At 29.4% G+C, this 72,089-nt stretch overlaps 5 protein-coding genes and 1 pseudogene across 15 annotated transcripts in view; 4 read left to right on the plus strand and 2 right to left on the minus strand.

Annotated features, from left to right (window-relative positions):
* Window positions 1-1,253: 1,253 nt before the first annotated feature.
* On the plus strand, window positions 1,254-21,659 carry LOC149888649 (dyslexia-associated protein KIAA0319-like protein). Of its 3 annotated transcripts, none has more exons than XM_090087200.1 (25): window positions 1,257-1,923; window positions 2,170-2,206; window positions 3,066-3,469; window positions 3,700-3,947; window positions 4,089-4,143; window positions 4,359-4,421; window positions 4,541-4,639; window positions 4,995-5,092; window positions 7,993-8,086; window positions 8,456-8,548; window positions 8,675-8,816; window positions 10,629-10,693; window positions 10,799-10,899; window positions 11,107-11,163; window positions 11,246-11,410; window positions 11,721-11,812; window positions 12,323-12,471; window positions 12,588-12,739; window positions 12,843-12,981; window positions 13,236-13,306; window positions 17,139-17,370; window positions 17,508-17,630; window positions 18,386-18,476; window positions 21,163-21,257; window positions 21,386-21,659. In XM_090087200.1, exons 1-25 carry the CDS (start codon window positions 1,386-1,388, stop codon window positions 21,544-21,546), a joined length of 3,564 nt encoding a protein of 1,187 aa, XP_089943326.1. In that variant the 5' UTR covers window positions 1,257-1,385; the 3' UTR covers window positions 21,547-21,659. The 3 variants fall into 3 exon arrangements, 2 of the variants coding, with proteins under 2 accessions (XP_089943326.1, XP_089943327.1); XM_090087201.1 differs by having other exon boundaries at window positions 4,374-4,421; XR_016452447.1 differs by lacking the exons at window positions 11,107-11,163; window positions 11,246-11,410; window positions 11,721-11,812; ... (7 more) ...; window positions 21,163-21,257; window positions 21,386-21,659 and adding an exon at window positions 9,720-9,821 and having other exon boundaries at window positions 1,254-1,923; window positions 10,799-10,849.
* A 2,006-nt stretch (window positions 21,660-23,665) lies between these two features.
* On the plus strand, window positions 23,666-24,802 carry LOC149888650 (uncharacterized). Its single transcript, XM_090087225.1, has 2 exons — window positions 23,666-23,858; window positions 24,204-24,802. Exons 1-2 carry the CDS (start codon window positions 23,750-23,752, stop codon window positions 24,572-24,574), a joined length of 480 nt encoding a protein of 159 aa, XP_089943351.1. The 5' UTR covers window positions 23,666-23,749; the 3' UTR covers window positions 24,575-24,802.
* Window positions 24,803-25,927: 1,125 nt separating this feature from the next.
* LOC149888651 (uncharacterized) lies at window positions 25,928-40,839 on the minus strand. 2 transcript variants are annotated; one of them, XM_090087214.1, is made up of 11 exons: window positions 40,209-40,839; window positions 39,793-39,861; window positions 39,506-39,582; window positions 31,551-31,598; window positions 31,338-31,384; window positions 30,792-30,902; window positions 30,210-30,290; window positions 28,162-28,300; window positions 27,867-27,949; window positions 26,484-26,580; window positions 25,928-26,170 (listed from the first exon to the last, which is right to left on the minus strand). In XM_090087214.1, the coding sequence occupies exons 1-11, from the start codon at window positions 40,459-40,461 to the stop codon at window positions 26,003-26,005; spliced, it is 1,173 nt and encodes a 390-aa protein (XP_089943340.1). In that variant the 5' UTR covers window positions 40,462-40,839; the 3' UTR covers window positions 25,928-26,002. The 2 variants fall into 2 exon arrangements, with proteins under 2 accessions (XP_089943340.1, XP_089943341.1); XM_090087215.1 differs by lacking the exons at window positions 25,928-26,170; window positions 26,484-26,580; window positions 27,867-27,949 and having other exon boundaries at window positions 30,210-30,249.
* Window positions 34,146-36,778, minus strand: LOC145184732 (uncharacterized). The gene is made up of 2 exons (XM_080060481.2): window positions 34,964-36,778; window positions 34,146-34,792 (listed from the first exon to the last, which is right to left on the minus strand). Exons 1-2 carry the CDS (start codon window positions 36,617-36,619, stop codon window positions 34,250-34,252), a joined length of 2,199 nt encoding a protein of 732 aa, XP_079916607.2. The 5' UTR covers window positions 36,620-36,778; the 3' UTR covers window positions 34,146-34,249.
* Window positions 40,840-47,570: 6,731 nt separating the features above from the next.
* On the plus strand, window positions 47,571-51,956 carry LOC149888652 (uncharacterized; annotated as a pseudogene). The gene is made up of 2 exons (XR_016452453.1): window positions 47,571-47,795; window positions 48,784-51,956. The product of XR_016452453.1 is annotated as an uncharacterized LOC149888652 (transcript).
* An 18,849-nt stretch (window positions 51,957-70,805) lies between these two features.
* LOC149888653 (torsin-1A-interacting protein 1-like) overlaps window positions 70,806-72,089 on the plus strand; it is a 6,326-nt gene continuing 5,042 nt past the window's right edge. The window contains exons 1-4 of one of the 7 annotated variants that reach the window (XM_090087208.1): window positions 70,806-71,013; window positions 71,102-71,313; window positions 71,778-71,809; window positions 72,029-72,088. In XM_090087208.1, the coding sequence (XP_089943334.1) occupies window positions 71,127-71,313; window positions 71,778-71,809; window positions 72,029-72,088 (279 nt within the window). In that variant the 5' untranslated portion in view covers window positions 70,806-71,013; window positions 71,102-71,126. Of the gene's footprint in view, window positions 71,014-71,101; window positions 71,314-71,777; window positions 71,810-72,028 lie in introns of those variants that run through there. The other 6 variants (XM_090087209.1, XR_016452449.1, XM_090087207.1 and 3 more) reach the window with 6 other exon arrangements.

Here is a 72,089-nt window from a genome sequence, read left to right on the forward strand (position 1 = left end):
AATTGTAACAAAATGTTTTGTTGATAGTTTGTAATAAAAATGTTTTTCATAGTTTGTACTTATCAAACATCCATTTTATTACGTTTTATTTCCACTAAATTTCCACATATTTACGTTTTATTTCCACTAAATTTCCACATATTTACGTTTTATTTCCACTAACTTTGTACGAAATATTTTCCTAGAAATTAATTATTTTGCAGAAAAAATTTCTGAAAGTGAAAATTAACCTTAAGGAAAACAAGCAATCTTTGTAGCTCCAGGTGGTAAATGTAAGCATAAACCCCTTATAAAAAGTTTGTGGCCATTTGTAAAATTTTCCTTTTTTTTTTCTTACTTTTTCAATATAAAAAAAACGACATTTTTAAATTTTCGTTAATTGAATTCTACATTATTTCTTTAAAATACATCTAACTGCAAATATAATATATAATAAATTGAATAAAATGATCATTTATAAAAAATGTAATTTTAATCACTATTGTGATACGCTAATTTGGTTCAAAAAATGTATTTGGCGCAGCTTGTATTCAGTTTAACATTAAAAATCAAAAATGTTCATTAAAGTAATAAATATTCTATTTATTACTTATAATAGAATATTTATAATATTCTATTTATATATTAGAGTTAAAATGAAAAGCTGTTTAAAAAAAAAATTTTTTTTAAACAGCTTTTCATTTTAACTCTAATAATATAATTGTAAGTTGTTTTACTTAAGAATAAAAATCATTGCGAATGTTTTTGGGACTGCACTTGGGTGGAGAAAGTCCCTTTTCTTTATACTTTCTAAGTGGGAAACCCGCTATTTACAGTAGATTTACATATACTTTAATTTAACAACCAGCTCAAACATCTTTATATTCAAATACTAAAGCACTATATGCCAGGTTTATAAGTGTATCAAATTAACTAACATGGTATTTACACAAAGTTAAGGCCGTTTCAATCTAATTTTATATCGTATTTATTTTACTATTTATTAATTATTTAATCTTACATTTGTTTCTAAAGAAAGATGATCTTAAATAGAAAAAGATAAAAATCAAACGAGAGGTTACTGAGCCCTTTCAAGCAAGCTGCGTTCTCAGCATCTTTTAGTGCCGTATTGAATTGATATAACATTTGAGCATAATATAATAAAAGAAATTAAATGATGATACATTCTATATAATAAGTAAAAATTAAAAATCAATTTTCTTTTTTACGTATAGATTTTTAACAAAATCATTTTTCTTTGTTGATCTATTAACCCCATTTAAAGACTAGACCTAGCATTCTAAAAAGGATATTTTAAGCCGCAACAAATATGGCGATTTTCAGAACATTAATGAATGTTCTGTAGAACAATTTAACTACTGCTTTAAGCTTTTTTAACATTAAATATGGAGTTTATAGAGACACTTTTATATAATAAAACTGTTATAAAAGGACTTAGGCTGAATTCATTCAAATGCAAAATGCAAGAACAATTTACGGGAATTTGCTCAAAGATGATGCGAGCTTTTGTTATTTTTCTAATACTATCATCACATATTACAATAACTTCAGGACACAATAAACCACCAGATGATGCAGATGATACTGAAACAGAAGAATCTTTATCCAAAAAAGACTATAAGATTTGTAAAACTGGTTTAAAGTTGCCAGGTTATAGTTTAAAAGGTGGTACGAAAGCTGGCGAATATATAAACTTAGGTTCTGTAAATTTGTTTGATGAATGCATTGATTTATGCTGTCAAGAATCTGACTGTGAGATAGCAGTTATGTTAACTCATAAAGAACAGCAAAAGTGTTTTAAAGTAGTTTGTTTTGATCCAGACAATGAATCATGTCAACCAGTGCACGCAACAAAACAAAAGGAAAAGTATCACCCATATTTATTTTTGCGTGGAGAAGGCAAACAAGTTTCACAAAAAGAAGGTATAATATCTTTTGAAAAAAATGTAACTATTACTATTGCTATCTTTAAACTGTTTACTAATAATGATTATTATTGTTAGGCATAAACTGTGTTCAAAAGTTATTATAAATAAATTGTAATGTTTATTTTATACTAATATTGTTTATATATTACTATTATTAATTACTATAAGTCATGTTGTTTTTGTTTATGAGTTATACATTCACCTTGGGTCTAATCAATTGTTATAATCAAAAAATTTTTAGTCCAACAACCATCAAAGCAGGAATTAGTTTTAGACAGGTAAAATCACTTTTTTATATGATTGTACAAAAGTTTTTTTAAAAAGATAAAGTTAGTATTTACAGTGCTTCCCAGTTATGTTATTACATTTTATTTTTGAGAATGCTCTATAAATATTTAATTGGATAACATACAGGGATGTTTGAATGGTTGTTATCCAATTAATAGTTGAAGAAAATGGTTGAAGAAAAGTCATATTTTACTACAAAATCTAGAGCAGATTTATTATAATGCAATAATTCCAGGTTGGGGAAGAAGATGCCTTTTCCATCAGAATGATTTTTTCGATGAAACAAATTTTTTAACTTATACTCTTTTTTAGAAAAGTGCTAATTGCCTTTTACTCACCAATTGACTTCCAAGGGGCTTTCTCTTTGTTAGAGAAGCAGAGTCTGACTTTCTTCTAAGATTATTGTTTTTAGCTGTGTTTGGATTTTCAAGACAATGTTTTAGTATTGTAAAACATTGTCCTTTAAGTCAAAGTAGAATTCAAATGTTTTTGCTTTTATTCAGTTTTCTAGTCAGAGGGATATTTTCTTGCTTAAAATGGTCAACTGTTTTCTTTTTACTATTCTTTTAATTCTTTAGATATTGTAATAGCTCTGAAGTTTTACTTTTTGTCATTAAACCAGTTTTGATCTTGTTCAATCATTTAACCAAATCAAACTTAAAATAACTTGAAAAGTTAACTTACTTCTATCTCTAAATATTAAAAAATACATGTAAATCTATATACTTGTACTTTTATATTTTCATTTATTTATGACTATTACAATGAGCTTTTATTTTTTAACAAATTTTTTCAAATGTTTATATTTTTATTGGCTAAGCTTACTAGTTAATAAAATAATATCTTTAGACCGAAATCTGTGTGTCACTCTTACACAGGATCAGTGTGCAAAACTCACTTAGATCCTTCAAAGATGTACATTTATTCAGATGATAGTAATGAGACCAACCTTGAAAATCATTTACGTGCACCAATCAAAAAAATTAGTAAAACAATTTCAGACAAATGTCAAAGCATTGCTTTACAAGCCATTTGCTATAGAATATACCCACAGTGTACTGATACGCAAAATCCAAAGCCTATCAGGATATGTGAAGATGAGTGCAGCAGAATTTCCAATGGTAAATGTGTAGATGAATTTACTGCAACAAATATGTTATCTTATTTACAACGCATTATTCCAAATTGTCATCATGAAGACGGTGATCCCAAGGAGATTTTAGACACTGGAGATTGTATTAAACTTAGTGAAGGTTTATTTGACTTTAAATTTTATTATTTTTTTAAAATTCTTTTGTGACAAGCAATAGATCTATAAAAGTTGGGAAACATTAAAAAAGGAGTTTTAATGTTTCATTAAACTCAATTTAAAATTGCTGAAATTTTTATTAAAAATAAAAGTTTTAATTTTTGTTAGTTTCTAATTTTTACAGAATTTAAAAATAAAGTTTTTTGATCTAATGTTAGTTTTTTATTTTGTTAGCACCTTATGAATCACTATTATATAATACCAATAACCTGGTATTTCCTTCAAAAGAAAATTTAATTCCACCTCAAAGCTTTTATGCAGCAAATGAAACAGACATCCAAATATTAACACTATCAGCTCTATCAAATATTTCATCCATTACATCTGTAACACCTGTAATAGTTCAAAGTGTTCCTTCAATAAACAGCAGTAGCTTATCAAGTGACAAAAGTATCCTTCCAAGTGCAAAAACAAACATAAAAGTAAAGTTTGTGAATAGTTTTAATGTTTTTTCAATTCTTCTTGTTATAAAAAAAAAACAACTAAAAACAAAAAAACATTAAAATTTATAACTTTTATTGTATTCAGCCAATTTTTATTTACTTTTTTTTATTTTTCCAAAGAGTTTTCCACCCACCATTGTAAATGTAACAGAAAAAGATCAAACTAATTTTCAAGGTATTTTTTTTAAATAGTTTTACACAAAGTAAATTGAAACTCATTAAAACTGTAAATTGTTAAAAGAAAATGAGTAAATATTTCAATGTTCACTGAATTTATTTTGCTTCAATGTTCATTGAATTTATTTTGTAGAGGTTTTTTAATTTGTATAAATAAGTATTATAAGTAGCTATTTAAAAATATTGTTTGTGAAAAAAATTTGGTTTCTATAGAAACAGTTTTCACAGGAATAAAACCAGCTGTTGTTACGCCGCCAGCAATCCTTCCTGTTTCTAGTAAGTTGTAAATAATTTTATAGCTATTTGTTACCTCAAATAAACTTACCTATTTTTTGAAAAACTTTTAAAAGTTTGAGAGGAAAAAAGTCTAAAAGTATTAATACATTATATATTAGCTGAAGAAATACGAGTTTCAGCTGGTGATAATACTGAAATCGTGCTTCCATTGGAAGAGGTTAATTTGTATGCAAGCACTTGGCCAAAAGAAAAACAAGGTTTTTTTAAATTTTAATTTTAAAGAATTTTAAGTTTTTCTCATTTTATACCTTTAAAGTGATAAGTTACCATGGAAATACATTTGGTTAGTAAACTTTGTTCTATTAAACTTCTATTATATTTCTAATGTTTTTTTGTTTTTTTTTATCTGAAGCATCCTTTTTTTTTTTTTTTTTTTTTATCTAAAGCATCCTTTTTTTTTAAAAAAGTAAAAAGAAAAAAGAAAAAGGATGCTTGATGATCAACTAATTAAAAAACCTTTCTTTACAATGAAACAAGTGTTCATAAAAATACTTCAGAAATAATTTTTTAAACATTTTAACATTCTTAATATTCCATTTATCTTTACTACAGATGGCGAATACTCTTACAAATGGTCAGAGGTATCTGCACCTCCTTTTAGTCATGGTTATATTGAAGGGAAGAACAGAAAAAATGTCAAGCTATCAAAGGTGAATATTTTCAACTAAATGTTATATATAGTTCAATATGCTATAAATTTCATTGATATAATATAAATAAATGAGGGGGCTTTTTTTTAACTTTGTAGTTTTCATCAAATTGTTCAGGATTTTGAACTTATGTAAAAATTTATATAGAATAAGTATATTAGAGTAAAAGTAGTTGATAAAAAATGAGTTTTTTTCTTTTGTAAAATGTTTTGATATCCAGTATTAGTTAAAATATAGAATATTTAAAATATTTATGTAAATATGCAATATTAGTTAAAATTTGCATAGATTTCCTAAATTTAAAAATTGTTCATTTTTCATATTATTTTCACTACTCTAAATCTTGTAATGCTACTAAAAATAATTCTTGAAAAGATGAAGACTTTCTCTACTTTATTTTTTTAAATATTTGAGTGTTGAAACAGCAAACCTCTAAACTCTTTGTTCAAATAGACCAAATGATCTAAAATTTGTATAATCAGCCAAGAAACAACAATTATCATATTTTATTAAAATGCTGTAAATATTTTTTAAATTTTATTTTGTTATATCAGTATCTTGCTAAAATCTTAGTGTGACCCTTTTTTTCCTCTAGATGTTGGTCAATTACTAATTTTAGCTTTCCCATAAAAATTATTTTGTATACTTTAATGGATTATAGATGTTTAATGGAGTACTTGTTTAAATGAGCAGATCTATAAAGCATGCTAAGATATCTTTTCAAAATTTAATTAGTTTATTTGAAGACTTTAAGATGGATTGTCTCAAAGGCTACATCAGTTTGTTTTTTAAAACCCAGCCTCTGAAATTATTGGTCAGTTCAAAATTTAGCTGCTCCACATTTGCTACATGTTAAGGTTTACACTTAATTTTTTTACATTTTTAAATATAAAATGAAGTTTTTAATTGTAAAACAAGCAATAACTTAAATGCCATTACAAATATATATGAAATCTAATTTCAGATTAAAATGATAAAATCTCATAATTAAAGTTGATAATATATTACAGCCATTTGCTATAGCCACTTTTTAGCCATAATTTATTAAATATTTATATTTTTTGTAATTATACACCTTAAAATAGATTAAATGGAACACAAAACTGGCAAAAACAATGGGAATGTAAGTTTACAGAGAATTTACTTATGCATTTTTGTGAAATTGATCAGCTAATTTCTATAGCCACACTTGTAATTTCAATGGGTATATAATAAAATATTTAATTTGCTGAATATTTTGTGTGTTTTAATAGTCAGTTGAACCTGTAGCACATTCAACAACCTGGAAAATTCTCTTAGACACACTTCTAATTAGGTTCTTTTGAATGTCCATTTCAAAGTTCTTTTAGGCTTCCAAAATTGAGAGTTTTAGTTTAGCAATTCTACTGTATTGTTTTTTGTCAACATTGTACAATTATTCCTCAGATTCGTTCCATGGTATTTAGATGCTGGATTTATGGGCTGGCCACTTCAATAATCAGTTTTTGGGCTGTTAAACCAATTATTTGTAGTCAAGCTAAAAATCAAAGTGTAGTCATAACTACTTTGTGAATGCTGTTATCTTGCTAGAACATGATTTTTTTGTGATGATAATTCACTTTGAATGGAAGCAAATAGTCGTTCAGAATTCTGATGTAATCTAAAGAGTTCATCTTACAAAATATGACTGCCAAAGTAAGTTTGCTTGTCATACAAAATCTAAGCAATACCATTATAGATCCTCCCCTAAAGTTATGGGTGGAAAAGTATTCTGGCTCCTTTTGCAGATCTCTCCAATGTAAACCCATTAGGACATCCAAACTAAAATTCTTGTCATCTGAAAGTTCAGAAATCACCTGCAGAAAATAAATAAAATTGTTAGATGTTACATAAAACTCAACCAGTTTTATTTGCTCAATATTTTAAAAATAACAAAGATTTTACTGTACCCCATTAATGTTCCATGTTTGGTTTTGCAAATGTTAAATGTCTCTCTTTGTGCATGGGAGATTTGGAGCTTTAGTCATTCTTAATCAAATTATACTGGAATAATCAAATAATATTGTGTAAAGTGTGTAAAGCTACAAACTGTTTCCTTACAAACCAGTAAGTTAGAGTTGATCTTCGATATGAAGTCTCACAATACTCTGCTTATCTCTTCGATATGAAGCTAGTTTCACAATACTCTGCTTATCTCTGGTTGTTAACTTTGATTTCTTCAGTTTTTGTTTGTTGTAGCATAATTTTTTGGATCCTTTTAAGTAACTTCTTACCACCATATTGGATCTACTGAGCCTACATGCAATTTCTCTGATTACCACTTCTTGTCTGTAGGCTTCAATCATTCCTTTCTCCTTTTGATCCAATGCACTTTCTTTTGGCATTATAAAGCAATTTACTTGAATTTATCTACTTAAAGTTAGCTAACTAAACAAACATATCATGTGGAGAAAGAATGTTCAAATGTTGAAAACTTATGTATTTGTCATGTTTAATAAAAGTACTGAAAAAAACACCATATGCTCAACCAATACAAGCAAACAACAATTGTTCCATACATTATTTGCGGTCCAAACATTGCAAAGTATGCAAAAATGAGGAGCAGCTATAAGATTGTATTGTGTAACAATGTATTATCTATATGATAAATTCATACAAAATTACACTATAAAGTTTTAAAGTGAATTTTAAAAAAGTTATATTAAAACAAACTTTGGTTACAATGAGTTAACATTAAATTAAGAATAAATAATAATAAATTAAGAATGAACTAAAATAGTATTTTATATAAATTATTAAGTTATAAAATATAAACTGTTTTAAGCTTCTTTTTTTTTTTTTTTTGAATAGATAATTTAAGATAAAATGATAATTATTAACAGTTTAAAAAGTATACCATTTAGTAATCTGTTTTTTTTAAGTTGAATGTTGCTGGTGTGTATACATTCCAGTTGGATGTGTTAAGCTCAGACAACAGACATGGCGTTGGTTATATTAACGTTACAGTTAAAGAAGGTATTTTCTTCTCATTTTAAGTTGTTTTTTTTTTAAAAAGAACTTTAAGAACATATTTATAAAAGTTAAAAAAATTTTCTAATAAGTACATTAAATTTTTTCCCATAAATCTCATTACAATTTTTCATTTAACCATTGGCTAATTCATTCAGTTTAATGATTGATTAAATGCCTCTTTTGAATTCTTTTGAAAAAAAGGTTTTTCAAAGTAACCAATAAAAACATCAGAAATGCTGCAAATTTTTGTGTCAAGTGCAAAAGTTAATGACTTGTCACTTTACTATCAATGTTATTATTTGAATTATTATTTTTATTAGTTGTTGTAAAAGTTCTAAAAAGTTAAAATCTGTTTTAATATTTTTCTATCAGCTCCACGTGTTAATCGACCACCAAGGGCAGAAATTTATCCTAAAGAGCAAACAATCACATTACCTATAAATACTGTAGTTCTTGATGGCTCAAGTATGGCTTCTTTTTAGAAAAATTTAATCTCCCACTGATATGTGAAAATTTTTGTTGCAAATATTTTTGTTCATTTTTTTGCTTTCTTTTTGTTTTATTATAGAAAGTATTTTTTGTTATTTGTAGAAAGTACAGATGATGTGAACATTGTTTCATACAAATGGGAATTAACAAAAGGTCCTCTCAATGATAACAATGTGTTTGACTCCACATCTGATACTAAGATATTGCAGTTAAAAAACTTGCTAGCAGGCATTTATGTTTTTCGGTTAGTGTTTAGTAAAATTTATTCAAAAAGTTATCTGAGATTTGCTACATAAACTGTTACAATACACACACACAGTTCTATAAACGCCTAATTAATTTTGAATTTTCAATATGTTTTGGGATTAATTAAAAATATCCACAAAAATTTTTATTACCATTAAAAAGAAAAAGTCTTGTTATAAAATTAAAATTCATCAGAAGGAATCTTACTTAAGAGTACAATGATTTTATAGCTTGTTTTGCCTGTCTGATTAAATTTGAAAGAACTTTTGCATAAAAGAATTGTAATGAACCATTGTTTAATAATTCTTTTCATTTTACAAAACAATCTGGTTATTAATTTTTTAGCTGTCTTATTTCTATAGAGGTTCAGTTTTGGTAAAAATTTCAGGACTTTATGTCAATTTTAGTAAGTGATTAACAGTGATTACTGAAAATGCCTGGTGAAAAAGGATAAAATTTTAGCCTTTCATAAAGAAAAACTCTCAAATCAGGAAATTTCCAGGAAACTCAAGTGCATTTTATGAGACATTTCTTAAAAAATCCCTGTAAACCAAAGCAAAAGAAGCTCTCTATTCAAGAGAGAATTATAAGATTGGTATCAAATTCAACTAAATCTTTGTCCCAAGTTATATCAGAAATACCCCACAAAGTATTGACCATAAAGAGAAACAATTAGACAGGCTATTCATGCAAGTCTAAACACTGTTTGAACAAAAATGAATAAGGCACCAAATCTCTGTAACATATTGACAAAGAAAACTGCATGAAATTTTTGCAAGAAAATATGGCTCACATTTGGAATAAACTACTTTGATAATATGAAATTTATTAAATTATAATATTTATTAAGATGAAAAATATTTTCTAATTTTGATAAAAATAATTTAGGTAATTTTTTTAGATGAAAAGAAGTTGGGTTTAAATTGTCCTGATGGATTGAATAGATATGGGCCTGATTTGAAAAAAGAACTACAATATTTTTCAACCAGAAATTTTGTAGAAGGTTCGTTAATGGTCTGACTTGGCTTCTATGCAGCTGTAAAGCTTAATTTAGTTTTCTATTAAATTTAAATCTTATATTAGAATACGCTTTGCTGTAAAAAGTTTGTTTTCCAACAAGACAATACTAGAATCCATGTTAATTTGGAGATGATAGCATGTTTTAATCTAAAAATATCGATTTGATGTTGTGGCCAGCACAAAATCCTAATTTGATTTCTGTGGAAAATGTGAGGCATTGTTTTGAAATAAATTTATGCAAATAATAAGCAGCATAAAAAATTTATGCAAATAATAAGTAGTATAATAGCGTAGGTGCCCTAAAAGTTCTCTGTGTTGGAAAAAAATGGAAACTGAAAAACTTTAATTAGAAGTTCTAAGTAGTAAGTTTAGTTAGAAGTATCCCAATAAAAATTTCATTGAAAAAGTAACAAAAGCATAAGAACAAAAAACATTAAATTTTTATACTTTTTTTGTGTTGTAATTTATGATTGGTGTCTTGAAATGAGACACCAATTTCTTGATTTTTCTCGAATTTATTGTTAATTTCCAATTATCTATAATATTCCAATCCTCATTCTAGTGTGATATTTCTCTTATGTAATACACCAAGTATTTTCGAATTTTGAATAAAATTTGGTATGAATTTGAACTAAAGTTTCGATTTACCTGTAGAAATGAGTTTTTATTTGATCATTTTTTATTAAGTATGCTGATTTAAGAGATCTTTTAAAATAATTGTGTTTGATGTTTTAATATTATTTTTATTTGTATGAAATTAATATTTACTAACATTTTAAATAATACTCAGGCTAACAGTGACAGATTCTGATGGAGAAACTGATAGTACTGAATCTACTATCACTGTTAACAAAGGTAATCTACAATCCCAACAATGCTTCTTGTTTTTGTTGAAGAATAAAGTAGAAGGAAGAATATTTAGATTATCAATAAATAGAAATAGTTCACTCTTTATTATAGAACACAACTATCCACCAAAAGCAAATGCTGGCTCTGATGTTATTATTCAACTGCCTAACAATTCTGTGGTGCTCCATGGAGGCAAAAGTTCAGATGATAAGGTTGAAATACAATATTTTACTAATTTTTCCATGCAATTTTTTTTATACTTTACTACAATTTATCATATTTTATTATAGTTTTTGGTTCTAATTTTAAATTTTTTAACCTTTTATTTTGATATTTATAGTTTGAGTTTAAATTTTTTAACCTGTTATTTTTATAGTTTGAGTTATTTAAATAAAACATTGTTAAAGAGTATTTTTTAGTCGATTCTCACTTTTGAGTGGAGAAAAACTCCAGAGAGTCCAACATGTGATATGCAAGTAGGACTTTTTTTTAAGAAATTGTAATTCTGGTTTTTATTTTGATTGCTGAAAAGGTTCTACTACATAGATCATTCTTTAGGGTTCAGACAAAGAATCACTTCATGTTTCTCGCTTAACAATTGGAACTTATGTATTTGTTCTAAGAGTAACAGATGCAGAAGGTTTGTCCGATGAAGCTCAAGTCAAAGTTATTGTGCTACCAGAACATAATACAAATCCTGTTGCTGTGGCAGGAGACAATTTGGTAATAAAATTTTCCATATTTTACAAACAAATATTTTGATCAGATTTTTTGCTTATAAAATTATCAAAATAGTTATGCATGAACTATTTTTTGGCTACAAAACCTTTTTATAAAACTTTTTTATTTCAACTTAAATCAGGAAATCAGTGTCCACAGCTTATATGAAAATATTTTGATGTATTTGGTTTGATAATTATTCTTTATTTAGTTTGTTGTTACTTAAACAGTTGATTAACATTTTCTGATTAATATAATTAAACTTAATACAGAAATTTTTTTGTCAGCAACAATAATTTTTTTTGTACCATAGGAGCTTATCTACCCAGATGACTCAACAACATTAGATGGCTCATTCAGTAAAGACAACTCAAAGATTGAATCTTATCATTGGGAAGTTCTGAGGTTTCATTTTGGATTCTCAATCTTTTATTTTTCATTTTTTGGTTTTTTAAAAAAATCATAAAAAATAGCATATTTTGTCTTATGATAAGTAATCTGCTGCATAACATGCAGTTGATTGTAATTTTTTATCTATTTAATATTTTGCTAGTTAGTAAAAATGGTGGGATTATCCAAGATATTGTGGCTGTATTAGTTGTGCATGTGTTTTTTTTGCATTGTAGTTTTTGTTGCATTTTACTAATTTTGTTTTAATTTTTGCTTCTATTACTGGGTTGATGTCACTAGATGTACAAAAATTGTTTTGTGTGTGAAAAAAGATCATTTTTTTTTTTTTTTTTTAAAATCTTCATTATTAAAAAAAGTGCAATGGTAAATGATATAGTGCAAAGTGATAATAATAATTTTTTTTTTTTTAAAAAATGTTTGTAAAACACCTTTAAGATATAGAAATTAATAATTTATCAAATACAAAATCAAATGAAACAATGGTTCACTTTTTTTTTTTGCCAGTGGTCCATCACAACCTAAACTTGTGAATGCTGATAAACCTAAAGTCCTCGTTGCAGATTTGAAACCTGGTACTTATATCATGCAATTGACAGTTACTGATGACAAAAATTTGAAAGGAGTAGACACTGTAAAAATACACGTTAAAAAAGGTATTTGTCTTGTTTTTACAAAACCTTGATTTGGTGCTTAAAGTTTAGGTTTTGAAAAATTCCTTTACTAAAATTCATTCATTTAAAAATTTTCATTTTTAATTTTTATATTAAAGATCACAATGAACCACCTGTTGCTAATGCTGGTGAAGATCAAGTTATTTATCTACCAGAGCGCTCAGTTGTTTTGGATGGATCTAGATCACAAGATGATGAAATCATTGTTAGTTTTCAATGGATTCGAGCTGGCTTGAGTCCTGCAGCTGGTGTATGCTCTTAATCCATTATGCTATTTTTAAATATTTGTTATTTCATATATATTATTAAATATATGATTTTTTAATATGAATATCATTTTTTTTGCTTTTCAGGATGTTCTTAATGGCAGTGATAAAAAACCAGTGCTCTTTCTTACTAATTTGGTAATAGGAAGATATCTTTTTGATCTCATTGTAACTGATAATAAAGGTTTAACTGGAAAGGACTCTGTCGTAGTTGTGGTCAATGAAGGTTTCATTTTAAATTTCTATTTTTAAACTTAGAAAATTAGAAATACTTTTGCTGTTTAAATTTATATACTAATTAAAAATATTGGTCTAATAAATGTAATATTGGCATAATAAACTGCATACCTTACAGTATAATATTTTTTTAAATAAATATTTGCCTATTTTTGTGTTATTTTGGAATATTCTCTAAGAGTAATGAATTAATTTTACATGAAAAAGTAATTTTTTAAATTTGCTTTTTCTTTTTGCTTGAAGACCCGAAAAGTGATGGTCTTGTAGAAATGTATCTTGATGCTGATGTGAATTCATTCATGGAAGAAAATAAGGTTTTATTTAATATTTTTTCTAAAAGTTTTTATTTAAATAAAAGATGTTTCTATTTGAAAAGTTTATTTATATATATATATGTATATATATATATATAAATGTGTGTGTATATATATATATATATATATATATATATATATATATATATATATATATATATATATATATATATATATATATATATATATATATATATATATATATATATATACACACACACACATAGATATGAATAGTCGCCATGATAAAATATAAACTGTTATTTTATATATGATGTAAATAACTCTTTATTAAAATGATATATTTACCAAGTTTTTATGTTTCAGATGACAGAATTGAATAGACATTAAAACAAAAAAAAAATTTTTTTGATGATTGCAGTGTGATTTAATATTTAGTTGAGATCCTGCTTGGATTTTTCAATGCTAGAAACCTTTTAAGCATGCTAGAAGTCAATTCTAGAATATCATCTTGAGGAATTTCTTGCCATGTTTCATGTATTAATCTTAAATATTCTTTTTTTGACAATGGCTTCTTATTCTTTTTGCAAAGTTTCCAATCTAATATGGCCCAGAGGCATGGCTATCTAGAAATACAGGCCTTGACAACGCGCCGAAACTTTTTTTGACTGGAGGCCGAGTGAAGTGCTAATAAATAGAGTGGATGTGGACAAGAAAAGCAAATTAAGTATATTATTAATTAGATCTAGGAGTCTTATAAGTAAAATTATACAATAAAGTTCTAAGGTTAATAAAATATAATAAAGTTATAACATAAAATATTAAAATTTAAATAGACTGAATGTCATGACAGTTTTATAACTTTTTGTCTTGACTCCTTGGAGCATCTTGGAGATTTAATAATTGCTAAATTTTTTAGAAATATGTTTGCTAAAGTGCGGCAGTGTCTTTCATCAATACCAAATTGAAACTTTTCCGATACAGATAAAAATTGTTTCATCAAAAATGATTGACAAAATTCTTCTGATAACTGCTCAAACAAAATAAAACAAAAAATGCACCACTGAACAATGCTATCAAAGGGAATAACAAGACCACCTCTATTCAGGTCATCAATATAGGCACCACATTTTATATAATAAAATTTTGTATCAGTATAATCATAGCCATTTTTTCTTTGAACGTAACCAGCGATATATACAATTGAAAGCAATGATTCTGCTTGAACTTTATCTTCTAATTCTGGTAAGTTATCAAAAACCTCACATTCCTGCTCATTTAAACGTCGAAAACAATTATTACAGGAATGACCATTAAAACAATCATCAAAACACTGCATTTCTAATTGGAGAGAAAGTTTTGCATGTTGGATTCTAACTTTTTCTATGACAGACTGAGCAGTAATAAAATAGGTTCCTCCAGAACCCTGCCTAAGCTTGCTGAAAGCTTTCTCCAATAGATCGGTTGTGAACCACCCCAGGATAACATAGTCATTTCCACAATCCAAAAGATACCTTGCCATGTTAACTAAGCCCCTACATACATGAGAAATAGATTTAGAAGTATCTTTTGAAAGCTGCTTAACACGTTTAGGGCCTGACTTCTTCATTCTTTCAACCATATCTGCTACATCCAATAAGAATAACAGACTTTTATCTGTGTGTGATCTTATAACTGCATGGTCCTCATCTTTATAACGAATATCTGCTCCAACACCTTTCACATTACAAATTTTCCAAAACTTCACAAATATAGAAATAAACTTGATGGTGCCAATAACATCATTCTTTTTAATGGATGGATGATTTTTTAATGCTGCAATTGTTTCATCACAGAAAACTCGCAAACAAGTAGTAACTTTCTGCCTCTCAATTGGTTTTGGTGAGATGGAAATATCATTCAATTTGCTAAGCTTTAAAAGATTGCCAGACTCTAACTCATAAAGATTCTTTAAATCAGCCCATTTTGCTATATGTTTATTACCATCAAACTCAAAAACTAATTCTCCGTTTTCTTCAGTTAACCAATTATTACGAACACACTTCATAACATGAACAAAATCAAATAACAAAAATGTGTGCTCCTCATCTCCGCACCAAGGTTTTCCTTCAATTTTATTCATCATTTTGAAAAATCTTTGATTTACTCTATTTCCATCAGCAATAACCGATAACAATTTTGCATTGGGTTGATTGTTAATCATTTCAATAATTGGTTTGCATTGATTTAAAAGAAAACCAGAATCTAAGCAACTGATTGGAATCATTTTTATAAGAAACTTTGGTCCACCAAATAAACATTTTACCATTATAGCCAACATAGATTCACCAATTTTCTTTTGAGACATACACTCCATATGTTCGAGTAATATATTTTTTTTATGGCAAATATCTTCGTTTTTTAAGTATCAAATAATCTCATCGAAGACAGACCAATACTTACAATAAAATGATGACTTACTTGATAGAAGAATAGGAATACTGCAAGATGATCCAAGGTGAAACGAAGTCAATGTTAAATCCCTATTAATAATAACCAAAAACTTTGCAATACCACATATAAATTCTTTTGACTGAACGTAAACATCATCATTATTATCATTTATGTTGTATAAAATAAGATCATTATTCTGCAAAAGTCTCTCCTTGATGTTATCAAATCGAAAAAGATCATATTCTCTAAAACTACCTAGTTCATCTGTTGTATTTCTTAAACAAAAATAATTAAATATCGTGGAAATCCAGCCATATTCAATCGGCCTCCAGTCAAAAAAAGTTTCGGCGCGTTGTCAAGGCCTGTATTTCTAGATAGCCATGCCCAGAGGTATTCAATAAGGTTTGTATCAGGTGACTGACTTGGTCATGGAAGTTTTTTGAGTAACAAGGTGCTCCATCTTCCATAAATAAGGAGTCATGTTTAATCATCCTTACACTTGAGAATATTGAAAGGAGTCCTTCCTGCAATATGGAAACATATTTAGCTGAATTGATATTACCTTGGTACTTCTCTAGCTCTAACTGACCATGTTATAGGTCTCACCATCATTTCACATGCCCAATCATTTTCGCAATTGATATTGATTGGACAAAAAAGTGGCTTCTTTCTTGCAGCTCTACCATAGTGACTTATGAAGATGCCTGATACCTTCTATTTTGGAGCTGACACCAGCTTGTGTTGCTATATCTGTGGCCTTGCAATGTGGATTATCTTTGACATTTCTATTAACAAGACGCAAAGTTCTGTTAGAAGGCCCTTAACAACCTGGATCTGTTGATGTGCATTCCTTGCCATATCTAGTAATTTTTCAATCATTCGATTCTAATTGTATTTTTTTAAATTGTATTTCACTGTATTTTTTTTAATTGTATTTCACTGTATTTTTTTTAATTGAGAGTTTTTCTGATATTTTTCTCTTGACAAAGTCCACCTTCATATTGATCAACAATACCGCCTCATTGGAGTTCAAAGTCCAAAGCTCCTTTAGGCCTTAATCAATTAGTTACTTAATCTGAAACATAAAATCTTATGTTTCAGATTAAGTAACTAATTGATTAAGGCCTAAAGGTAAATATATCATTAAATAACAATTGAAATACATTTTATCATGATTCAATTCTGCCATATCTGTATGTCAATATATATATATATATATATATATATATATATATATATATATATATATATATATATATATATATATATATATATATATATATAATTTACTTAATGTGGTGTACATTTGCTTTGGTGTTTTTCTTTTCTGTCTTGTGATTATTTGTTAGAGTTATTAAATTGTAAGAGCAGTTATCAACCATTTTTAATAGCTAATCATATAAGTTTGAAAATAATTGTGCTCTTCGGTGTTTTTTAGAAACAACTTCTTCGTCAAATTTCTGTCATTCTTGAAGTCGGTGAAGAACACGTGCACATTGAAGAACTACACAGTGTTGGTTATGGACACGAGATCATGCTTTTAATTTACGTGAATGATCCTAAATTAGAGCGCATTATGGATGGGAAGTATGTTTCAGACATTTTCAAACTTAAAGTTGGATTCGGTGGAAAACTTTATGATTACAAAATGGAAAGAGTAGAGCCTTATAGTAAGTTTGCACGGTTTCACTTCTGTATTATGAAAAGTTTAACTAATTTTATTTATCGGAACGAACCGCTTGTTTTTTTAATAAGAAATCTGAAAATACAGTAGGTTTTTACTGATTTCTTTTTTCTGAAACGTTAGTCTGTCGCAACACATGTTCTGGACACGGTTATTGCGACAAATCGACTAAGCAATGCATCTGCGATAGCTTCTGGACTCCCAACATACTCAAATCTCATTTTGGAGAGAAAGAAAGTAACTGTGGTGAGCAAGTTTTACTCTTAATCCTTTTATTAGGATATTTATTTTATTTTTTAGCTTCGGCTCAATTTAGAATTCAATTGCCAATTTAAAACCGCGCAAATTTGAGGCTAATATTTTTTATGTTGCAGTTGCGTAAATAGTTTGATTATCAAATTTGAGGCACTGATCTCAAAATAGTAATTGGATTATAAAATAATGATAGTTTGGCCCACCAAAATTGAGGGCTGAAGTGAAAATATATAAAAATCGCAAATGAATTATGTTTTGAGTTTTGTATTTAAGTACCAAAAAAAGTTGACATTTTATATTAAATACAATTGCTCACATAATTGCTGTGTTAACACACTCGTATAATTTCTCTAGTTAACACACCATTGAGCACTCTTGATTAAAGAAGTTGTTGATAAGAGTATTAAAAACTGTTAGCAAAACATACATGCATAAATCCATATATGCATAAATCCATACATGCATGCGTACATGCGTACGTACGTACGTATACGTATATACCGTAGATACATACGTACGTACGGTCATACATACACACATACATACACACATACATAAAACTGTATATGATTATGGATCGTAAAATTTCCAATCACAAAATATTATAATATCAAGTTAATGTTTTGAGATCAGTGATTTGAGTTTTCTTTTGTATTACAAAACTTGTTTCTTTTCATTTTGATTGTCAATTTACATATTTTATTGGTTTTTGCTATTAAATGAAGTGTTTTGTATTTTTATTTTAGAATGGAGTGTTCTATATTTATCAGTTGCTGTTTTTGCCATCTTTCTCTTCTTCATCGCTGTTGCTTGGGCGGTATGTTTTATGTTTGCAAGGTAGGATCCGTTTAAATGAAAACCACGTGTTCAAATATCATTTATTAGCATATTGTTTAACTACGAATATGCTTAATAAATCTTCAGCGATTTTTTAGAAGTCGCGTCTATAAAGTTTTTTATAATTACGAAAAGCGCGTTTTAAATTGAGTTTCGAAAATCCTGCTTTTGTAAGTAAAAACTTTGAAGGTTTAGAAAAATTATAATCCGTGGATTATCGAAATTATAATCTTGTGATCTGAATATCGCGTGCATAACATTATAACCTAATTTAATAACTAGTAATTTAATAACTAGTAATTTAATAACTAGTAATTTAATAACTTGTTTCACTGTGAACAATTTTTTTGATTATAACTTCTTACGTCGAAGAATTCTACTCATTTTAATGGTTCGATCTCTCTGCATATAAAGTAATCATCATTTTTCACAATTTACCACCTAACCCTCCCTTATCATCTATAAAACCTCAAATCTCAACTTTAAACACTGCGGAGGAAATATTTCAGCTACCTTTTCCATCGTTTGTTTTCGTGCCACTTGACTTTATAAGTCCTTTGAGGAGGCATTATTTTCAGATTGCAACATTTTAAACTTACGTGAGGTTAACCCAAACCGATCGCTTATTTGATTGTTGCGAACCGCAAATATAGGAAGACACTTTTTTGTTAACGATGCGGTTACGCGAAGCCAGCTATTTATAATTTCTTCAAAAGTCAGCTGATATCGCTGTATTAATGCGTGCTAATATGCTTGTTTTAATGGGCTTGATATGATATTAAGGTGTTCCACTGATATTAAGGAACGTCCAGTGGTGTGATATCAACTAGCTAATGCTTTCATACTGTTCTTTTCGTTTTTCGGATGTGAACAAAATTTTTGTTTGTTTTCGCATCCCTTTTAATTTCTCAAAATACGTCACGAGTTTTACATCTCATAATTTTCCGTTCTTTTGATAATCATTTTCATATGAAAACTTTACATGATGAACACATGTATTTTACAAAAGTATTATATTTTACTCCGCCTCTGTTTCCCTGCCTTCCTAGCCCCTCACCTTTTTCTTTTTCCTACAAGGTAGCTTCTTATTTTACCGTTTTTGATGATGTTTTTACACGGACTTGATAAACAAGATTAATATTTTTCACAACAATAAAACGCGTTAATGAACATTTTACAAAGTGAAGACTTCCGAATGTCAAACATCGTTTGGATTTTTAGGGAGTTTCAGGTAATACTTTGAAAAATATTTTTTTCCGTTCCTTTTTAATCATAGATAAACAATTCATAAGAAGATTTTGAAAAAAGTTGAGGATATCCTCTGAGCCAATTTTTAAGCGTTCCGCGTATCAAAATGGGGTAAATCTAATTACATTGAAAAGTCGGGTAGTAAAGCCTATTGTTATGTAAAAAAAAAAAATTTGATGAAGTCATGAAAATAGGATTAACCTCGCGTTTTTTTCTGTTCGTATCCTTTATCGCTAATCTGTTATTGCGATAGAAATCATAAATCCAAAGAGAAGTCTGGTGACTTGTTTTTTTTTGAAATCATGCAATCATATTTTATCATCTCATACGAAGCTCGAGAATGGAAAAAGCCGAATTATTTGAATGTCTAACACTTTAAGGTCGATATATTTATATGCAAAATCAACCTGTTGATATAAAAAACTATTTCTAAATGTACACTTTAATGTTTAATAAAAATCTTGCCTGAAACATTCTATACTATTCACATATCAAGTTAGAAAAAAGAGTCAGCTCTTTTACTGCGCATTTATCTGCCGTTTCAATTTGTTGTTAAATTTTTGCAGATGATATAGTTCAATTTTTTTTCTCGTGTTATTTGTCCTTATAAGCAGAAACATTCTTTTGAAACAAGTTAGCAAAATGTAGTTGCACGCAGCGACCCATTTGAGCAATTAATTTGCTACTTTCTTTAAGCTGCCACTTTTTAAAAAAGTTGTTCTGTTGACGTAAATAAGCCCAGTTTGTTTGATCTATTTTTAAGTTTTTTTTTTTGAGTTTCAAGTAAACATCACGTGTTTGGGTCAGTGAAAACCCTTTCGTGTTTCTTTGTTCGAAATTGTCTCCGAGGAGCTCGCTTACTGGCGTCTTTTCTTTTCTGACATTCTGGTATTTTTTTTTAAAGAATTTATCTATACAAATTCTGTTTAAAGTTCTGTCAAAATAAATGTGAACAAGTCAACAAGTTGTGATGATGCAACATCAACGGGAAAAAAAATTTGTTTATAAAGAAATGAAATATATTTCCCCGTCGATGTTGCATCAACAGCTGGATTTTTCTCAGTTGATTTTTTCTTTTGCTTAGAATCTAGCTGTTCCAACTTTAAATTTTGAAGTAAAATTCTATTTGAATCGACTCTGTTTATTCTCTCAGAAATTTCTCTCCTGTCTCAAAATAAAAAAATTGAAACCATTGAACCTTGAAGATCACGTTTGACGTCATACAGTTGACAACTTCGCTAGGTGCCTCGATCGTTTGCGCAGCCCCTGATTGATCTGTAGATTATACTTTTGAATGTTATGCGTATCGTATAAAACACTTATCTTGTTTCTAATATTTGTACTGCAGATTATTGTTGGTTTGTGTTCTTTTGTGACGTTCTCACGGATAGGACTGTTTTCATTGAATAGTTGTATTAAGTTTAAAATTTGCATTTAGACGCCAACGCAATAAAAGGAGAACTCGATATCGGGCTCTACGCACGCACGATCCTGATATTAAGGAAGATATTCTTCTTGTACCTAATGGAAAAGGTCACTTTAAAATTATTTATAGATGTAATGACGTCAATTTACTTATCTTTTTTTAACTATTTTTTTCACACCTGAATTACGAACGTCTTTCCAAATGTTTTTGTTTTAAAGTCAAATTTTATGATCAGGTAAATATTCTGCACAAAGTTTAACATTCACTGAAACTGATGATGACTCAGATGAAGAGACGACGGTTTTTGATAAAAAACGCCTAATTAACGGACACACTCCTATCTCGAATGGTGTCGCAAACGGCAAGGTTCCAAAGCAAAGAGATCACGCATTATAGTTAGTCGATAATCGAGCGGAGCTTGTCTGGAATTAATTTTTATGGAACTATGTATTTTATATTTTTTAGCCTTAATGCAGTTTCGTTATTTTGTTAATTATGATAAATATTAAAAAAACTGCATTGTTTTCTGAAATATCAACGTTGTTTACTGCGGTTTTTCTTTCGAATGTTCTGTGAACTTTGAAATTAAATTCGCTAAGGCAGCGGGAAGGGGGGCGGGGTAGGGATTGTATTATAGCATTGTGCGTGAGAATTTTGCTGCTGGTTTTCTACGCCTCAAGTTTTTGCATTTTTAATTGATTTCAAAATTGATACACATCTTTTTCGAGATGTTTTCTGTTTTGTTTTTTTGTTTTGTTTTTTCCGTTTATGTTTATTTTATTTAAGTGGTAATATATTTATATATAAATATTTTTTGTAATAGATGAAATAAAATCTTGTAAGAAAATTATTTTTGTTTGGTTAGGGCTTTCAAAGTATTTCAAGAAATATAGCCTCAAAGAAGTAACATTTTGTCCTTTTTTTTCCTCGGAACAGTTCAGTTGCGGTTTTTTCTTGCGTATGCACCACACTAAGAGAAACGTTCAAGTTTTAATCAAAATAAGGAATCTGCTTTTAAAAAAAATCTTGTTAAATTTAGAGAAGTGTAACTTCTAAATTTAAAAATAAAAACCAGGTTGCCGCTGGTAAACCTGGGTTTAGCGTTCAATATTTGATTTTCTGCTGACATAGTTAGAGGTGATCAAATGATTTGAACTATTGTCATTATTTCATCCATTTAATAGAGCGTATTATCGTAAACACGCCATGTTTATTATATTTTGAGTTTATGAATTTTTGTCCCGAGATAAAAAAAAAAAAAAAAAAAAAAGATGAAATAATTTTAACAGTTTATTTTAAATAAGTTAAAATAAAAAAAAAACAGATCTCATTTTACTTTTTCTTGAGCACGCCACTGAACGCTCAAAAGGGTCAATAGATTTATTGTTCGCTTTTTAAACAAAATCTCGCGTATTTTTCTATTCACCATCTTAATAATAACACCTATTTGTAAATGCGTATCTACTTCTAGCACGATTTTATCAGACTATCAAAATCCATAAGTCGATTTAAATAAGTCATAAAAACATTCATCGATCGTTGCTAAAGAATTCTATTAATCAAGCAATATCTTTACATTGTGCTCTTTCAAAATATGGCGTCGCCTCTGCAGAGAATATGAAATTGATGTAATTTATGTATAGAATAAAAGTATTAAATCTGAAGAATCATTTCAAACACTTAAATGAATTTATAAAAATAAAATTTTTATTACGTGCACAAAATAAAAAGCCATAAAATCGATAAAATGCAAGACCTCGCAAACGTTGTAAATAATTAACAACTCGTGTATATTTAAAAAATACAGATTCTCTGAACGCGTCATTTAGTACATGACGTCTATTATCCTTCTGCAAAATTTCAGTTGTAAATACTTTATTTTAAATTGGCAAAAAAAAAAGGGTTTATAATCATTTAAATTAAGCTTGATAGTCTTTTTTCTAGAAACGACCCGCTTTTTCTAGAAAGTACGGCTCTTTCATCAGCATTTTTTATCTACCTTGTTTTAAAAAAAATTGATAATCAAATATAGAATCTCTCGGGTATATGTCATCATTCTTTTATTTTTTTAAAATAAAGTTTCATCATATTATGGAAATTTCATGGAAAGTTAAACAAAAACACGTAAATTTTGTTAACGAGGTAAAAACAAAACAGAGATTATAACAATAGCTGCAAGTTTACTAAAATTTGTTTTTTGAAAAATTAGGGGGTTATTGTAATAAAAAAGTTTCATTAATAAGTAGTTTTAAAAAAATCATTGCTTAAAAACTTCTTATAATTTTTATTAATTATGTAAAGTAAATAAATTATTTAAGTTTTAAAATTTAGCATTTTATTTAAGTGTAGAGTAAATTATAGTAAATGTGGTTCAACCAAAAATCCCCCCTAATTGTTTTTTTATAAAACTCAGGGAAAATCCCAATTAACGCCATAACATTTTAAAAGAATTTGATTGGTTATTAGAACAATTAGTTAGAACCCAGCTGATTATTCATTTTGCTCAAATAGCTCTCATCAAAACAAAACTTTACTCTGCAATCGTTTCTTATAGCAAGGAGCTTGCCTATACAAACTTGCAATTCTCTAGGTTTTGAAAATGAACAGAGTATTTCTCATATCTGCTGTGGAAGGAGTTGAAGCAATCGAACAGGTTAATAACATATATCGGCACTTAAGCTACCGAGGAAATGATGTTACACTTTTTGGTAAGCACATTTGTTTGCCGAGGTTTCTTTTTTTTATTTCTTTCGGACTGGAAATCTTCTGAAACTATTGTACAAAGGCTATTTCTTACTCTTTCCTTTCGTTTGGTATTATGGAAAAACAAACTCATCTAAACTACAACAAATTTTTTCTTTTTAAAGATTTTTTATGTTGTTTACAAACTAGTAGATGTTAAATCGCAGTAGAGCTTATGACGTCATACACTGACGTTTATGTTTAAGAGTTTCAAAAAAAAATATTTTTTTTGTAGTGATTCTTTTTGATTAACAACACAACGTGTTACTTTTACGTTTATTATATTTCTTAATTTGATTTTCTCTCTTCAGATATATCCCGCTTAAAGACAGATGATGCATTAGTGTTGCACCAACTCGACATCTTTAAGTTCCAAATAATAGATTCGGCTGATGCCATTATTCTTGTTACAGATGAATTTTGTGCTTCATTAACACAAATCGTACAATCGTTATTTACGACATCTTTGAAATCAAAACGCTCGAGTAACGTTTGGTATCACAATGGCGTTTGCTGTACGATACTGGGCGGTTCTGTCAAAAAGTCTCGGGTAGCAAAGCAGCTGTGGGAAGTTTTCTCTGACCAGCACGACCTAGATTTTACTGATCTTTTTCCTTACGGAAAAACTAAAACTTACAGTTTAGACTACACCAAAGAAACGGCACAGCCAACCGTAGTGTAGCGGCGCAACATTTCGACAGTACTGTAAATATGGGTGGTATTATGTATATAGCGCATGCGATATTATCAACCTCTTTCCATTTGTGTAGAGTTTTCTCATTTGAATTTGGAGATGAACGCTATAGACAAATCGGAGAGTGTCAAAGCTATCACTTCTTTATCGACTCTTGTTTATTTTAAAATGATTGAAGGAGCGCTGTGAAACTTTTGAAATTTCAGGTTTTGAAGTTTTCACAGCTCTGTCTTTTATTTTTAAAAGAGTTTTAAAAAAAAAGTTAATATCCGGTTTTCGGAGTGTTGATTTATATTTTTTTGTATATTTATAAATATATATATATTAGCTATATTTTTTATAGTATAAATATTGAACTCTTATAGAGAATTGTGTTAAGAATTTGATTTTAAATTTTATATCAACGGCAGCAACGTCGTAAATTGCCGACGTTGTCGACGTTAGGTTTTTGTTTTTATGCGAAGATTTTTATTCGTTTCAATAAAATTTCTGTAATATAAAAATGAAAATGTAAAAAAAAAAAACTTTAAAATAATAAAAAAAAAACAAGAATCATCTTATGTTTGTTATCGGTTTTATTCTTATAAAATCCCTCACTTTCATGCTGTTTTTTTTGTTTTGTTTTGGGCGCGATGCTCAAGGTGTTAAGGCACCATTGGTTTAAAAAAGTTTTATTACTTGTAGACGTGCGAATGCTGAAAATTTTTTTATAAGTCAGTAGGAAAAACGTGCAACTATAAGAGTCGCTCCTTTTTGTCCGTGAATATTGCAATCTAAAGTGGTACAACTCAATGTTTTAATTGTTTTGTGTAAGGTGTTTCGGAGGTTGAATAGTTGACGCAAATAAAATTTAGGAAACTGTTATTTGATTAACTTTTTTTGAATGGCCGGCAGAAAACGTGAGATAAGGACATTCAATCACTGGTTCAAATTTGCACATCGTTGGAAAAGATCGTAGAATTTTATTTAAAGACATGCCGACTTTTGAAGTCTTTCATTTAAAGGTGGTTAAAGAAAGTAAATTAAAAATAAATCCACAAGTAAACATGTTGGTGATTTATAACTTCTATTTATGGAAATTACTTTCTGTTATCGCACTAGTTTCTTTTAAACAGCAAAGAAAATGACAGCGGCAAGTTTCCTTATATAGCAAAAAGAAGAAGAAAAAAAAAAAAAAATTTTAATCAACTTAACTTCGGTTTGAAAATTAGTAAAAATATAAGTTTTAAATAAAGCTTTGGAATAAGCGTTAAGTAGCTATAATCCATTTCACAAATATCCGGTCCGGAGTTTATAATATAAACGAGGAGGAAGAGGGGTGTGAAGACAAAACAACTGTTATTTTACGATTTTATATTATCATCATTAGTCGAACGAATCCAAATCTGTTTTTTAGAAATGCCAGATATCCTAGGATTATATTTTTTTCGTGATTTTGTAATCCGACAAAATTTGTCTGATGATTTTAACTACGCTTTGATGTTTAGTTAACAACACTTGAGTTAGTGAGCCTTTAAGCTTTGTTGATTTGCTATTTTGGTATGCTGAATTTTTCGTATACATGTCACATGATTTTATCCATATCTATAACAAAGATTTAATGAATACTTTAATTTGTAATCAAAATATATTTGACTCTCCCCCTCCCCCCTACTTCGAACACAATCTTGTGAATTTTAAGACTTAATATTTTTCAAAAATTTGACTTGCATGTCAAATTTTGGAAAAAAACGGACAGCTAAAAAAACGTCGCTTAACGATGCTAACAGTAATTGCAACTGATTATAAATATCGCTGTTAATATTGTGAAATAAAATTAACAATATTAACAGCGATATTTATAATCAGTTGTTTAATTACGTCGTAGGAAAAAAAGACTTTCTTTTTAAACACTTACATCGTTTTTGTTGGTTGATATTGAATCGCTATATTTACTTGTCCAAATGTGTTGGATAGGCACCTTATGAGGAAATGGTCGCAGTTTGTGAAGCATTCTTTAAGCAAACATAAAAATTAGTAGAAGATCTGATATCAAGCAATTCTATATAAATTTAACTAAGTTACATATAAATTTTCTATATAAATTTAAGTAAGGATGTAAAGAGTAATCATTCGGTCGTTATTTATAAGATTTTCATTTGATCAAAGATTTTAGGATATTAGATATTCCCTAATTGTCGCACTTAAAGATAAACAGAAATAAGATCAGATGAAGTTCATTGAAGACCTGAGGAATCGTTGTTAAATGGTCCCTTTTTAAAATTCTTTTAAAAGTATAATCCTACGACTTAATTCGAGATTATTTAATGTCATAATCTTATAGTGAGGGTTTAAACGGATGTTTACTACCAATTGTGACTGGCGATTGATACAGATTATATACAATAACACTGTTTATTAAGTGTTGCAAACAAATATTATGAGCAAGCATATTTAAAGCAAACAAATATTATCGACGAAAACTTTCGCCGTTGTTTATGTGACAGTAAAAAAATAATTCACTTGATATGATGAATGATGAATAGCTCATTGATTGGTGTAAAAAATTTTTATTAAATGTTTGCATAATACACGAGTATGTTCTGAACACAAATAAATCACATTGCTAATCATAACTAAATCCGTCGTCTTAAGCGTAAGCATAACGTCACAATCAGCGTTTACTTTCTTCCAAGATGGAACAGATAAAAGATAAGTTTGCTTGAACAGAAAAATGATTGGTAGAAAAATTATGAACCGAACATTGACACGCAAAAGAAAACAAAACAAAAAACAAAACAAAAAAAAAACACTTTATAAATAGAATTCAAAAATTTTGTCCATAAAGTTTGAAACATTTCTCTCATAATCCACAGTTTGATGAGCGTATGATAATTTCATTACTTTTGAGGAAGTATTTTCTCTGATTTTTTACTTGTTCAGAGAAAGTACATCGCCATTGTTCCCAAGGACAAGATATAAGTATTGAAAATGCAATCGGAAAACAAATGAAGACCACACTGGAAAAACGATCAAGCTACATTTTTGCTTTTTTTGGGTTTTTGCCCCTGTTATATTCGGCTGCAGTTTAACTATGTAATAATTGACTATATAACCAGAAAACCGATCAAATTACACAGATATTTAGCTTAACAAATAAGTGAGCTATGGTGTGAGCTATGGTTTTTTGAAGTTTAAAATCTAATTTACTCAAAACAATAAAAATGTAGCTTGATCGTTTTTCCAGTGTGGTCCTCAAATTGATAATATACTTTTCCATCTATAGAGTCAAACATTTTACCTGGACTGTGATAGGCTTTCATTAAGGTAGAAGTGTTCCTCAACAGCACTACTAACATGACCCGGTTTACACTGCAAATAATTCTAAACAAACAAGAATGACTAAAACAGCAGTATGAGACAAAATGCATGAACATAAAGCACATGCCAAAACACACCAAATATTGCAGCAACAGCATAACTATAATATGAAGAATAAAATACAGTGAACTAAATATATACCAAAACATTAAAAGAATGCAATAACATACACCAATACAACAAACACAGATGTTATGCGTTTTGAGCATAAATACCTGTCTCTGTGCTACTCTTTCATCTATTGTCTTATAATTCATAGCATGAACAAATACACCTGTTTGCAGACCTATTCTTGATAAACCAAGAGCAGCGCTGAAGTGTTTCATCTGTAGACTCGGAAGTAATGAGTGAAACCTGTGCAGAAATAACTATTTCAATCAATAAGTATACAGCTATTCACGAAAGTTTAAACGATTGCAGAATTTTTATCAAGTATGTTTGGTTTTTGTTTAATAAAGAAAAACTGTAAAATGATATCGACTTAATTTTTTTTATTTATTAAAGAAAAAGTAATTAGCTTTAAAATGAATATGAACATGTTATAAAAATTTTAATATTTAGTTAGAAAAAAGCTATTACAAAAAATCTTATAGGAAAAATAAGAAGCACAAAAGTTTAAACGAATTGCAACATTCGAACAAAAAATGAAAAAAAAAAGCGAAATTAATATTTGAAGTGTCCTCCTTTGTTTTTATAGCAAAGATAAACTCGTTTATGCATTGATTCAACTAATTTCATGCACATCACGTGAGGTACCTTCAGCCAGTACTCATTCAAAAGTTGCTTTAAATGCTGAGTTGATTGAATTTCATGGTATGTCAGTTGATTGTCGATCCAAGACCAAATATTTTCGATTGGGTTGAGATCTGATGATCTAGGGCACCAGGGCATCACATTGAACTTTTTTTTCAAAAAATATTCCTTGATTGAGTGTGCTGTATGAGCTGAAGCCCCGTCTTGTTGAAAGATGAATTGCTTGCTTCTGCCATACAAGTGTCTGATTGATTGAACTAAACACATTTCCAATGTGTTCTTGTAGGTGTATTGATTAATTCGGCCTTCATACAGCTCACAGAAGCCTATACCTTTGTGAGAAAAACATCCCCAGATGCTAACCGAACCTCCACTGCCTTGTCGACAATGTTGCAAAAACTTGTCTGAATATTTCTCAGTTGCAAATCTTTTGATATAGATTCTTCCCTTGCGGTTTACAACTTGAAAGTTAGCTTCATCACTCCAAATAACATTTGCCCACTGTTCTACAGACCAGTCCAGCCTTTCTTTGGACCACACTTGTCGTTTACGTTTATCCGTGATTGAAAGAATAGGTTTTTTAGCAGCTATGTACGTTCCAATACCTTTGTCCGACAATGTTCGTCTCACGAGCTCTCTGCTAACTTTTGGATTATTTTTTGACTCATTGAAGATTTGTGCTAGCTTTTTGTAGCTGAGTCTGGGGTTTTCTCTGCTCATTCTGAATATACCATTTTTGTCACGGTTGCTGAGTTTGGATGGTCTCCCAGTACGCAGCATGTCAGAGACGTCCTTGGTAAGTTCCCAGGTTTTGATGGTTTTTCTAATGCAATATTCAGAAATGTTAAGTATTTTGCCTATTTGAACGTTTGTGTGATTTTTTGTTTGCGCCATACCAATAACTTGCCATTTGATGTCACTAGAAACTGATTTTCGACCCATTTGCAAGCAATTGAAATTAATTTGAAATTCACAATATTTTAAGTTGATTTTTAATGAATTAAAAGCTGCCTGATGATGTTGTGATGAATTTTTTGATTGAAAAACTACTCAATTATTTGCTAATTAATTGATAAATTTGCTGCGAAAAAAAGTTTTGCAGCGGATTTATCAATTAATTAGCAAATAATTGATCCTAAATAAAATAGTTTAAACTTTTGTGAAACCTCTTAATTTGTATCACCTACCTTTTAATGAAATTTCTGAGTAAACGGTAATGAGTCAAAACTTACTTTTTTTTATTCTATTAACAAATAACCTATTTACCAAATTGGAAAAATAATTATTTTGATATCTATTTCCGTTAGATTTTTATTCAAGAAAAACCGAAGATTAGATTTGAAAATTCTGCAATCATTTAAACTTTCGTGAATAGCTGTACAAAATACTGTAGTATTCATATTCAGTATATACGTTGAAATGATTCAATATATGTTATAACAAGTATATTGCTTTACTTATAAGTATTATATGTATATATTTATACAAAAACAAACACACAAATATTTACCAGTATTTATTCCAGGGGTTTTCTTCTCCAAGAAACAAACCTTCAAAAATAGGATTGATAAAAACTCCAGATGCAACTGATCTTTAATAAAAAAAAAAAAAAAAAAAGAAGTTGTTTTAGCTGCAAACTTTAAAATCATAAATCATCTTCGTTTGTTTACTTTCTATCATTTTTATTGATTTATCTCAACTTTGTTATTGTATCTAACCTCTCTTTGTTACTTTCTACCTCTTATACTTCTACTTTTGTATTGCTTTGGTAGAAAAAGCTGCACCTTTTCCTCACAATTTTTATTTATCTTAACTGATTTCTATAGAGAAGTATGATCATTTCAGCAGAGAGATGTTGTGATTTCTACACAGAAGTATGATCCTTTCACAGTTTAGCTTGGTCAAAACTATTTTAATTTGTAAAAGAAATCTTTAAATGTAATAAGATAAAATATGATCATAACTAATTTGTGTTTTATAAAGTCACTACTAAACTCAAATGTTTGAACTATTACCATTTATATGCTGGCAATTATCTCATTTGGGTGAACAGCAAAAATCTTTTGTAAAGTTCATTCAAAAAAGAACTTACTCAGGAAAAACTTGAGTGTAAAATTTTGCAATCGATGCTCCAATATCTGCACCTACCAGAACAAATGGCTTCTCTTCAGTATCAAATAATCGATGAAAATCTTCTACCATTCTAAATGCAATTAATAAGGCATACTTTTTAAAAATATTACAATACCTAAAATTGTTTCTACATAAAATTATATCTTTATATATAAAGGAAAGAATTTATACTTTGATGTGTTGTTTAAATGTTTTAAACAAATAAATTAGTGCTCTGTTGTTTAACAACTCTGTTGCACAATAGTGCAGGATTTTAAACAAAAAATCTTAGATTCCTAAAGGGCATGACAATAACTAGTAGTGCATACCAACTAATTTGGTATTTGTATTACAACATTATATGCAAATTGATCAAGTTATCACAATATTTAATGATAGATTCAAAAGGTGTTCACTTTATTAAACTTAGTTCAGTTTGGTGATAAATTTTTTTACTTGATTGTTGTTTGAATGTTTGTTCTTTTTTTAAATGATCAATAAAATTAATAATGACGATAGAGTTTACCTTTCCACAGTGTATGGTTGTCCACCTTTCTTAGTTTCATTCACTAACTAAATGATAGATTAAATGATAGATTAAAAGGTGAGGGAAAAAAAGACCAATATAAAAAAGATTTCTTGAAGTTAAAAAAAAAAAAAAAAAAAAAAAAAAAAAAAAATTCAAATAGAAATAATTTGTTAAGAGATAAGAATGTTTGAAAAATAAAACATAAAATACTTTAGGTTTTTCACTGTACCCTAACCCTGCACGATCATAAATGCAAACCTAAAAAAAATATTGTTATAATGAAAATAACAAAAAATATGCAAAAACTGAATTTTTATTAAAAATGTTTAAATATTTAAAACCAAAATGAATTTAAAAAATAGGGTTTAACAAGACAAGGTCTTTTTGATACATCAACATTTTCAAATAATGAAAAAAATAATCAGTTTTTACGGAAAGCTGGTTCATTTGTTTGTGGTGAATTGTTTAAAATAATTGGATTTCCATTTGAATGAGAACTTTAAAAGTGTTGCAATTTACTTTAAAAATATGGAAATAGGAAAAAATTTTTAAACTTAACTGAAAATGATTCAAAAAGAAACATTTTTAAGACAACAAATGCTTTTTATATTTAAAGTCTTTTAAAAAACAGTATAAATCTTTTCAGGAAATACTTAAGTGTTAACCAATAATTATCTTTTAAATATGTTTAACAACGATGCTAAGTTTTGACCTATTTTTAGAACTAGGTGATTGTTAACATGTAATAGCTACAAAAATGTAAACGGTATAAATAAAGAATTAGTATGATAAGATGTAGTCAGTCAGATTGAGTTTGAAAAACAGTCCACAAGAAAATACATCATTTAAATACTTAAAATATCTTACTCAGAGAAAATACAGATATTAAAATTAACTCTAGAGTCAGGTTCACACGCAAAGGGTGCAAAGTTTTTCAATTTACTTCAAGATTTTATCACTAAAGGGTACATACAACAAATACTAAAAAAACTGCTTTTTATCATTTTAAATAAACTTTATATACAATTAGTGATTGACAAAACAGAAATTTCAGTCGAAACAGAGAGTACTGAAATTTCAATTCAGTAAAATTGTAACTGAAACCAAAATTTGAGCGAAACCGAGACAAGCTGAAACTTGAAAACCAAATCAATACCAAAATAACATGAAATAACTATTTTACTTAGTTATTTAATGTTAATTTACATAGTTATTTCATATTATTTTATAGAGTTATTTCATGTTATTTTACAAAGTTATTACATACTATTTTACATAGTTATTTCATGATACTTTACATAGTTATTTCATGATACTTTACATAGTTATTTCATGTTATTTTGGTATTGATTTGGTTTTCTCACTAGAAAATCTAAACCAATACTAATCATTCAAAAAAAGAATTAAGAAGAGTTTATTGAGCTTATATCCAATAAAATCAATAAACTTATAACCTGTTTGTTATAGTTAAAAGTCAAGTCAAATGCTTCAAAGATTTTAAATAGTTATTAAATGAAAATGAGTGTATAATCTGGGTGACTTTGTATAGAACGTCTAATTTGTTGTACAGAATGAAGTGCAAAATTATTACTGGAACAAATCTATATTTTTAAAAAATTTATCTTAGTGTTATAAACTTCATGCTGTTACAAACTTCATACTATTGCTATATACTTAATCCTATTGTTACAAACTTCATCCTATTGTTGACTAAACTTTATCCTATTGTTATATACTATAAATCAAATGATGAACTGATATCTAAACCATTTTGATTCCTTTGTAATGACAATGAGTACAACATGCACTTTCTGATGGCAATGAGCCCAATATGTACTTTATGATGACAATAAGCATATTTCAGGGTTGCCACTGTTATTAAAGAACAAAATTCCCTGATTTTCCTGATTTTTCGCTAAAATTTCACTTTTTTCTCCCTGATTTTCCCTGATTTTTTGCAAAAATTTCACTTTTTTCTCCCTGATTTTTTTGCAAAAATTTCACTTTTTCCTCCCTGACTTTACCTGATTTTTTACTAAAATTTCGCTTTTATCTCCCTGACTTTCCCTGATGTTTCGCTAAAATTTTGCTTATCTCCCCCTGATATTTCCAGCATTCAAACACCCAAACTTAACTTCCAAACCAAACTTCTTCATTAACCCCAGAGCATTTTTATCTCTAAAAAAACAGATACTATAATCCCAAATGAGTAATGAACCAATCAATTTGTATGAAAATTAAAATAAATAATCAAACACTTCAATCAACACATGAAATTGTTCTTTGAAAAAAATATAAAAACTACAGTAGAATCCCATCAACTTGAACTCTGAAGGGGTGTGTATATAATATATATATATATATATATATATATATATATATATATATATATATATATATATATATATATATATATTAGGGCTGTCCAAAAAAAAATTTTTTTTCAGATTTGATTGCATAGTTGTTTATTTTGTGCCATTTGACATAGTAATTGACTGTGCAAAAAATCTTTCCAATCAGATAATGTTTAGGGGGTGCTCAATGACCATAAACTTTTACGAAAAATGTGAAAAACATGGAAAAAGTAACAAAGTTCCACAAATTTCTAAAACCCGGTTAATTAGATTTTTCAGATTTGATCAGTTTTAATTATCTCTAAATATTAAATTCTGAATACAAATTACAATCCACATCCACTTTAGACTGGTTTATTAGCAGAGAAATTAATGAAATAAAATACTGCAATACGACTAAAGTTCTGTGGTTTTTGTTATATCAGAATTTTTCCAAAATAAAACACTAGGATTTTTGACTCTTTGTCATTGATTAAAATACGAATTATAAACAAAAAAACATATGAGCAATTAACATTTAATTATCGTAATGTTATAGTTCGTGCAATGTTAATGCTAGCGAAGACTATAACTCTTCAGAGTACACTTTCTGGCATCTGGCACTCGCTTTCTGTGATCCTCAACCACCTGAATTAACCTCTGCATTTCAGATTCATTCCTTGTAATCGATTCATTAAACATCGACATTAAAGCCACAGATCGTTCAGCAGCATCATTTACTACTTTCAATGAATATACTAAATTTTTTCCTTCTTGGTATTCTGGGGAATCATTCCAGGTAGCTGGATCGTTGTTGAACAGAAAATCAATATCAACCTTCATTGACCGCAACGCACTTGCTGAAACTGATGTCACCAGCATGTCCAGAGATTTCTTCTCTAGACTTTCAATGTTCTTTAATTTGATCAACCTTTCAGACCAGTTCTCACCGTGAAATTTCATGTTGGAAATCATTTTTCGCTTCTCTTCCGTTTGAAGTTTGTTTGAAAACAAAGCTAGTGGGACCAATTCTGGTGAAAGGTACCACAAATGGTTTTGAAAGTTCTTGACTGCTGCTTCGGAAATCGTTTTATTCACAACTGCAAACTGCTTAAGTTGCTGAAACAGAAACAAGTCATTAACTGGAGCATCGCTGGCATTTGTGCATGATATCCAAGATTTTACATAAACCAGACTAGCAAATAAGCAAAATTCACAGAGATTTTTTTCCTCTTTTGTGGTCAACTTGAACTCTTCACGAAATAAATAAATCTTAAAACAATAAATAACCTTGGCCATCCAGCGAGCCATGTGATAAGCACCAGGGATCTTGAAATGATAATTTTTCTCTTCTTGATCAGGCAGTTTTCCAAGTATTAACAGACAGAGATCCATGATTTCTTTGTAGTCATCCCTTGGCATTTTAACATGCAGGTTTTCTTTGAGGAATGCAATCACTTCATTTTGTAGTTCTTGCACCAGGGGTATTTTCATTCGAATGTCATCCAGAGGTTTAAAATTTCCTTGATTAACTTTGGGCCAATATTGCTGAAATCTCTGGAAAAGAGGTATGTTGGGACCAGATGATGGTCCAAATAGTGATCCAAACACTCCTGCTACAATGATCTCATGAACATGGTGTCTGCAAGCGAAATATAACAAATTTCTACCTATATGTTTCTCTAGAACTACACATGCACCATTTTTGGAGCCAGTGTTAGAGGCTGTAGTATCAAAACTCATTCCAATAACATCACCAATTATGTCCCAGAAATTAAGCAGATGAATAACTGCTTTTGCTTGGGCTTCTCCAGTTCCAGCTGACAGTTTTGCTATTCCAAGTATTTTGTCAACATTGTGACCTGTCACACCTACAGATAGCCGGTCAACATTTGCTTTAGGGGCTGCAGAATTTGTACGATCTATCATCAGTTTGCCATCCCAGTGGACGATTAATGGTGGTTTGTCCAAATCGCAGAATTCAGTTCGAACAGTGGCTTCAATATTTGATCGATGATAGGTTCGTTTTCTACGGACTGAAGAACGTGACAATGATCCATCATCGAGGTTCTGTCCACCAGCCCTTGCAATTGCTGCTGCTAGTATAGTAAATTTTGTGTCAGATAGATTAATTCTGTCTAATGTTGATGAAACATCAGGCGAGTCAAGAATTGTATCTAAGATACATTGTCGTTTTGGAGTACTTGCTAAACTTGATTCAGCTGACCCTGAAGAACTTGCTTTACTGACTTGTTGTCTGTAATAAACAGGGATTTCTATCTCAAAATCTCTATCAACCATTTTGTCATTATCAACAGCATCGTTATCGTTGTCATCACTATAACTTTCGTCATGTAAAGGTTCAATAACAGGAACTATTGCACTCGCACCAGATTGTCTTTGCTCTTCTTTTAGCTTTCGTTCTCTCTCTGCTTGTTTCCTTGCTTCATTTCTTTCTTCTAATTTTGAAAGTTCTTTGTCCTCTCCAAACATCGCCATTTTTCTCTGACATCTCTGATCCAATAAAAATTCTTTATCTTCTTCAATTCTGATCATGGTTTCAGCATCCTTGTGGGCAATGTCAAAAAGTAGGCCAATGGTGTCTGTAAATGATTTCTCTCTCGATTTCTGAGAATCTGACAATCTGGATTTATTTTTTTTTATTAATTTAAATTCCTGGACTAAAGTTTTCAACTTTAAGACTACATTCGGATGAAATGCTGTCGGAATACGGGCTTTATTCCAAATAAAAATCAGTTCATCAACAGTTGTTTTAAGACTTTCAGGCACTGACTTTTTGGTTGAATAAAGATGATAAAAAAATGTTTTTAAAACATCAGATGTTAAGGGAAGAACTTTATCTGGAAGATTTGGCTCTGGTTGTCCAATTAAAAAGATTTTGGTTTGAAGTCGTGTAGAGATAGCAACACGAGATGATGCTGCCATTTCAATGATAACTGAAATATTATGAGAAAATCAAAACTCAATACCATATTATACAAACTTATTATTCAGTTGTTGGTTTATGCAGCTGCAGCAATATATTATAATAATTATTACTAAAGAAATTAAATAAATATTTTCAAATTAGAAATTATTATTATCTGCACTTAATAACAAACAATACACTACCAGACTACCATGCTAGTTTTCTGTAATAGGTTACTAAGGTTAGGTACTATCAAAATATTAATACATTTGTTGTCAAACTGAAATTCCAAATAAAAATAATATTTATACTTGTAAACCTTTTTATTCTGTTTGAACAAATTCTAAATTGAGTTAAATAATAGTATTAAAATTATGAATACAAATTTTAACAAAATGATATAAACACAGTTGTTTTAAACACTAGCAGACATTTTTCAGTCTGGTGCCCTGATGACAGTTAATCTGCTGCACTTTAATTAATCTATATAGCACGCAATCAGACAATATTTCAGTGGAAAAAATCTAACTAACCAGGTTCTAGAAATTTTTGGAACTTTGGAACTTTTTACACATTTTTGATGTTTTTCGTAAAACTTTATGGTCATTGAGCACCCCCTAAACATTATCTGATTGGAAAGATTTTTTGCACAGTCAATTACTATGTCAAATGGCACAAAATAAACAACTATGCATTCAAATCCGAGAAAAAATTTTTTTTCCTGTGTTCACATGAACAGCCCTAATATATATATATATATATATATATATATATATATATATATATATATATATATATATATATATATATATATATATATATATATAAACATATATAACCAAAAGTAAACGCAATGTGATTAATTTTCTTTAAAAATGTTAAACATTAACCCTGGTACACTGGAAAAGGAAAATTTTTAGTAGAAAACATTTCAAAACATTAAAGAAAAATTAAAAGTTCCCTGATTTTCCCTGATTTTTTCCAAAATAAACTATTTTCCCCTGATTTGCCCTGATTGTATCTAAATTTCCCTGAATTTCCCTGATTTCCCTGATTTGGTGGCAACCCTGATATTTACTTTGTATATAAAATACAAGAAACATATATGTAAGAATTATGCTTACTACTAATTACATAAAGGCAAATCTTCCACGTGTTAATTACTTTTCTGTGCTGCACAATATAATAACATAAAATCTTTATTATTATTTGCTATCACAAAGACTTTAACATTAATGCTGAATAGGTATTTTGATACAAGCCATGGTAAGTCTCCTTGTGATGGCCTTGGAAGCAAAGTCAAAAAATTAACTACATAAGCTAGTGTGAAAAGAATAGAACTGGACAGATTTGAATAGAGATGAGATATTTGAATTTTTAGAAATTAACATTACACAAAGTTCAATCAACATTAAAACCAAGATTTACTACAGCAAGAACCTTGCCAGAATTAAGAAAACAAGGAAAAAAACTCAGAGTCAGAAAACAGATGACCAGATATTTAATCTTGGGCAGCTACAAAACGAATTGGACATGTAAAAAGTTTTTAAAGTTTTTCTTGGCCCTCAAAGAAAACATTGATTGGTTCCATTAAATCATGTTTTATGCCCACTTGATCCATCATCTACAACAAATGGTCATGTATACAAAATTTCTGAAACTGACAAATATTAATGAACAAAATAATCAAGATTTTTTTAAAAAAATTCTTTGATATGATATTGCAATTTCGACTGTCAAAAATGCCTTAAATTATTAATCTCAGTTTTTTTTCATTAATAAATTTACATACATTTATATTGTTCTACAGACAAATATATTCTTTAAGAATGATATTTGAACTCCGTGTGTGAAAGAATTTTTGAATTTCAGGTTGATACCTCATTCAGCTTATTCATTACTGTTATTTAATGCAATGGCCAATCCAAAAAAAATACTATGCTGATATAATTTAGGAAAAAATGAAACATGAACATATTAAGAAATGTAAAGAGCTTGTTACTCAAAATTTCAGGCTTTTAAAATTTTTTTAAACCCTTTAACATATGTGAAAATGAGCAAAATTAAAAACATAAAAAACGTAGAATTTTTTTTTCTTTCTCTTACTGATTAGAAATAAAATTTTTTCTTCTTTCAAACATGGTTTACTTCAAAATGGAGTTTACTTCAAAGTAGAAACTTCTAAATCATCATTCAATTAAACCCATTAGTTTTTCAAAAGTACCAAGCAAGTTTTTAAGCAAGTTTATATAAGCGACTTTATATAAGCGTGTTTATGAATTTTCTGTTTTAAACAAATGGAAAATTCTATTTTGTTAAATATCAGAAAACTCTTCTGATATAGAAACTTATACTTTGTCATTACTATTTTTGCTTTACTTTAAGATCTTTTACAACTGATATATAACTTCTTTGTTTTCATATCACCAAAAAGAAACAGTTTAATACAATTTTGAAGTTTTTAGTTATAGCTAAAGAAGTAGATAAAATCTTCAATCAGGCTATATAAAAAACTATTATTTATAAACTATATTTTACAAACTACAATTTATATTATTTTGTGTTGATTACAATTTTCTTTTATATGCTTAGACCAATTCTATTGATCTCCTGATCTCTCTGGTCAAAGAATAGAGTTGGTATTTAATGAACTGTTGATTTACAGAGGATATCACATAAAACAGCTTTGGAAAAAATTAATCTAAACATTTTTTTGAACAAAGTTGAAAAAATGTTCATTGTAAAAGATTTCATTGATTGTATTAAAAACTCCAACAAAAAGCCATTTCTCTTAGATTTTTACTTTATTTTATTTCTACTTTTTACATATTTGCATTAAAATTAACAAAAATAAACTAAAAAAATGAATCTACATGATTACAAAATGGTAAACATTTTTATACCTTTGTTAACTTTGCAATTTCTGGATATATTAAACTCCATATATCTGATGATAGACCAATTGGAGCATCCAAGATAACTATTATAGAAAAAACAATTTCTTAAATTAATGCATTATTTTTTTCTTTTTAAAGTATAAAACTGTAATATAGATTCCAATTTTTATGTGACTGTCAAGAACCATAAAATACATTTTAGTGTATATTAGCTTAATTTGACTTTAATTTCCATTTTGTCTTTGAAAATAAAAGAAGGTTTCATAGAATAACATGTAATTTTATGTTATCACCTGTTGGTATACCTTCCCCATAACAAGATTTAAACAACTTTTGTCCATGTCTTACATCAACTAGAATTCCTAAACAAAAAATTCAAACATATCAGCCACAGTTTTTTTGGACTAAATGGACTTTATAAAAGTAACATTAAGACAAACAAGTATCTTTGGATTTAAACTTATACATGTATATACATTTTTAAATTTATATATTTTTTTACAACTAAATGATAAAGCTTTGTAGTGTTTACACATGGCTCATTTTCAAAGATTTAAAAGATTTTAAAAATATGCATAACAATGCATCAAGACAACTTTGATTGTAAGTAGAATAAAAACTAAACAAAGTTAAGTGTATGCCATAATATAGAATTTTGAACATTTTTACTATATATTTTGTGTGATCATATAAGATATTAAAAAATAACCTTCCGGCTTCAGCACCTTTTCTTCTTGAACTAATGCAGCAAAGTTTAAAAATGGAGGAACTGCTAAAAAAATAATGATGTATTTCAAGATGCTTGTAAGTTTATGCTTCCAAGAACTTCTTTTTTCCTTGTCTTTTATTTTTTTCAAAGACTGTTTCTCTGGACCTTTGTTTTGCTCAGGAAATATATTTCGTATGCCTTGCAAGAAAATTTCATTTTCACTTTCAGCGTTCACTTTTTTCCTTATAACCATTGATAAATTTATTGTAAAATATATTAATTTTAGCAATGCAGTTATCCAGTGTTCACTAATACTTTATTGTCTTAAGGAAAAAAAACTTTAGAAATCAATTCAAGCGCCATTGTAGGATAGAAGTTATATAAAACTCTAAGTTATAAAAAAATACAAGTAGTGAGCTTAGCAGTGGTTATTTTTAACACTCAACTATTGGAATTACAATAGTACCGGATAGAGTTACGACTAAACAGAATAAAAGAAGGTTTAGATGATTTTCTCTTACTGAATCAAATTGAGCATTACTTAGAGTTTTAGCTGAAAGGTTTTACAAAATGCAGCTACACAATGATCACCGTAGCACGTGTCTTTATTATGTTCACGTTAACCTTAATTAAAAATTAAACTTTGTCAAGAAATAAGAAGCCGGACTGAATCGGTGGATATATATAAAAAACCGACCATTGCACTCAATTTTTTGTAGTTAGTTACCAACTACAAAAAATTGAGTGCAATGGTCGGTTTTTTATATATCTCCACCAAAAATGAAATAATACCAACTTGGTATTATTTCATTTTTGCCTAATTTGAGTCTAACGAGTATTTGTTGTCATGAATTTCATTCATAGCATCATACAGGGCTCAATTAAGGTAAAGAAATTTTATTTTATTTAACGATAAACGAAGGTTACTAAGATAAAATAAAAGTGAGTCAATAAGGTCGTTTTTATTTGTACTTTTTATACGATATTGTGATCCATTTACTTTAAAAGTTCTTAATAAACCTTAGACACAATAAAAATAACTCTTAGAGCAAAAAAGCTTGCGAAAGATTTTTAGAGGTCATATGTGCACAAGTTTTATATGGTGTTTGCATGTATTTGTATATATAGGTAGTCAAGTCTGGTCTCGTTTTTTAAGAAAATTAGTTATGAGCACTTTTGAGCTAGGTGGATAATATTGCTCCCATTTGGCAGTCGAATTACCACACTCGGCATCCGCCAATTATTTGTGACCACCACATTAGAATCAGGGCTCCTTTCGCACAAATCGTATAGCGGATGGTGTGGTTATAGTATAGATCACATATACCCTGGATCCTATTGGTCCAAGCCCAAAAGTCCATCGGAACTCGCGATGATGTCCGCTAAATGTCAGAGCGCTAGGGCGCCACCTGGGGTGAATTAATAGTGGTGTGATGCGAGATTAGCACAGATAATCTATGCTCTAGTCGAAAGAGTTGCAGATGCAGAAGGTTGTGAGGGTGCAAAGAATCGTATTACCTTAGGTTTCAATCACCCTGTTCACGTCGGATGAAAATCGCCTAAAGGTTGTATATTCAGTGCGTCATTTGCTGTATTGAAGATAGTTGTGCTCCCCTGACCAATCACTAATCCAAACGGGCTAGGTAATCATATTATTTTATCTTATTAAGGAGTATGTTTGAATTGCTTGGTCAAGACTGAGCAGTGTATGCCTCAGGGAAGGAGTAGCGAAAGCCTTCAGATTAGGAGTAGTTAAAAACATTTTCGAACAGATGTCCCCAGCAAGTTAAAGACTACCATAGATGAATAAATTCAAGACTAACTTCGATGGAAGAGATTCTCCCACGTCCCCCATGACGGACACGCCCCAGACCGACACAGTCTATTCTCACACCACACCATTTAATGCAGCTACGTCATCAATTTTGTGTTTTTGTGTTTCTGTTGGTTTTTATGGTTGGAGTTCTCCAAGATCATTGTGTTCTACTACTCAATATATAATATTATACCTTATATATAGTATTGGCACCAGATAATAGCAGAAAATATTGGTGAACTTGTAGCTATAAAGCGTCCATATGAATTGCAGCTTCAACAAGCTATAGAGTTCTCAAACTCAATACCGACCGAATATATTGATCGAGAGCGTCACCGATTGTATGCCCAAATGAACGGGGACAGCTTTTACCCAATGCACCAATGGCCCTTACCAACGCAATTGATTTTTTGGAACCAAGAGATCACAGACCTGCAGACCTTTAAGCTCACACTCTTCTTTTTAGGCAACGGATGTCCCCCATATCTAATTTTTTCATTTCTCATTCTTGGATTCAGGAGAAATATCACAAAGTTCAACAAACCAATAGGCCAACTAAAATGGTTATCCCAAAACCTAGAAACCCATAAACACCTCTGGTATTATTTTGACATCCACTATGACAGACTAAAATACCTAAACCTCCAACCTTATCCGCAACTATAGCGACATTCCCAACCCTGCACAGCTCATCGAATATCCAACATCAACCGTCTGGTTCACCCCCCCCCCCCGGTCTTCCCTAACATTGAAACAAATAAGTACTAATTAGATAATTATATAAGTATATAATTAGATAGTTAAAATAAATCAACGACTTTTTAGATAAAAAACTGTTAAGTTTTCCATCGTTCTATTTTCATGCCTAATATCAATTATTTTGGCTGCAAGGTCATTTTTTAGAAAAATTTAAGTTTTTGCACATACAAGAACGAGACAAACTTCCATGACTTCTGATAATAAAATGAAATATCTTGTCGTGCTTTTATTCAGAGGGAAATTTGATTGTGAATGGGGAGAATTCGAAAATGGACTTTTATGTTTCTTTTATCAGCAATTAAACTTTTAAGCATAAGAAGTTATGTGTATGTTACACAGACACATAAGAAGTTATGTGTATGTTAAGACGTTATGTGTATGTTACACAGGGGCAAACGAATTTTAGAAAAGTTTAGGTGGGGCTTCATATAAAAAAGTTTGGGATAAATTGGTTTAAAGCTTTTAATGTATAACTGTTGATATTCTCATAAATATACAAAGCGTATCAAGAACCCTGTGCCCCAATTCTGATGACATTTTATATTGCATATAAAAACCTTGCTGTAATAATACCAAACAAGAGCGTGTTTATTGGTTGCTGCAATTATAACTTTTATGGCAGAAGAGGTTTTCATCCTCGTGGAACTAATGAAGCTTTTTTCGCCTCGTTTTAGGATTCATTTCTTTGGTTGTCTGGATTTGATAACAAGTTTTGGGCTTTTTTTTTGCAAAAACATTTTACAATTGATTTTAACCTTTGATAAGTACCAGTGGCGGATCTACAGTACGGCGGATTAGGCGGCCGCCTAAGGAGAAGTATTTTATAATAGTTAATGTATTACTTTACATTTTTGCAACTTCAGAATTTTTTATGCTTTACGGGGTCACTACTATAAAACTCATTCCGATCGGAGTTCACGACCATTTCATCTGAAACCCGCAGAAATAAGCGGATTGTTACTATAAACATATTTTTTCGTAATTTCCGCTAATTTCAGCGTAAAAACCCAATTAAAGTTTACGCGATCTTTGTGTAGCGGAAATCGTAAATCCGATAATTTGAGCTAGCTTTTTTTTTAACAGTTTCTTGTTTTGAAAACAAAAACAGAAATCAAACTCAATCTCTAACATTTCTCATTGACAAAATTAGAATAATAAGTTCCGCATTTCATTTTTCACTGTCCACCTCGACAACAGATAATTAACAGTGGGTAAGAAATTTAAAGTATGAATTTGCGCACGAATAAATTTCTTACTTTTTCAGACCAAACTCTACTTTCATAAGAATTTCTCCACAAATATCAAACACCAAGTTAATCATTAAATATTATTTGCAAAAGAAGAGACTATTAAGGTTAGTGTCACAATCATGAAAGAAACTGCTTTGCCAATTACAAATACTTTTATCTAGATTTCTTAATATTGCAGTAGAATACACTGAATTTGAATATAAAAACTCAGAATTTAATTCTAGAATAGTTGCACTATATTCTATAGAACTATTTGAGTCTAATGTCAAAAATAATTTCATCCAGTGGTATTAGCTTTTGACTCCCCATACTACTTTTGTTAGAATCTGTCACCTTCTTTGTAGTCACTTATTTGATGTTGTCCCAGAAGTCTTACATAGTTAAATAATACATTTTAAGTTTGTAACATTTTACAACATTGATTACATCCTATATTATGATATTACATTATTGCAGTATTTTGCACCGTCTAGGAACCATTTACACCTTGGGCAATAGGTCACTTTTGCTATATTAAAATATTGTCAGGTAACTAAAACTGGTGCCTGGCAATTTTTATTTTAGTAAAAATGACACAAATTTTTTAACTTACAAAATGTGTAAATGGCATCTAAGGGTCAACATAGGCAGGTGATACTAAAGCGATACTTTTTATAAAGTAAAATTATCAAGAATGTGATAACCACTGACATTCTCTAAATAGTTAAAAAGAGAATTAAATTTTTCAGGAGACAACAAAAAAAGTTTTCGATTGGTCAGAGCAAGCTTGATTATTACTTTAATTTCTCCAAAAAAAATATTTTAAATAAATGGAATCGAATTGTTCAATTTTAGTTTCCTATAATAACTTTTAGAATGTTTTTTGATGCTTTTTAAAGGTATTTATTTTTATTTACAGTGTAGTAGAAGTGGCGAAGGCTTCAATTTAAGGGCTTATAGTAAGTTGCATTTAGGACCAATACATTTTGTCTGGTCAAAATGGATCCTGCTTCTAACAAACCAAACTAACATCTAATGTGAATAAAACTTGGTAATCTAATTTTAAACTAGGTTTAGAATACTTTTGGAAATGTAAGAAATTATTACATGTCTTAGGTAGTAGATGTTTGGAATGAGGAGTCCATTTGCAACTGCTTTAGAATGGATAGCCTCAGATCCCAGCAAACATCGAGTCTAAAAAAGATGTCTTTTAGAGGTATAAAAAGCGTCTAATACGTCTAAAAGACATATTTAAGACGTCTTTTTTAGACTAAATGTTTGCTGGGATGCCCAGGTTTTTTTCAAGATTGGTAACCTTTGGTGTTTTTGAGCCATCTGTGACTTTTCACCAAATCTTCTCATTAAAACATCTTTTAATTATTTAATCCAGTCTGCCGAATTTTTGTGACAAACTCAATGACACTCGAGCTATCTAGGCATCTTTTTTCTGTCCCCTTGGATGAAAAACATTAAAGCACATTAAATATAATGCACTAAGTGTGAGAATAGTATTATGTATAGGGTCGACACAAACAGGCAACAATAACAATAAAGAATAACTTTGATGTAATGTGATGAAAATTATTTAACATGAAAATTATTTAACATGATAATAATTTCACTACTTTAAAATTACTATTTAATTGTGGCTGTGTGCCTGTCTTTGTTATGCCTTAGAAAAATTTTTTTTTTAATTAGAAGTTCTATGACATATAATTATTGCCTTTGTGGTATGTCTATAACATAGGAAAATTACAGTGAAAAAATTACTTATAATTATTTAATGGTTTTAATCTTTTAATAAAACATTGATTAGCTAGCCTTGTAAATTGATAAAGAACGTCTTAAAACTTCTAAAACATATGAACGTAGGACTGTGGTAATTTCACAGAAAGATTCGTAATTGGAAATAAGTAGGGGAACATGGGGCAAGATGACGAACGTTTTGAAAAGCACTTATATCTTATTGAATAACTGTTCCAATAAGTGAAACTTTATCAAAAAGTGGAAAAATAAATTATGTATGTACGTATGTACATAAAATTATGTATGTCATATATGTACAAAAAAAACCCATATAAAAATTAAAAACAGCCTGGAAAAAACTAATAAACCAAAGTTATCTCAAACTATCATCTTGCCCCGTATGCGGGGCAAGATGGCGGCTTTAAAAAAAGTAAATTCCATTATACCATTACCTTCTCAAATAACACGATACCATAAATTCTAGTTAATAAGATATGTAATACAAACGGTTATGTTATTTTTTTAACAATTAAACTATATATTTATATAGGGCTGTGCAAAAAAAAGTCTACTAATCAGTTCATAGCAAATTCCAACACAACAATGTAAAGCAAATGTCAAACAAAACATTTTAATGCATAATAAAGCAATGTATTAATGACTAAGCTACACAAAAGTTATTACATTACAGGTTTATGGTAAAACATGTACTTTGGCGAAAGGACAAACGAGTCATCTTGCCCCGTTCATCTTGCCCCTAGGCTACTTAATCTTTAAAATGACTCAGAACTCTACATAAATAAGTTATCATAGCTTAATACTACTTGTATGGCTTCCAAATTGAACAAACTGAATGAGAAATTCTTGCTTACCTTTGGCTGGTGATGTAATGATGAAATAAATCAAATACAAGTGGATAACTTTTTTTTCCCTTAATATAGGAAAAACCTTTTTAATAATTATCTTTGATTCCGAAAATAATATTTATAAAAAAAAGCATAAATAAATCTAGTAGATGTAATCTACTTCCCTCTTCGCTACTGTCAGATTTCATATTTAGTTGAGTTTTGAAGATAACAATATGTTTTCATCTTGCCCCATTTCGTCATCTTACCCCATGTTCCCCTATAATGTATATTTAAGATAAGGATATTGAATTTACTTACATTTCTTTTTTGAAATTTGTTTTTCTTGTGGCATTTAGTTGAAATTTTGCACAAATGTCCATAATATAAACAAAACAAAATGTAAAAAAACAATTGATTAACTAGATAATATCTTTTTGTTTTTTTTTAAGAACCCGCTAATATTTTCGTCGGAAAGTTTTTACGATACGAAAAAAAATGTTTATAGTAGAGGCTATTTGGGATTATCGGGTTTACGCCTATTTTGTCGAATCCGATGAAATTCATCGGGTTTACGATTTTTTTAATTCCGATCGGAATGAGTTTTATAGTAGTGACCCACGGTTGCACAAAGTTGGCAAATAACAAGATTGCAAACCGCGGAAATGAGCGATAGTGTTAAAAACTCCGATTAGGCGGAATGGCTTTTTCATGTATAAGGCGAAACAAATTTCGCCTAATCTGAGGCTTAAAAAGTCTGGAAATTATAAAAATTAGACTGATTGGATTAAAATTTGGCCGGTTGGGTTTTAGTTGATGCTTAAAAAATCTGGAAACAAAGAAAATATGGTTACTTAAATAAAAATTGGGTCGATTGGGTTATAATTTAGGCATAAAAAGTCTGGAAATTAAACAAATTTGTCCGATTAGGTTAGGGTTTTTGCTCTTTTCGAATTTCTACATTAAGATGTCTAATATTTTTGATAATGTACGAATTGCTTTAGAGAGAAACGATATAGTTACTCTCGAGGAGATTAACAAGAAGTTGTCCTTTGAAGTTGGTTCTGTGTTTTTTAACTGAAGAAAACTTAAATTTATTAATTAATCAAGTTCATCTAAAGCGAAATATCTTCGCAGAAGCATACTTAAGCAAAAATGCAAAATCAAATAAACTTGTACCGGTAATACTGCAGTTAAGCGGCGTAAAATAATTTTTAATTTTCGCTTGATTAAACTCTGCGATGGTGAAAATGAAAAAAATTAATCTGTAAGTGACGTTGCGAAACGTGAAAGAAAACCGCATTCGAAATATGGAAAAATTCGAAATGTTTAAAAAGAAAAGAAAAGAAAAGCCTCATAGAAAAGATAAGTAAAAGTAAGTCACTGCTAAATTTTTTTATTTTTTCATTTCTATTATATATTATACGTATTGTAACTATATATAGAAAAATTAATTTTAATTAATTAATTCTGCACTGAATAAATCGTTTACATTAAGTAAATAGTTTTTCTTAGTTAACATGGTAAATCTTTGTTTAGATGGCTATGTAACGTGTTGGTCATGGGAAACCAAGTGCTCCAACAACTATTGTTGCTAAAGATGAAATCCTGGCTGAACCACGTGTGTTGCTGGCGTCAAACATTTAAAGGGTTTCCAATATTTTCGGCGTTTCTATCTTGTGTGTCTCGTCAGTATCCTCTGTAGTTGATAAATAAACCTATTCTTGTACCTATTCTGTAAGTTATTATTTGCTTATACTTCAGATTAAATAACTTAATGTAAATAAAGAAATAATGCTTTATTTTTATTGTTATTAAATCAGAGGTTTTATGTATAAAGCAATACTGATTTATTTACATTAAGTTGTTTAATCAGAGGTTTTAATATGCATAGCATGTTGTTCATGTTTTGCTAGCAAAGCATAAGTCAGTTTTACAGATTATAAAATAATTTTTCAATATTATATTGATTGAGTTGAATTATAGTTCATATTGAATATGAACTAGAATTCAACTGCAAAAGCTACTTTTATATATATATATATATATATATATATATATATATATATATATATATATATATATATATATATATATATATATATATATATATATCAAGAAATCCATAATAATAAAGCCACATACATATGTAAGTATTGTTATTTTTAAATTCATTTTAGATCAACTTCATCTGGTAACTGTCTCTACAGCTCAGTATCATTAGTTATTGTGGGAAATAATTCATTAGTGGATATTTTAAGGGTTCTCACCTCAATGGAATTGTATGTTAATGCTGATTTTTATTCGAAACATCCAATATTTAATGATATAATTAACAGTGGTAAATATAATTTTTTTTCTTATGATAACATTTTAAAGATGACATTGTCTAAAACTGTTGTTGATCAAGATATCACTAAAAATGAAGAATGTGTTCGGTCGGAAGCAATTAATAATTGCTTTGAAAATCAATGGTCATCTTTTATGTGTATCTTAGGTCTTTCATCTGTTGTCAATTCACAAATTTTTTGTCATTATCCTGAATTTGGACTTGATCGTTTTTTGTGTGCATTTAACAGAATAATAAAACCAAGGGTTACCGAGTTGAAGCCAACAAGAAACAAAGTAATACATATAATGTTCTGTCGGGTAGGTAAGTTACCATCAGGGGTTGCTTTTACACCAAATCATTTTGTACCATTTGTTGTTTATGATTTAAAAGTGTCACTTAAAAGAAATTTTTTTTCTGTTACGATGCCAGCCAAATTAAAAAAGTTTGATAAAACTCCAACAAAGGAAAAAAAGTAACTGTTTTTGAATTTTTTATCCTCTAAAGGAGCTACTAAATCTTCAACAACATCTGAATTAGATTTGTCTGCAAAAGATAATTTCAATGGTGATATTAATAAATGCTTGATTGTACCTAATGTTGAAAGCTCAATTGACTTTGTTAATAAATCTTTTGACGAATTTGATGTTGCAAATTTTCGAGAACTACGAAGAGAGTTACAATGTAACAAAATTCTGTTTCGTCAAAAAATTCTTCATTTAGTAAAGAATGTGTTTATCCCAGATAATTCTTTCAATTTTCCACAAGGCAAAAACAATAGAAAGTTTTCAATCAAATGGCTAGAGACATTTTCTTGGCTTTGTTATGGCTTTGTTATTCTAAAAAATTAAATGGTGGATTTTGCTTGCCATGTGTATTATTTGGAGATGATTTTCCAACAAAGAATTACAAGGTTTCAGTGTTATTTAAAGAACCACTGAAAAATTTTAATGATGCTTTCCCAGCCTTAAAACGCCATTGTGATCCAAACATCAATTGTTTGCATTCTCAAACGCAGAGTCTTTTTAATGATGTTATGAGGCAAGCTGCTGGTGATACAAAACCTATTTAAGATATCATAGATCAAAATGCCCTTGCAGAGATATCTGAGAATAAAAAAAAACTTGGACCAATAATTGATACTATTATTTTGTGTGGCTGTCAAGGACTTGCTCTAAGAGGTCATAATGATGACTCTCAGTATCACTCAGAAATTGGCCAATATAATACCTCTTGTAATGTTGGAAACTTCATGGAGAATCTTAATTATCGTGTTAGAGGTGGTGATACTGAATTAGAAAATCATCTAAAAAACCACAAGAAAAATGCATCATATCTTTCAAAAACTATGCAGAATGAAATAATATTCTGTTGTGGTGAGATAATCTCTGATAAAATTGTTTCCAACATAAAGACTGCCAAATTTTTTTCTATTTTATCAGATGAAGCCATTGATGTTTCAAACAAATCTCAAATGTCTTTAGTGTTGCGTTATGTTGACAGTAGTAATAACATTGTCGAAGACTTTGTTAAATTCATACACAACAACGATGGTTTAGATGGGGAAAGTTTGTCTGTTAACATTTTAGACACCATTGCATCCCTAGGTTTAGATATTACAAATTGTCGAGGCCAAGGTTATGACGATGCTGGAGCTGTAGCTGGAACAAAAATGGGGGTTGCTGCACGAATTTTAAAGTTAAACAATAAGGCTTTATACACTCATTGTTTTAGCCATCGATTGAGTTTAGCTGTGTGTAATTCTTTCGAAGTTCCATTTCTCTGTAATGCAATGAACCACGTAAAAGAGGTTTCTTATTATTTTAATCTTTCTATTAAAAGAAATTCTATCCTTGAGGCAATGATTTCAGAACACTATCCTGATAAAAAAAAAAAAAAGCTGAGAGATGTTTGTCGAACTAGGTGGCTTGAAAGAATAGATGGGTTAGACACATTTCAGGAATTGTATGTTCCAATAGTTTATTCCCTTGAAGCTATAAACAATGACAGAAATAAGTTTGGGGCAGACTCCCTAACAGCTACATCTTTATTTAAATTAATAACTACCTTTGAATTTATTGTTTCTTTGGTTGTGACTAGAGCTGTTTTCGATGAAACACATGTAGTTACTAAAATGTTACAATCTAGCAGTTTAGATATTCAAACCTGTATAGATCTTATTATCTGTTTGACTAATAGAATTACTGCTATTAAAAACAAAATTGATAGTTTTCATGATAAGTGTTATCTTGATGCCAAAGTTATTGCTGAACAAATTGGGGTTGATGAATGTTGAAAAAGAGCTGTTGGTAGGCAAATCCACCGCGATAATCATCCAGCTGAGAATACATCAGAATATTTTAAACGAGTTTTAACCATTCCTGTTGTTGATCACTTAGATTTAGCTCTTTCTGATAGGTTTGGCAATGATAATTTAACTTTGTTCCACGGCTTGAGTATTATCCCTGATAAAATAATTTCTTTGCTAAATGGTCCATCAGAAAAAAATAATTGGAGGGAGAGCTTTAAGATTTTTTCAGATTTTTTTTCTGAAGATTTGCCAAATCCATTAGCTTTAGAAGCAGAGTGTGGTCTTTGGGAGATATACTGGACAACCACTAATAATCCCATTCCAAACAATGTGCCTGATACTCTAAAGTCAATTTCATGTATAAAAACTTTTGCCAACATTTTTGTTTGTTTGCAGTTATTAGCAACTTCACCTGTGACAACATGTTCTTGTGAAAGATCTATTTCAAGTCTTCGCAGATTGAAAACCTGGTCAAGATCAACTATGTCTGGAGATCGTTTGAATGGTTTAGCATTGATGTATACACATAGAGATATAGTTCCAGATACTCAAGAAGTTATTAAAAAATTAGTGCAAAGAAATGGTAATCGTAGGTTAAACCTTTCGTGAGAATTTGAACACTTCCGTGATTCAGAGATTGTATAAACTTTACGTTATATTTATTGTTATATATTTTGTTATATTCAATTAAAAAATTTGTCTCTAATTGTAAAGCTCTTGGTTTTCTTTTCGTTTTGCAACTTAATGAATAGTTTAAAAAACTAAATAGTTTAATTTAAGCTGATTAATTAAAGCTCCATTAAATCCATTATTTGACAGAAGAAAAGTGTCTTTAGTCATATATGAATGATAATAGTAATCCTCAAATTGACTAAAAATTGGCAAATAAAAAAAGACCATTGTTAGCGCTGATGCTATATAATGCGCTGATGATGGTAGCGCTGATTTTAATCTGAACATCACTAAGATTATTTTAATTAAAATTACTATAGAAATTGTGTTCTTATTTTTATAAAGGTATGCTATCATCAAGAAAAAGTCATTTCAAATCATGCAAATAGGGTGGTTCCATTGGGGGAGCTATGCGTTGGTAGCCCCCCACGCCTAGACAAAGTGAAAACTTAAACGGAAATGGAAACTTTTTAAAAGTATGAATCCGAGTGGGAAGGAGAGTTTACGAATAATTAACGGAGGATAGATAGTGTTTATTTGGTATCTGAGAGTTTTAGTGTCTGGGAGAAATTGGGTTTGGGGCCAGGGGGCGGTCGTTTTTTAAAAAAAAATTGCCGAAGGAGAAATAAATCCTGGATCCGCCCCTGAGTACAGACATCATATCTATGATGTCACAAACTGCATTCGACTTGTTTGTTAGTCTTTTGGGTAAATTTTTAAATCTTTTATAAAAAATATTTTTTAATAGTACGCTTTATTAGAAATATTCACGTAAAAATTAAGGTTGGCTTTACTTTATTTAAGTATATTTCACAGTATGCAAAAAAAGAGTTTAGGTTTCATGAAAAGATTCCCTAGAAATTTTAATGAGATTTAATCGTGCATGACTTTTTAAGATAAATGAGTAATTTAACCTTTGCATACAATCAATATATATATATATATATATATATATATATATATATATATATATATATATATATATATATATATATATATATATATATATATGTATATAATGTTTATATTAAATTATATTTCAATATTTTTACAGCTAACTTTACGGATAGCAGTTGAACTATTCACTTCTTTTTATTCATGAGCTGCTTCAGCAGTCTGTTCGTAGTACTGATTATGAGATGCTTGATTGATATCAAAGAACTCATAAGAAAAATTTTCTTTTTATCTTAACAGCTATTGAATGAAATAAAAATGTTCTTTAGCTATTTTCTAAAATTAGGCATCAATTCCTTCACAACCAACAGTGTGTATCTGCTATGCTATCGTAAGATCTAATTCCAGCACCTATATATTTTGATTTATATTTGTATGTTGTTGCATTATATGTTCACTACTAATAAATTAATTAGTAATTAGTTATAATAATAAATTAATTATAGTAATGTTTTACCTTGACGTTAACAACTATAATGTATACCTCAAAAAATATTTATGCTATTCCATTTGCCTTACTCTGGTAGCCTTTTCTGACAACTACATTGATTACAGCTCGTAGACGTCTTCCCAAATGTTAGCTATGATTCAGTTATCTGGTTGACATATTCCCATAAGTTAATGAAGTCCAACCAGAGGATCTACTTTCAGGATTTCGCTTTGACCAATCTTTCTCTGAATAACAAGCCTATTAATACTTTAAGAACTAATAGTTTAAAGATTCCAAAGTTCTCAAAGGTCATAAATAGTTGTTTGGTTAATTTATAATATTATTAATCTTTTTTTTTGTTATGGAAAAGTTTGTATGATTGTTTCTAAACCTAAATGGGGTTTGAGATGATAATTGTTAACGAAACCCATTTCGTGTACCTTTAACCAGTGTAAGTTGTTGTACCTTTGACTGGTTCATATTGCGCTTTGATTTTTTGCGAACTGTAAGAGGCAGCTTTTTTGAAAGTTTTTATCAAATTTATCAGATGGACTATTCGTTATTGCTCTTACATGTAAAAATCAGCGGAAAACCTAAGTTTTAAAGGTTGATTTTTTGAATTCATTTTAGACAGCTTTATTGCTTACAAAATGGTTATATAAGCTTTTATTGACATGTGGTTAGCCAGAAATTTCTTTATAACATATAACGAAGCTGTAATAGTCCAAATAATTCATGATTACTTATTAGTGACATTATGGACAAAGGAACAACACACCTCGGTCAAAGGTACAACGTACAAGTTGTACCTTTGACCTTTTGACTACTTTTTTAAAACGGTCAAAAATGATATTTTTTGGTTGAATGAGGAAAAATTCAAAGGTATAATTTTTGTGCAAAATATAAGAGAATAACACAAACTTTGAATACATCATATATCAATTTTTTTTGTTAATGATAATCAGATATTATAAACAGAAGAGTAAGAAGAAGTAAGCAGAAACAGAAATTGTAGAACAATAGTTTAAATGTGTTTCTAAACAATTATCTACCCAAAGTAGTAATGCAATCATTATCTTTGAGTAGGTACCAAAAGTGTTACTATCTACATTTCTCAGGTTTTAAGAGATTTATAATAACTTTTAGTAATCCACCTCCTGAACCAATATCTATTCTCACCAGGCTCATCAAGTAAGGCCCAAAGCACACTACAAAATCTATAGGACTTTACTCTCCATTTTCAATTGAGAAAAAACTCTAAGGCTCTTAAAAAAACCAACATCGTTGTTATCCTTTTTCCTAATCATCTCTTCTGAGGCATTTCCCTCGTAATTTATTGATTTCCCTCGTAATTTGTTGATTTCCCTTGTTATTTGTTGATTTCCCTTGTTATTTGTTGATTTCCCTTTTGAAGTTTTGTGTATTGCAGTTCAATATTTGTTAGTTTTATGATTTATCATTTTACCGCTGAGCGTTTTGTCGTGAAAACCGTGAAACGCGAAACCTAAACACGTATACGCTTATCATTAATGCAACAATATCGATATTGACATATCGAATATATATATATATATATATATATATATAATATTTATATAAACATATAAAATACATAAACATATCATTGGATTAATAAACAAAACCTGCAAATGTCTATGGGACAAAAAAAACGAAAATCGATTTTTAAAAAATTATTAAAATAATTTGTTAGATATATCTAAAATATACACATTTAATAGATATATCTAAAATATGTAAAATAAAATACGCATAAAAACACATAGTACCAAAATCATCATCAATACAAAAGTTTTGTTGCATAAATTATCATATATAATACCAACAAGAAATTCCAAGCGTCACCAAATATCATTCCGGCAGCGTTACAGTTATCAGCGTAGCAGTTCTCAGCGTTACAGAGATCCGTTTTACAGCAAGAAACCTTAATATAAAAGTTGACTAAATAGAAAAGAATGAAAAATAAAAATAGTGTACTTACGTATGTATCGAAACTTTTTTCAGCATTTTAATCGTGAAACGTGAAAAAAAAATTAAGGTTAATAACATGTGGAAGTTTAAATAAGTAAAACTCAAAAAAATAAAAATATAATTACGCTCTTGAAACAAAAACCGATTCAATTTATTAAGTCGATTTAATGAGGTATGGTTATCTTTAAGCCATTAAAAGCGCAATAATGAGCCCCCCCCCCAACCTTTAAGCGCAGTATTATTTTGTTCAAACCGTTTAGTTCAAATTTTGTTTCTGCGATATGGAGCATCATCTTTTGGAACTAGGAACTTCTTTTCGTCTTTTTCTTGTTTGGGCTCATTTTTCATCAGCCTTCAAATGATTGTCATTATATAACTCGCAAGATTGCTGCTAGCCCAACCGTTGTTGGACTAGCAACAAAGCCATTCGACAATTCCCATTGTTTGAGTAGAAATATAAATATTCTTAATTAAAATTACAAGAACTCAAAAAAGTTTTATGAAAACATTTAAGTTATTAAGATTTGTTGATAAAAAAAATAAAATAATGATTTGGATAAAAACAGAAATTATATAATTTCCATTTTCTCCCCATTCTTCTGTATTACAAACACCTATAAATCACACTAATAAATCACGAACCAATTAAAATACACTAACAATTTTTTACGTTATTTGTTTCAATTCCGCCCAAATCCGTATTTTGACTTATAACTAACTACATCTTTAAGTTATGCACAAAGTTGTTTTTTGTCATTGTCATTATCATTATTTGACAGCATCTAAGCTCAAAAATGTAACGAAAAGTACAAAAGCGAAGAAGATAACAGAAGTAATTCTGATTGTATCCAGTTTTTCTCAAAACATAGTAAATCGTAGTAACTATACCATCGCCTTTGTAAATTCACAAAAATTACTAAAGCGATTGTGACACGGCCATGATTAAGTTTCAATAAAAATCAAATTTAGAAGGAAAAAGAAAACTTAGCGTTATTTTTTGAGAAGCCAATATTTACATAATAAACGAATTATGAAACAAAACTTCATTAAACCTACCGTGCATTGAAGTTCTTCAGTGTAGTTGACACATAGGTAATTGCAATTTGAAAATTCAAATGCACATCCTTTAATCACTTTTGTTTCATTCTCGTATGTTGTACTCAGAGTTGAGCAAATTTTCTTCTCCTCGCCACAAGCTTCACTTGAGTACTGCGGATCAGTTCCACTGTAGCATTTTAGAGCAATTGCTTTAAAAAATGAATAGATATGTATAAAAAGATAAAAAAAAAAAAAAAAAAAAACTCAAATGAAAAATAAAACAAACAATAAAACAAAAATTTCAAAAAAAAAAAAAAAAAGAAGCTTGATTTCCATAAACTTTAAATTTATATTTGAAGATTTTAGTGTTGAACTTCGTTACTCGGCCACTTAACTTTTAATAGAAATACAAACTACCTCCTTGCAATAATAACAGCACCGCAAAGATTCCTTGTTTCATCATTATGGTTTAACTTTTATTCATCAGTTGAAAACACTATAAGAGAATTTTGAATAAAAAGTAGAACAGCTAGATCTGTTCTTCAAGATCTCATTCATATTTGCAAGTTTTTTAAAAATCCGGCAACTACTGTAAAAAAAAAGGTTTAGAAATGTATTGTGTTTCAAGATCCAATCGTAAAAACCGATAGAACGCTTGATAGAACAGTTTACTAATCTTTAATTTTTTTACACGATCACTCTTATTATGATATAAAATGATAGAATTTTCTAAAGCATATTTTTTGAGCGGGCAAACGTGAGATGTTTTTGATGTTGAAATTAAACAGGACGTGTGTTTGTAATTCATAAAACTTGCTTTTTATTAGCGAGCAGCAGTCCGCGTCGCATGCTGTTGAACTCAATAGAGTAAAAAAAAAAAAAAAAAAAAAACGCAAGCTAAACATGGTTTTTTAAAGCATTTGGGTATAATATTAAGCTAAGATAGTTTATGCATTTTCTATTCATTTTCAACAAAATATTTAATTATCATGTTTTTTATTCAAAAGTTTTATCAATAACGTGCCGGATTCTGCATTCTCTGATTTTAGGTAGCGAGTTGAAAACATCGCTATAAAACCGTTACAACTTATGATAAAACATCTTATTCTTACTTAGTAGAAAAGAGGTCCCACACTAGCACAGTGGACCTCTTTGAAGCTCAACCGTAGCACAGTGGACCTCTTTGTAGCTCAACTGTAACACAGTGCTATCTACAATTCCGTTACATTTTGTTTGAAAATTGACAAATAACTTTATAAAATGGATTTTTTGCTCTCCAAAATAACTTTTTTTTCAACGACAGCGAAAAAAAATTATTCGGACAATGGATGACGTGGATGAATTTATTGATGACAATATAGACTATGAACCATTGCTTTTATAACATAGTACGCTTTTTTTAATGTTTTTTTTTTAATGTTTTTCAAAAATTTTTACAGACGGAGTGGGTATACTATTTAATTCACAACAAATAGATTATCGGATAATTAATAAGTTTAATAAGGGATAAGATTATCCTCATTAGAATAAACTTAAATTTTGATAATTGCAGGAGTCAAACCTATGATGGCGCATCTAACATGATGGGGAAGAAATCTGGAGTATCAGCTCAAATTCTTGGTCAACAGCAAAACAACGTTACACAACATCATCGAGGCGAATGGTAGTTTTAAATTAATAGAGTTTTAATAAAATGTTACCCTAGATATACTTGTAAGCGTTATAATAAAAAAAAATAAAACGTTTATTTAACAAAAACACAAACAATAAACCTCCTTACGATTATAATTATCAGCATCAGATTCCTTGTCCCATTATTACTTGTGTAAATTTTTATCAGAGGAATATTTTTTCAGTGTGTTCCGAATAGCCGATAGAATCGTTTTACAACTGAAACAATTTTTCTAGTTACAATTAAGCATCTAAAAAGTCTTATGGCATCTTCCGAGACAATCTAAGTCAAGTGTAACTCCACATATCCTAGCGATTTCTATTTGACTTTAACGAGTATGATCTGATAAAGTTATGATTTTAGAACGTTTACGTGGTGTAACGTTCATTTTTTTTAACACAGTGCACTTTGTTTACCATAGTGCATCTTTGTTTACAATAATGCATTTGAAGCGATGAATCATAATTAATATTTATGACAAGGAGTCATAAAATATAAAGTTGTATGAAACAGTCCGAAACTTGAAAAACAAGTTAATACCAGAACAATAAGAAACTACTATTTTACAAATATAGTAGTAGTAGTAGTGCTGTAATATAGACAGATAGCCGGCACCATCAATAGTCCAAAACCAGACTACTGATGGTGCCGGCTATCTGTCTATATTACAACACCATACGGTTCCGTACTTGAAAACCCATTGAAAACGTGCATTAACAATATACCAACAAGATGGCACTCCACTGCGCATAAAAAGAAATGTCCAACAATTTCCAACAGAGACCTTCACAAATGATCGTGTAATTAGCCGTTTTTTTCCGCGTTTCTGATTTATCGCCTTGCGAATTCTGGTACAGGGGCAATCTAAAACAGTTAGTGTATGTGTCCAGACTACCTTTCACATTTAAAAATCTAAAGACTCGAATATCAGACGCTGCCCTTCAAGTAACTACTGACAATATGGGACCAGTGCTTCTTTTTTTATTGATCGCCTTCAATCAACACTGGATTGTAATACCGATCATATTAAATGATACTCAAAAACCCCATTTCTATGATGTTTATTTCTCATTCAAAATTGTTTGATTAAATAATTATTTCGAAAAAACAAAATAGATTTGTTTTTGTAGTCACTCATGGGACATGGTATTTAAATGATCAGCATGTAACATAATTAAATAAAAAGCAGAACAAATGAAGACATTTTAATATTTGAAGCTTCCTTTAAGAATGATTTGATAATAAAAGTTGAATTAATAACACAAAAATTTGACTTTTTTTTGTCACATGAAAACAAAAGTCGAATTTTGAAAGTAGGGGAGACCGGGGCTAGTTGCAACAAAATTAAAAAAACTGCATTCATCTCCTTAAACTTTAATATTTTTGAAACTTTTTTTCAGGGTTATAAAATAGATCTTAGTGACATATTAATCCAACATTGATAAATGTAATATAAAACTTAGTTATTCCGCAATAGTGAAGCAAAAATGAAAAAAAAAGATGTTGCAACTTACCCCGCATCGGAGCAAGTTGCAACAGTGAACGGGGTAAGTTGCAACATAATATTCAAAAAGTATAAACCTTGAAGAGTTCATAGAAAAATTACTAGTTAATCTTTAATTTCTATTTGGCAAAAAAAAATTTATAATTACAATAAAAAAAATGTAGTACTTTCCTAGAGCTGCAATACATTTATTATGCTAGACTTCACATATACCTGATTTGTTTAGTAAACTAAAAGCTGTTTTTTTAAAAAAAAATTCTTATATATATATATATATATATATATATATATATATATATATATATATATATATATATATAAGTTTAAATACAAATTTCATGATGAAGATAAGTTTATATAAGTTGTATATGTACATAATATATATGAAGCATATGTGTATATATTTATGTATTATATATTATGTATATATACATGTTTGTTATATGTATAATATCTATAAATTTATATATAAAAATTTATATATAATATACATATAAGATACATGTATAGATACATAATATGTAAAACATAAATATATATACATACAGTGCCGGTTTTAGCACTACCAGCGCCCTGGGCGAGATTTCTACGGCGCCCCTAGCTCAATTGAACACCATACAAAAAAAGGCTAAATTTCGCCCCTTTATATTCGGCGCCCTGGGCCATCGCCCAACCAGGCCTACCCTAACGCCGCCACTGTATACATATGCCTCATATGTATTATATACATATACAACTTATACAAACTTATCTCACGGTCGTTCAAACTGTTAATAAGCGACAGGTTATTGTGCGCAAGCGCAGTTGGATTATGAAAATTTTAGAACTTTCAAAATGGCTACGGACCTTCGTTATAAAATGAATTTTTACTTAGCGACCAACTTTTCATTACTTATCGTGTTTTTTAAAATCGTCTACGTTGATAACCAGCTTTTAGGCTGTTAGCAGTGTCTCGGTAACTTAATTTTATTAAGAAGTAAGTAAAATGAAAGGGGAATATTATTTTATGATTGAAGAGGATCTACCTAAAAGAACTTTTTCTTTGATTTGTTTACAAATTTGGAAGTCTTTTTTCATTTTTTTTTTGAGCGATTAAACTTAAAAGCTTTTCTACTTTTCCTTATATGAATCTTTTAACTTTTTGTTACTTATAAAAAATCTTAGCACTCAATTTTTTTTTTGTTCAAAATTTACATCCAACCATTGTCATAAGTTGATAGAATTTTATTTATATCGTTTGTGAAATAAAAATTGTCCTTATGTAAAAAATTTGACTAAATGTTTCTAATAATTTTAAATAAAATCTTTTACTTTATATGCAGTTTTTTATTGATTTATTAGCTTAATTTACTTCATGATTATAAACACTACATAATGCATGTGGTTAAGTTTGATGGTTATTCACATGAACTATCCAAAAAGTTTTATTATTTTTAGATGAAAATCCATTAAAGATTTGAATCTTATTTACAGGGTCTGTGGATATTTGGTAGGGAAAAAATAGTATCCTATTGGAATAAATCAAAAAAATAAAATTGAAATATGTACAGTCGACTCTCGATATCTCGAATACTTGATATCTCGAACTTTTGAGTATCTCGAACTTTTTTAGCGGTCCCATGGACATAACGTACTAGTTTAGGCTAAAATCCTCTCGATATCTCGAACTTTTTGGTATCTCGAACAATATTTTCGGTCCACAGGGCAATTTTCTCTCGTTATCTCGAACTTTTCAACATTTTTTTTTTCAAAAATGTTTTAATAAAATTTAATTTTTTTAAATTCCAATTTTCGAAAAAAAAAAAATTTTTAATTCGATTTTTAAATTCGATTTTTTTTAAGAATCGAATTTCTGAAAAGTTTTCCTTTAATATATAATTTATTCTTTTTGTCAAACGCAGCAACATGCCGCTCGTTAAACGAAAACTCACGAACAAATCTATAATAGAAAAATGCAAGGCATTAAAAGACCTAGAGACTGGGATGTCTAACAAAGAGGTTGCCAAAAAGTATGGAGTCCCAAAGAACACATTATCAACCTGGATTAAAAATAAAACCAAGTTATTAACCTCACTGGAAAAAAATGGCACAAAATCTAAACGGAAGAAACTTCGTAGTGGTAATTTCAAAAATGTAGACAAGGCCATATACACGTGGTTCGTTGCAAAAAGAAGTCAACAAGTACCAATTGATGGTACCATACTAAAAGAAAAGGCACTAAAATTCGCAGAAGCATTAGGAGAGTTGGATTTTAAAGCATCTGATTTTTGGTTTCATAATTGGAAAGAAAGGTCAGTTAAATTTTGTCAAATCTTGTTCAATTTTAATATAAACAAATAACATGTATCTGTTTATATTTAATTTATTTAGCTTTTTAAACGTGTAATTAAAATTCAATTATTCTGTTCCTATTTTTAGGAACGGCGTCAGCCTTAAAATAATCTCAGGCGAAAGTGCCGCCGTGACGAATAATACGACTGCTTCGTGGAATGAAACTACACTTCCAACATTGCTTTTGAATTACAAGCTTGAAAACATTTTCAATGCCGATGAGTTTGGACTATTTTACCAGTGCCTACCGAACAAAACATACCATTTATCACGAGAAAAATGTTTTGGGGGAAAAAATAGTAAAGTTAGACTAACAGGTATAGCAGCAGGGAGTGCAACGGGAGAAAAATTACCTATGTTTGTTATTGGAAAATCTAAAAACCCACGGTGTTTTAAGCACATTAAACAACTTCCTTGCACATATAAAAATCAGCTAAAAAGTTGGATGACCGGAGACCTTTTTACAGAATGGGTAATGAAACTTGACTCATTTTTTCGTGCTCAAGACAGGAAAGTAGCACTCCTGGATATGTGTTCTGCCCACCCACACATTGAAGGGCTAAGCAACATCAACCTAATATTTTTCCCCCCTAACACCACATCTGTCCTTCAGCCCATGGATCAAGGCGTAATACGAAGTCTTAAAGCTCATTATCGTCACAAAATTGTGCGTTTGTGTATCAAGGCTGTCGATAATAACGAACCCATGCCAAAAATTTCTATACTTCAAGCAATGAAAGATCTTGTTTCTTCGTGAAATGCTGTGTCGAAGGAGACTGTCATCAACTGCTTTAAAAAAGCTGGTATCATCAAAACAAACAAGAGTATTGAAGAAGCTGATGATGATCATTCTTTTAAATTTTTGACAGAAGAACTTAACCGTTTGCGAGAGTTAGATCCTCGTGCCGTCCAAGAAGATCTCTAAGCGGAATCTTACATTGGTTTAGATTGCGATGTAGTAACCACCGGTTCACTTGCTACTGATGCTGAAATCATTGCTCAGATTTTAGACCCTAATTTTGAAAACGACGATAATGAAGTTGAAGATAGCGTTGACGAAGCTATTGACGTCGAAGCCCCGCCACACCCATCTGATATTCAATTAGAAATTGCTTTTGAAACAATTCAAAATGCTTCGCTATACAGCTCAAAATACGGAAATGAAATACAATCCCTAGCACTAAAACTTGAGGATTTAATGAAGATGGAAAAGATGGATAATTTAAAGCAATATCAGATAACAGATTTTTTCCAAAAGTTGTAGTTTTTGTTGTTAATGATTTTTGTCAGAAAAATAACTTGTTTTAATGAAAGTCGGGCAATTTTATTTATTTTCAGCCATTTTCTTGATATCTCGAACTCTCGATATCTCGAACTTTTTTTCCGGTCCCCTTACTGTTCGAGATATCGAGAGTCGACTGTATTCATGTCATGTCAGATTTAGAAATTGTACACTTATCTAAAATTTTTCAAAACGTAATGATACTATAAAGAATGTGATCAAAAGAATAAAATCAACAACACTTCTTTTAAATATGAACTGGAAAACTCATTGTGATGAATGCTATTGTTGTCAGCAGGTAGAAAAACTCAGTAAAAGTTTAAATGTTACTAAATCACTAAAACAAAAATAAAAAGCATATTGGTCGCCCTGGTATTGGTAAAAAAATGTGGTCACCTTCCATGATTACTACCATTAAAAAAAGCATTGTGACAGCACATGACTTGGAAATAGATATTGAAGAGCTAAAAAAAGAAATCAATCCTCATTTACAGCTTTACCAGTGTAATTTTTGTGGTAAAATACCAAAACAACCAGCAACTCAAAAAAATGTGAAGACTTAATTTTTTTTTTTCTGTCTTGTGGAAAATATAAAGGTTAACCAACTCAATGAAACATTATGTACAAAATATAAACAGCTTATTTTACCTGAAGATTTGATATCCAGTACTAAAACAAATTCTCTTTTAATCATGTTGACTGTTGCATGTATATGTAAAAAAAAGTTTAATTCAATCAAAGAATATGATTTAGATATTTATCATAAGTGCATCTGCCTTGATAAATTATTATTAATAGCGCAATCAACCCCATCGTTATCATCATCAATATCCTCATTTGCATCATCATTATCATCATCATATCATCATCAATATTCTCATCATCATCATCATCATCATCATCATCATCATCATCATCATCATCATCATCATCATCATCATCATCATCATCATCATCATCATCATCATCATCATCATCATCATCATCATCATCATCATCATCATCATCATCATCATCATCATCATCATCATCATCATCATCATCATCATCATCATCATCATCATCATCATCATCATCATCATCATCATCATCATCATCATCATCATCATCATCATCATCATCATTTGTTTAACAACAACATCATTTGTTTAACAACAACATTTCTAATTTTAGTTAAGGCTTTTAATAAGCATTTATTGTCAATAAAACGACAGTATAATCTAATTAGATGTAGTTATATTCTCAATAACTGTCTCTACATTACCAAACTAGAAACCAAAATTGCTGTGGCAAAGCCGTAACTATGACGAGGGAAACACACCCACATAGCCCTGTCAAAACCAATTTATGAAAAAAAAAGTTTTTTGTCGCAGTTTAATGTTATTTATCTTCTCAATTGACATTAATGTTAGTATATGTTTTGATGAATTGGTAATTTGTTTGCTTAAGCAAAGGCTTAAACAAACCAATAGCAGGAAACTCCTTACTCCTCCAGGTTTTTTTGCAATCCGCCCTTCCTTTTGGTTCATATTCATGAACAACTTCTATGTATTGATGCAATGTTTCATCAGCTGTTTGGCAATTTTTCACTGGTCCAATAAATATATATACATTCTTGTATTTTAAAAATATAATGAAAGTTTTGGTATCATGTCAAACATTAAAAAAAAAAAAAAAAAAAAAGGCTAATCACATAATTCAGTGAAAAATGTTGAAAGTGTTAAAGAAAAAATTAACCACTCTGTTTAGAGCACATTTTTAATCTAATTTGACTAAAATTGTAACTCAAGGAAACTTCAAGTTAATTTTAAAAGATTTAATCTTTAAAGTTGATCAGTAAAAAGTTGCCAAACAGCTGAAAACATTCCATCAATATGTCCTTGATCCTAAAATAGCACACAAATGTTTATTGTAATAGCAAACAATAAAGAGACCAAATATGAATACAAAAGAAAAGTAAATAAACCTGTAAGAGTAAGGAGTGAGAAGAGAAGTAATTTAAATTAAAAAAAAACACCTGAAAAACTAAACAATTCTTGCTATTGGTTTGCCTAAGCAAATGAATAACAATCAAGCCCAATTCAGAAGGTAAAACATCAAAATGTAAAAGAAAAACTGTATGTATGTATGTAATGTATGTATATACGTAGGTATGTATGTATGTATGTATGTATGTATGTATGTATGTATGTATGAATGTATGTATGTATGTATGTATGTATGTATGTATGTATGTATGTATGTATGTATGTATGTATGTATGTATGTATGTATGTATGTATGTATGTATGTATGTATGTATGTATGTATGTATGTATGTATGTAGCTATCAGACCTTCCAACCTTTTTTTTTTAAAACCTTGAGATTCATTAAAAAAAACCTTGAGATTTACACAAAAACCTTGGGAAGCGTAAAATTAAAAAAAAAGGGCTTTTTTTCAAACAAGAAAAATTAAAATAGAATGAAAAGTTACATTTTATAAATAAATAAATAATATTTATTCATTATGTTTAGCATTGTACATTTTTGTTGCTTTTTTTTGATGTTTTTAACAGCTGTTCAGATGGTTTCCATTGAAAACACGGTATAGTAGCCTCGGGAAATATTGTTTTCATAGCTAAAATACTTGATAATGTCCCATCCAACGTTAATGCTGATCTCTTAAGATATTTGTTTTTTTTTTACAATACTAAACAATCGTTCTAACTCAGCGTTACTGTGGGGAATAATGAGAACAATTTCAGCTAATTTTGGTAGCAGTTTAAAACGTTTAACTAAAATGTTGGGAATAACCATTTTTGAAATATGGTACCGTAAAATGTCAATTCTGTAGTGAAACAAAGGTTCACCTCCAATATCATCAAGAATCTTTTCAGGTATCTTAGCTTCCTCAAAAACATCATCAAAATCATTGTTCTTTAAAATCTGATAATGACTAAACTCCTCATACAATTCATCAGGTTTGATACCATTCATCAAGTGTGGGAACTGGTCATAAAAATACTGAACTTGCTCCCACTTCGAGTTTTCACGGTCTAAAACATCCACCCAACCAGCATTAACAATTAAATCGTCATTAAGAGGAAATTTGTGCTTAATATATTTAAGAGACGACTTAAAAAAATAGTAAGCAGCATCATGAAATTCTTTATATTGTTTTTGTGAAATATCTCCTGTTTCAAAGAGTTGCCTGAGTTTTTGTTTTGTTAGAACTCCAAGATAAATATCTTGAGTATCAATAAAATTTTTTTGAATCTTCTAAGTCTATTTCTAAAACCGATGAAATGTTTTTCAGTTTGTTTGGTAGAATAATGCGCTTAGCCAGCTTTTTGCCTAGACTTTCCATTGCTGATTTTAGACAATGAATTGTTGGCTCTTCTTGCTGCAATAGTAGATTGAAATGTAAAAACAAAGGTAATGCTGAAGTTAGAAAAAGCATTGCTGGTTCCAAAATTGGATTATGAAATTTGTCATATAAACGCTTAAACCTTTCATCAGCAAAACTTTCACTTGAAAAATAAGCTTTCAGGCTTGTATACTTGACAACAGCTCTTGAAATACATTTCTCTAAAGATAGCCATCTAACTGATAGATGCCTTAGAATGCCTTGATATTCTTGATTACAAAATTCAAAGTACTCTCTCAATTTGCCTTTTCGTTTTGCACTCTTATCAAACTAATAGTACAAGTCAATCATAACATTTTCGACATTTAATGCAATATAATCACAAAAAACATCATGTGCTTTACTAGCAGCTAAGTGTGCAAGATGACAAGGGCAGCCACCAATAAAGATATTATTATTTTTTTCTAAAAATCTTGCTGCAACTGAATTTCTTTTTCCAATCATAGAGTTTGTATTATCAACACTTAAACTTATGCAATTTTCCCATGGAATTTCATATACTTCAAATTTTTTTTCTATAGAAGAAAAGATAACAGCAGCCTTTGCACAATCAACTCCAGATGTTAAGCACATATCAAAGAAATGACATGTTATTGTTTTTGAGCGGTTAGCATCAAATATTTTGATACATATAGGATTCATCTTATCAATGCCAGAGTCATTCGATCCATCTGTGCCTAAGGAATACAGATGAACTTTACAATGTTCTACAATGTAATTTCGACAATGTGGAGCAAATGATTCGTTTATAATAGCCATTGTTTTAGTTCGACTTGTTGCATACGTCTTGGCAATTTTACTGTCTGGAAAAACCTCTTTAAAAAGAGATGTAAGATGATCGGAGGTGGCTAAAGAAATGTTGTGCTGAACCAAAAAATTTGTTACCATGACCTCAGCATTAATTACTTGATTATCTAATGTTGTGTCAGTTTTTAAAAAGTTATATAAAGAAGTTTGCTTTTTTAATGCAATAACATTTGCTTTGTGACTGTTTTTTTTGCAATGATCAGATACATCTTTAACTCCTTGATGATGACAAGTTAGTTTTTTAACACACAGAACACAGTAAAATTGGTAAATATTACCTTTAACAGTCCTAGCAGGGTAATCTTGGCACCATGTTGAGTTAAGTTTGCATTTATATGTTTGCTTTGACGCCGTTTTTAAAAAATCGGATTTGATTTATAATATAAAAAAACTCATGTTTAAAGCTATTTATAAGTCGGAGCCGGTTTATGATCTGTTTTGTTCACTTGATATTCATTAGTTTTTGATGTAATCACAATCTTTTTCAGAATATATATTGTTATTATTTTAAGCTAAAATATTAAGAGTAAATTGAAAAAAAAAGTTCTTCGGAAAATTTTTAAAATTTAAAAATTTACCGTGAGACCGTGAGGTTCGTTATAAAACTGTGAGTCTCACGGTAAAAAAGTGAGAGTTGGAAGGTCTGATGTATGTATGTATGTATGTATGTATGTATGTATGTATGTATGTATGTATGTATGTATGTATGTATGTATGTATGTATGTATGTATGTATGTATGTATGTATGTATGTATGTATGTATGTATGTATGTATGTATGTATGTATGTATGTATGTATGTATGTATGTATGTATGTATGTATGTATGTATGTATGTATGTATGTATGTATGTATGTATGTATGTATGTATGTATGTATGTATGTATGTATGTATGTATGTATGTATGTATGTATGTATGTATGTATGTATGTATGTATGTATGTATGTATGTATGTATGTATGTATGTATGTATGTATGTATGTATGTATGTATGTATGTATGTATGTATGTATGTATGTATGTATGTATGTATGTATGTATGTATGTATGTATGTATGTATGTATGTATGTATGTATGTATGTATGTATGTATGTATGTATGTATGTATGTATGAGTGCTAAGATCTGACAAAAGTGTTATACTAAATACTAAAATAACTCATCTAAATTAAAAAAAAAAATCATTTAATTTCTACGCTCAGAAAATTAGATTATGTGTTTTTAAAAATGTAAACAAATCAGCATATTCAAGAATGTAAATTTACTTAGAAAAGCGCAACTTTAAACTTTTTCATATAATCTTTATCTTATTTGAATCATTTTCTTATGCAACTGAGATATGCTTATTATGATTTCAGTTTTAGAAATAGTTTAAAATGTTGGTTTATATGGAAGCATATATGAATGATCAGTCAACTAAATAAAAAAAATTCGTTGCTACGGACCGTAGCCATTACTAAAAGTTAAATTTTTTTAAGTTACTACTGCGCTTGCGTATAATAACTTGTCGCTTCTGAACGACCGTGATCTTTATCATAAAACTTTTGTTTTCGTTTATTGTTACGCTGCAATATAAAATAAACGTCCATTATTTTAGAAAAAACTAGAAAAGTGCATAAAATTAACAAAACCCGTAGCTAATTTATGATTCAACTTACCCCAAGCAATTTGATGCAACTTACCCCACAGGCATCATCATAGCAGCCGAGAGAAATTTCGGGCCCCGGGGAAGTTTTAAGGGGCCCTCATTTGATCAATTACATACCCAGGACCAAAGAAGGGGCCCTCATTTGATCAATTACATACCCAGGACCAAAAGAAGCGTGCTCTGGTCATTGAAAATGAAAAATAAAAGTTAATTAAACCTTTTAAAAGTCAAAACTATTTAAATATTTTAAAAATTACTTTAAAAAATTGTTTGTACACACGCGGGGCCCCGGGAATCTTTCCCCGTCCACCACCCCCTCCTCTTGGCGGCCATGGGCATCATAATCACTTTAATTATTTTATATAATTATCTGTATTAAAAAAAATCTATTTTTTTAAATTTTTCGTGTTTGAAAAAGATTTTTTTAACTTATAATTACTTTATTATGGTCATATACCTCAAAGTTTAAAGTAAAACCCAAAAAAACTTTAAAAACGAAATTTAGAATTTTATATCGAAAGAAAAAAAATATCAACAACTTTTGAAATTTTTATTTAATAACTGTAAGTTTTTTACAGCTGACGTGTTAAAGCTATAGTTATATTATTTAAGAAAAATTTAGGAAAAATATATAAAAACCATTCTTTAAACCGCAATGTTGCAACTTACCCCTGTTGCAACTAGCCCCGGTCTCCCTTACTTGTGCCGCCAATTAGTAATATATCAAATGAAAGAAAATTGACACATCAGCTTTCCTTGTGATATCAAAACATATATTTTTCGTAAAAAGTACAAAAGTCAGCTACACTTTGAGAATATATTGGTTAATCCACAATAAATACTCGTAATTTTTGGAAATATTTGGCTTCTCGTAGGTCCTATCAAAGTCTCCAACAAGAATCTGCTTGCAATCCTGGGCTCCATCTCCTTTTGAAGCGCTTCACCATTAAGAAAATGTTCTGATGGAACCTCTCATCTTGTTCGTCACTCACAGCACCCATACTTGCTGGAAAGAAATCCAGATGCGAGTCCGGCATATTTTGTTTTTAGGACATATTACACCTCAAATCATTATATGATATTGTAAGATAATTTCTTAAGTCACTATAAATTTCTTGCATGAATCCTTAAGTCTAACGGTAGCTATAGATTACGAAGAAATTTTACTGAATTCTTTATTCCGCGTCAAGCGTTTAAACAAGAAGTTCAAACATAAATACTTCTACCTAAATATATTAACAGAAAAAAAACAAAATTTTCATCAAAGGCATACGTAAATATATTAGTCATAGCTAATGTATAAATAATAACAAAGACTTCAAAATCTCTTTTTATTTGAGTTTTAAGCCTTTACGGTCCTTTGGAATATATCGAATGATGAATTGTTCGCTACCTAATAAAATGCAATGAAAATAAAAACTATGAACTAAAACAACTAATTAGATGTTGCTGTGGAACATTTCATCCGAGCCTCCTATGAAGAGTTTAACTTTAGCGAAAACTAAATAACTAAACGAGAAATAGAAAAATGAAAACAAAGTTTAATTTTCCAAGTTATTTGTTAAGGTGAGTTTCCACTCATCCGTTTTAGCTACGGGAAAGGGAAAGAGATGTGAAAATTATTCACATGAGCGTGCGCAGTTTCTAACTTAATTTTGAAAATTAATCACTGCGCATGCTCACGTGATTAATTTTCCCATCCCTTTTCCTTTCCGGGGCTAAAACGGATGAGTGGAAACTCATCTTTAGACTTGCCAGCTAAAACCAAATAAATTAAATAATTTTGTAATATTTAGTTAATTATTACAAAACTTGCTTAGCAACCGTTTAAAAACGTTCTCAAATAAACTTAAAACATAAAGATTGCATGAAATTTAAAACAATAAAGTAGCTCTCGCTTTCAAAAAACAAAAACCGAAAACCGAAATCCGAACATTTTTACGTTGTTCAGATTGTCTTTTTCTAAGAATTCAAATGCCACGTTGAAAAGTAAACAGATATATATCGGGACTTCGTAAGGATCGCTTGGCAAAGTAGGGTTGCATTGAGTCTATTAGAATTTAAATTTATAATTCTATTATACCAAATTAAACTTATAATTATTTTTGGTATCTTTTTTAGTTTCTATCTGTTTTTTCAAGATAAAATGACAAAGAACAAAGATAGTTTGTCTACTGATAAGCTCGAAAGTGAAAACTGTGAAGCAAATCAATCTGGCATAGAAGATGAAGAAGTTGATAAAAAATTGAAAAGCAGAAACGCTGATGGTTGTGAAGATACGGTTTCGGCTTTAGAAAAACATGATATAGATGATGTATCGACTATTAAAAAAGGTAATTAAAAAGACAAACTAAAAAAAGTCATATATAAAATCTCTGATTAACATTAAATAGCAAACCACTACTTTTAGCTAGATAATTGTTTTTTTAAATGAATATTATAAAATTAGTTAACACAGAGATAATTGTGTGATCTGACACTTTTTTTCATGATTTTTAGAAATTTTATAAAGGTTTTTTTTAACAATAATCAACACCATACTTTTTAGTCAATGGAATCTGTACTGCTGTTGATCTTTTAAACTTAATAAATTGCAATTGTCTTAGAAATCTCATTTTTCCAGTGATAGAAAGTTATTCTAAACACCTAATAGAACCGAGTTTTGTGGAAAGAGTTTAGACAAACTTATATAAATTTTCTCTTAAAGTTGAGTAAACTATCCCCACTTTTCCTAACATTTACAGTTAATAAGTTTGTTGTTGTTTTCTTTAACATAAGTTTGTACTTTATATTTTAGAGTCCAGTGAAAAAAATGCGGATTATTGCAAAGTGAATATTACTTTTTATTTCATTAACTTTGGTCAGATTTATGATTTGAATAGTTGTAGTTGAAACACTAATCTTATCTTGCTGTTATTAAAAAATGATTTGAAGTAATAAGCAATTTTAATTCACCTTAAAAACAACCTGGTGTAAACCCAGGACAAAATGTTTTCTAAAAATCCTAAAGACTTTGTAGTTTTTTAAACATAAAACTTTTTCTCTTAGGAACACATAGAAAGACTGAAAAATTATACTTTAACAAAACTCTGGTCTTATTTTCCAATGG

Source organism: Hydra viridissima, unplaced genomic scaffold (genome assembly GCF_058129835.1).
Source record: "Hydra viridissima isolate aposymbiotic clone 2 unplaced genomic scaffold, HvirCarnegie_v1 scaffold_5, whole genome shotgun sequence".
NCBI lineage: Eukaryota > Metazoa > Cnidaria > Hydrozoa > Anthoathecata > Hydridae > Hydra > Hydra viridissima.

Coding starts and splice junctions, on each gene's coding strand:
- LOC149888649 (XM_090087200.1), top strand. CDS start 1,386: ATGGAGTTTATAGAGACACTTTTATATAATAAAACTGTTATAAAAGGA. Junction 5,093..7,992: donor AAAATGTCAAGCTATCAAAG/GTGAATATTTTC, acceptor GTTTTTTTTAAG/TTGAATGTTGCTGGTGTGTA. Junction 17,631..18,385: donor AGAGAAAGAAAGTAACTGTG/GTGAGCAAGTTT, acceptor TTTTTATTTTAG/AATGGAGTGTTCTATATTTA.
- LOC149888650 (XM_090087225.1), top strand. CDS start 23,750: ATGAACAGAGTATTTCTCATATCTGCTGTGGAAGGAGTTGAAGCAATC. Junction 23,859..24,203: donor AAATGATGTTACACTTTTTG/GTAAGCACATTT, acceptor TTCTCTCTTCAG/ATATATCCCGCTTAAAGACA.
- LOC145184732 (XM_080060481.2), bottom strand. CDS start 36,619: ATGGCAGCATCATCTCGTGTTGCTATCTCTACACGACTTCAAACCAAA. Junction 34,793..34,963: donor TGGCTCGCTGGATGGCCAAG/GTTATTTATTGT, acceptor TTTCTGTTTCAG/CAACTTAAGCAGTTTGCAGT.
- LOC149888651 (XM_090087214.1), bottom strand. CDS start 40,461: ATGGTTATAAGGAAAAAAGTGAACGCTGAAAGTGAAAATGAAATTTTC. Junction 31,599..39,505: donor AAATTGCAAAGTTAACAAAG/GTATAAAAATGT, acceptor TATTTTTTTTAG/GTTTGCATTTATGATCGTGC. Junction 31,385..31,550: donor GGTACAGTGAAAAACCTAAA/GTATTTTATGTT, acceptor TCTATCATTTAG/TTAGTGAATGAAACTAAGAA.